Genomic DNA, 72089 nt, shown 5'->3' with positions numbered 1-72089 from the left:
GAATTATCTGTTAGTGCCATTTTTTTCTCAAATTTCTCAATTTCTCCAATGATTATCATGGTATTATTTATTGAAGGTTCAGACAAGGCTTAAAAGGAGGCTGAAATAAAACACTCTACTTTAATGAAAAGTGTTTTTACAAGTCAAGTAAACAGATTTTTTCTTTTGTTCTCAGTGTTATATTAGCTACTCAAACTGCATTCAAGTTGCGCAATATAATTTTCTTATCCATGATAAGCCTAATGCCTAATCTAATTATAACATGTTTATTGACTCATTAGATGGTTTTAATTTGGTGGAACATAAATCTTCAAATAAAATAAAATAAAATAGTGCTGTCGAACATCACATATATATATATATATATATATATATATAGAATAATACAATATAATTCATTTGGCTACACCAAATAATTAACCTGATATGCCAGGCTAACTCTGTCACTGAGATTGTTGCAAGATGAAAAATACAACAATTGTAAACTAAGGGTTCAGAAATGTTTACACAACTTGTTTGCTACAAGTTTGCAATTAATTTGTTGCCATTCTAGAGAAGCCTCCACTTAACTACTCAATGGCCATTAACATACCCTCTACTGTTTGTTTAGGGCAGGAGAAAGAGACATATATGCAGGAATTATGCACCAATTAAACAGGATAAGGTTTGTTTGCAGGAGCTGTTCAACTGTTTCCTAATACAAACAGAGGGCCAGCCGGTTGCCTAGCTTCAGGCCACAGCCTATGACTGTTCCTACCAGGTAGGCATAATTCACTTATCTGGGCATTGTTCTCAGTTCATCCCTGTTGAATCACATGGCTTTGCAATCAGATGTGCCCAGCTTTAGATAAAACCTCCACCAAATAGAAGCACAGACCTCACACAGTTCCCCAAATAAAACCATGCAGAATACTTAGTGTTACCAGGGAGTTACATGTGACCCTAAATGTCAATAATAATTTAAACTGTTTAAAAAGACATGAATTGTCCACACCATGACTTTCATTCCACAGCTCTGCGGTAAGCACTAATGGATTGCCAATAATGTTTCATATTAATCTAATTGTGAGAAAAAGCAGAACATCTGTAGTTTCATTCTGAACCCAATATGTTTATCAGACACGTCTGTATTGCTGCAATTGAGACCAAGTCTGAATGGTAGTGAAGTTTGAGTGTTTTCTGTGGGTCTGACAGGAGGATCACATATGGAGCAACAGCCAGACTGCAGCTGTGGGGTATTTCCACTGTCCATAAGCACCTACCTATTAACGGGCTTAAAGAAACTCATAATAACTCAAATCTGTCAAACAGTTACTGTGCTGTTATTAACTCTTAAATGCAACAACTTCTCATCAAATCAAAGGCAAGCTGATATCTGATTCTACATGATATTTCTTGTCTCCTTGATTTCATATACAGTATACGGTGTAGTTAACAACTGAGCTACAAGCACAAGGCAAGAGTAATTTCTTAATAATGTTTAATATATTCCCAAACGAAAACCCTTGTTTGACATCTTCTCGATAAAAAGAGAAAATAAATTATTTTTATGTCAAAAATAAAGTCACGTCCATTTATGATATTTACTGTGGGTGTCGCATCCGATGTGTCTGAATAGTTAATCGGCCCTGATGTTCCTGAAGGAGTCAAACAGCAGATTACAGTAATTGAAAGCCCATACTGTGACAGAAATAACTGTTCTCACACAGGGGCTAGACCCACTGGTGCCTTTTGCTGTCTGTTGGCGAGAACTAAATATATTTTCTGCATTCTGAATGGCATTCCACTCTAACGCATACGTGCCAGTAGTTAACAGTGTAGGAGAATAAATAGCTTTCTCAGCCAAGCCTTGAGACATGTCAAAGATGGGTGCACATGTATGTGATTTGTGTGTTTGTGAACATATTTCCTAAGTATATAAGCAGCTGTAAAGAAGTGTCCGTGTCAGTGTCTTAATTCTGTCTTTCCATTGTTATCAGTTTACATTAGTAACAAGTCAGATAAACTCATGCTTATACATATTGACAGAGTAATAACCCTTCTGGCAGAGCAACAGGGCCTAATTTCTAAGGATCTTAACAGTGAGCCAGAATTATGTCACTCTGACCACCTGTTCCTCTGAAAAACGTCATTGGCCTTAAGTAGTTCCGGCACACATCCAAAATGTGAACTTCTGAACCGGAGTGCTTACTTTCTCATTCGTGTAGAAGCAGGAGGTGGCAGCGTGTAGCAACAGCCACTCTAATTTCGTGGTGGTAGAGGAAGGGTTTACATAAGGGATGTGCTGTCCTGTGCCTGTCACTCAATCTGCCTCTGATTGGCAAACACAAGATTGAGGCTGATGCTGTTTCATGTCACCTAAAGGCTAATGAGAGATTAAACATCAGTAGCAGAAATGTTAAATATTGTTACAGTAGTCCAGCAAGGAGTTCACACATGCATCTGCGGAAATAACCCAGGGAACATTTCCTTATCGGGTGAATGGAATAGAACTCATAACTAGAAGCTTAGTCAAGCATTTTCTTTCTTGTCTCATACAAAGTGTCTATAAGAATTTAAAAAACAACACTTGCACATGTGATATCTGCTCTAACTAATGCTCACTTACACGGTTTATCAAAAACAGAAAATGCAACCATCTTAGGAAAGACAGACTTTATATAGTAATACTTGCTCATGTATTAGTTTTGACAGGTTAGAGAAACAATAGCTGTGCTCAACAAAACTGATCCTTTCTCTGTCAAGGGAAAAAGCTGTCTGTCTCCAAAGCCCAAGTTTCATTGCAGGTGGAGCACAAATATACAGTATATATCTTTTAGATTGAAGCTCTAAAATAGCTGTGCAAGCACTGGTGGACCACACACAGCTGTTACTGGTGCGGTGCTGCTTACATCATTGGAGTTTATGCCAATTAGCTTTTCTCCCTATTTGCAGAGTGTTTGTCGTGGATGAAAATAGATGGACCTGTCTCCACAGCCACACAACACTGTGCTCGCTTTGACTGGTAACACAAGAATAAAATATAATAGTATATGTTTAAAAGATATGAATTATAAAAAATAATACACTATCAATTTATTAAACTTAACTATAATTTGTGATGATAACGATTACAATTTTTTCAAAATAACACAACTTTAAATTTAGCATTCCAAAAACACAACCAAGAGGTCAGGTCAAGCACACGTCAGGAGCTCCACAGCAAGATACTGCATTGGCTGCACAGGACATGTTTGTGTTAAATGAAACAGGCTTGCTGAGGAAACCAGCCCAGCAGTGGTCTGTCATGGGGAGCAGGGCAACCACCGTACTGTGGTGGCCTTGATGAAATCAGCTCACACTAAGGCCCATGTGCTGACAGTGGGGATCAAGGCGGTCAGAGTTATTCCAGGGGTCCTGCCACTCTGCAACCCAATGGCTGACCTGTACAAGAGTCTGATAAGCCACAGACACAGAGTGCCAGTCTCCACACTGTAAACTACAGCAAAACCTAATGACACAATGTTTCAATCTGTGGGTGACCAGACAGACAGGCAGAAGAGGGCAGTGTTTTTCTTCACTGTTACACACTATAGAGTACAATGATAAATGTCTTACCTAATAAATCTTTTTGAAATACTCTTAGAAATCCTCAACAGCTGTGGATACTCTAGCATATGGACTATTATTACAAGGTGCATCATCCAATTACCAAAAAATAAATAAATAAATAAAAATTAACATTTTAGAGTAAGAGACAAATCTATGCTACTCTGTTAAATAGTACAATAGGTCCATTCAATAATGATAGTGCACCTACTGTAAGGATGTACGCATTTCTTATCAAGGCAGCCACTGTCTGTCCTGCTACAGTAAAGAGAAGTAGCCACAGACCCCACTCCATTTGCTCCATGTGTTAAGGTGTCTATCATGTGTGAAACAAGCTATTTTTCTTCAGCTGTGCCTTTTTGACTCTGATGACATAATGCTGGAGGGAGCGGGCGCAGGGGGAACTTTCCCCACTCTTACTTTTATACACCTATTTAAGAACAGCAGCCTTTCACACCAAGTTCAGCAGGAAGAAGTAGTAAAATGAAATGGGCAAGACCTACAGTATTTCATAATTAATAGGTAGCAGTGAGAGGAGAACGGTCCACGCTGACGTAAAAAGATCAACAACGTATAAAAGTGATCTTTCATTCTGCAGAAAATTACGCATGAAAAACCAAGTGCCATATGTTATTCCTTCCAGAAAAAAAAAATCATAACAAATTTGAAATATGCATCAAGGTTTTTATAATCTTTGATTGCTTTGCTTTATTTGGAAGTCCAACAGAGCTGCTACTCTGCTTGCCTATTCGATCTAATTTGTTACTGAGGTGGTCCCCAGCTCATACCAGGTCACCACCTGCAAGCAGTACTGTAAATTACTTGGTGGGCCTAATTGCCCATGTCCGCTGTATTACTATAAACCACTAGTGCTGTGCTAACTCTATTGTCAGGTACTTAATCAAGGCCACCAGATTTATTTCCTTGCACTAACTCTGGGGACAACCACAAGCAGAGGCCTGAGTAATTGGATCTTTTTTTGCATCTAAAATTAACCACCTATTCTTAGTGAGAGCTGGGCTTTGGAAATGATAACAATAATGATATCAACCAATACCATATGAGGCTGTGCCTTTCACACTGGGAGTTGCATAATGCATGATAGACCCAGATGTTGCTCAGAATGACCTTACCTGGGGGGGTATGGTGCCATTATGCCAATCAAACACTGTAACACTTGATCAGTCACAGGCCTAGAGCAGACTGAAGAAACTCAATTATTCAGTCTCTTACCTCACACATACACAGCAGAAGCAACAGGCGTTAAGGTTTAGTCCGATCCCTCCTGCATAGACCTAATGCAGGAAGAGACAAAAACTGAAATTAATAACTTCAATTAAACTGAGACGGGGCTGTTAAAACACACATTATGAGAGAGAACATTTCATATGCTTCCAACAACAAAAAATTAAAAACAGACTATTTACAAATTTTCAGTATTTTTCACATTTAACAAACTATTCAAGAAAGACAAAAGAGGGACTGACTGATGAATTAATTATGTAAAAAGAGGATTTTTAGTACAAAAACTGTAGGACAATATGCAGAGAGATTTAGGGGTATTTATCAGTTAAGTAATTCATCAAATCACATTTGAGGAAGTTGCAAAATGTCACACTTTAACAACAAAGCTTATACCAAACATATGATTTTAATATGTAATAATTTAATTTGAACATATTTTCCATTTAAGATTTTTTCATTAAATGACTGCATATAGTAGGTTGTAATATAACTCCTTCTTGTCAGTGCAGTAGGTGAAGCAGTGCGGAGTGAGAAAAGAGTGAGCACTGAGCATGCAGAGGGGATGTGGTCTGTGTAGGGATGTCAGAAGCATAATGGCCAGCTGAGTCATAGGTTATAAAAAGCTGTCATTAGGGATTTCTGTCCTCAGCAGCTCATCACACAAGACCTGTGAATTATTTATTACGCTGGAAACTCAAGTGCCCCGTTACTCAAGACGGCCTGGTTTCCTGCACTTCCCTTTCCTTGGGATTGTTTAATAAAAGCATAGCATTTGGTTGTTGTAATAAAAGTCTTTAAAGAGGATCCAATATATAAAAAGGAATTATTTTTATTAATGTAACTACTGTGGTGATTTTTACAGTGGATATAACAACTTACACTGCAACAGAGCACACCTAATGAGGGCATTTATACAATCAAAGTGTACAATCAAAGTGTTTATTGTATTAAGTCCAAATGACCACCTAATTAGCACTCCAATTGCAGTAATAAATGAGATTTTTATTATATGGCTGGACTTTTTAAGATGAGCCAAAGACAAATCCTAATAACGACATTTTGGAAAGTCTTTGGCATGAATGGCAAAGTGACATCAACAGTTTATGTTCTAATGTCAGTCTTTTAGAGTTGATCACTGATTTTATATCATGAGTAACATATTCCACAAATCAGGAAAAAAGAAAACTACAACTCCCCTAAATCAGTTTCACTTCATTCTTTCCCCTCAGTTTTTGATAGCAAAGTCGATGCAAATCAGCTCAGGCATTTTCCTCACTTTGTTTTGTTCTCAGTATATGAAAATGGTTAAAAATCCCATGGGTCAGTGAAAATGATCCTTCCACTCCAGTCGCCTGCTCTAAGTCAGCCAAAACATTCCAGACTTCAAAAGGCAGCTTTGCCTACCAGGGCCATTTCAGTGTCCCAACCTCCATGGCCCAGGAGGACTTGGTTATTTGGATAAATTAATTTCTGGAGTCTGCCTGAGTTGCAAAAACAACCTCCTGCCTGACAGCAAATTAGTCTAACTGAAAAACCTAGAAAACGCACAAGGTTAAAGAAAACACTTCCCCCATTTTTTTTTTTTTTTTACATAAAATTGATTTTCTGTTTACTGACTACTCAGCTGTGTTTAGGATTTTATACGTTTTTGGTAAGTTCAATAAGAGAATAGAAAATATTGTGGAATACATCTGTGAACCTATCTGCTGCCAGGTGATGTGTTTCAATAGGCAACATCAGCACAAAGGCTGTAAAACACACAGACTGTGTACAGTACACAGCTGACAGGCTGTATGCCATAAAACAGGCTGATGTAAAATTTTAACAGCTGTCGGTGGTATTGAAAAATGATATAAAACTGAAATCTCTTGAAGACTCAAACATTTATAAAAGAGAAAAAAAATAAACCTGAGAGGATAGACTGTGAAAATGGGGGAGGAAAATGGTTATAGAGGGAAAATTATGCAAACAGATGAAGACAATCCAGAATTAATGGTCCGCAACATTTTCAGGCACTCCAAGAGCTGTCCAAGGACACCATAGGGGAGACTGCATGGCCCCAGTAATTGGAGGAGCATGTAACTTCAAAAGTAAAGAGAACAGACCGGAGAACTTTCCTCTGAAGTCAAGTCTTAAAGAAAACGTGAAGCACATGTACAGTACAGTAGGGAATCTGGTACATATGTGAATGAAAATTGTTCTATTCATTGCTGCAGACATGATACACTGCAGTATTCCCGCTGAGCTACCACACTTTTAAAAAGTGAATGAATTCACTTTTCGAATCTTAAGGCCACAGCTGTTCCACCTCAGGTCAACGACTGAAAAGACAGAATGCAGCAGAAAGAAAGTGGGTCAAAACAAAACAAGATATTCCACAATGTCAATAAAGACAACCGTAAAATACATCACTCAGAGCATGTGAGATCACCCTAAGAAAAAGAAAAGAGCTTTAAAATTTAATAAGTAAGTCAATGTCAATAAGTCACAATACATGCGTCATTTACAGTGTTGAGGATTTTGACTATGTTCCCTATCTTTCATAAAATGGATGATATTTCTCCAAGGATATCCAAGGTTCATGAAACTGTGATGATGAGTCAATCACAATATGTGAGGCACATAACAGTATTAGTAGTAGCCATGCATTTTTCAAGCAAAATGCCAAATATTCCCTACTAACAGCCTTTCAAATGTGAGGGATTGGCTGCTATTCTTTGTCTTCTGTGAGCGAAAACTTAATACCTCTGAGTGCTGGTCGGTTAAAACAGGCAATGTGAGGATGCCACCATGGGCTTTAGTAAATTGAGATCGACAATTAAAATAAAAACCCTGGATATTTAAGAAAACATTAATATCAAATGGAGAAAAGACTACCTTTGACCATCCCTTGATCATGTATGTTCCGTGTCTGTACACTGAAGGTTTATGTACACTAATTTGGCTTATACATCAAGAAAATAAGTCTGATTACAAATATCAAGAGATAATATTAAAAAGATAGAGACAGGACGAGACAGACAGACAAAGCAAACATCATTTGTGGACTCTGTTCTGCTTTTCTAACTCTGCAATGGCAGCACCACATGGTTTGTGCAACCATGGACCCATGCACTTCCAGCATGACCACTAGTCAGAAATGAGCCAATTGTCAGCAGTAACCTCATCATAACATTTAACCAGGTGTATAAATATGGCAGCTTCTTGAACTGACATTTAAACACTGAAGGACTACTGATATTTGACAATTTTGCTCTGCAAGACAAAGAAAAACATCCAATCAGGGAACCACCATCTTTACAGAGTTGATTCAGTGAGATGCTTATTCAGTACTGCTGGACTAGTAGAAGGCCTGCCTCTGCAACCCAGGCTGTTATCATGATGGCATAACTTTGACATAACCTACACTTCTGCCTTGATGATGTGCTTCAGCTATATATCATGAAAATGAGTCCAAGTCAGAAGAAAATGAAGACAAACTGTATCATGTTGGAATGGGAAAAGCAGAGGGGAACACAATCTTTCCAAGGTCTTTTGGTCTGAGGGAAGAACACCATGCATGCTTGAGTCAATCCAACATACACTAACTGAGGAGTAAATGTCCATTTTTAACCTGTTATCCATCACTGTCAAATGTGGTGCACAGTAAAAAAGGAAATAATTAGACAGAAAAATGACTGCTGCCTGGGGCAGAATGAATGAGAGTAAAACCTAGGTACAACTGCTGTTAACTTAAGGCAAATGATATTTTGATAAATGCAACTTGTACTACCTGCATAGCCCTATTTCTGGGAGTGAAAGCATGTTATTCTTACAATATATGCCACTGAGGGAAAATGTGAGACAATACATGTAACATAATACAATGCAACTGTACTCATAGGTCTACTGTATGATACACAGGGGCTTGTTTATACAGCAACTGAATTATGCGGTATAGAACTTAACTCATTGCCTTGGAACAGTGATTATTTTTTCAGACTTTTATAAATTTTTGTGAGGTAATGCACATAATGCAACAAAGCAATGCTTTACAGGAAGGTCAAAGGTAATAATTAAGTTAGGAGTTTGCTGTATGAAAGCCTCAGTTTACCGTGCTTTAATTTATCACTGCGCACTAGTCCTTCTGCCACAGCTAATACTAGAGCTATGATTCATTGAGCTGTAGCTGTTCTACTCAAACTAACTGCTGCTGTCCCCGCCCATATTTGAAATGGCTCAACACCACGCTGTCAATTCACCACACAAGTCAAACAAATAGGCAATGCTTGTTCATAGTGAGGAAACGGCTAACAGAAAAGTAACAAAAACGCAGATAAAATGCTAACGCAGTCGTGTCACAGCTGCCTACCTTTACCGTGTGAGTATCACTGCTGTCACCACATGCAACAAGTCTCCCTGTCCATATACATGAATTTTACGTCTTCTGACTCTTCAGCGTCTACTTCTCTCACTGGCGTCTGAAAAATGTGTCGGTAACTAACACAAACGTCACGGTGAAAACTAAATGAAAAGCTGCTCATTGTCCGACGTATAAGCTAAAACTTTTCACGGCAGCGGAGTCGGAAGGTTACAGTCAATTGTCAAGATAAATCCGCAGGCGTCTGTGCGCGCGTGCTGCCCACTAGTATTAATTGTAACACGAGGAAACGCAGACAGGAGGAAAACTTTACACACAGTATTACAGTTCACTTTTGTCGCTAAAAACTGGTTGTTTTTGATTGTCAATGCCATATAATTTGATAATATTATTAAACTCAACTATTATGGGTAATTTTAGACAAAACTTTAGTTTATTCCAGTAAAAATTAAGCTTAATTTTAGAAGAATTTATCACAAAAATTATACTTACAAGTCTTCATAAATGCCCACATATTAAAACTGGCCTTTCCTGTGGTAAATCATATTATGATGCTTCTTACAGTACATCTCTCCATATCTCCCTGGATATGAATTAGAGCGCCACCTATAGGTCTCTATATAGCCATGTTTAATTCTTTTCAATAAGTGAGTGCTTCTTTTTGAGATTTAGTCCAGCAGGAATCTATCAAAAAAAAATTGAGATTTCTGTTAATTCAGTGGTTACCACTTAATCAGGGGTTGTTGTGAAGTAATTTTTCAGGTAGAGCATAAGAAAAAAACAAATCCTTATGCACAAAATTATGTTTATTTCTCAGACTGTTATCTAGTCTTCGCTTATTTCCTGTGAAATACCATGGTTTTTCCTTTCAGTTATTCAAATTAAACAGTCTGTGAGAGGAAAATTGACTTTTCGTTTGAACTGCTCGCAACATATGCAACCTATGATGAGGGGTCAAGGAGATATTGCTTCATATCAATGGGGTCAAGTAAAAAAGGGTGGGAACCACTGATTTAATTATTGTATAAATTGACTATTAGAGATTTCTGGCACAACTTCATCTTCTTCCAGGGTGCATGGAGAAGACTAAAAGTCTATTATTTGTTTCTGGAGTTTAAATTCTTTATTATATATTTACAGTGCACTTCGGAGCACACAACAGGATGCATCAAGAAAATGTAGTTCCAGCATTGTAAAAACTGTTTCTGTTTGAAAACAGTAGCTTTTATAATAGATGACAGTTGAATGAATGCAACATCCATGCTTATGGCCATCATATAGTAAGACAATTGTAGTTCTACTCCTTTGATAGTACCAACTCATTGGACTAGACGCTTGGATGGACATCCCCTAACAGCCCTCAGCAATACATCACAAGACAATTCAGATAATTTGTTGCATCAATTGACTGTTCACATAATCACATTTGGGTTTGAAAATGCACTCATCCAAAGGTTCCAGTCTGAGCCTTCATTTCAGCATAGCAGCCCACACACCTTCAGATAAAGGGATGCGAGTGCATGGAGAGTGCCACATATCCTTGAGAGCATTTTTTAATTTCTTGGTGCTCCATCTGTTGAAATGATAAAGTGCAGCCATAATGGAGTGCAACAAGATTAAATTAATCAGGTTTGTCCATTATACCGCCGCAGGCTCTTCACAGATGATTGCAATTTTCTCTGTCAGGCCCATTATTGTAAGATCTGTTTAGTGGGTTGATGCAATTAAAATGGACTTAATGTAAATTTAACAATACAAATAACACTTCTGTCTGTGTATGTTTAAGAGGGGTGCGGCTGGAGGGTCCTGAAGAGCAACGGTAAACACCCACTGTAACCATTTTTAACTTCAAACAAACCAGGGTGATATTTGATTAGTGTGGACTCTGTGATCAATAACTATGTTTCATGTTTTCATGTTCTCTGTGATGTCAAAGGATCTGGTTGCACAGACCACCCTTGTCTGGACGTTGGCTGTAAGGAACACAACACCTTCCACAAGCGTATCATGATGCCCATAGATCATTTGAACCTGGAGAGGGGGGAGTTTAATGGAGTCGCTCTGATGAAAGTGCACGCCTTTACTCTTGTGTATGAATCTCATGGTTCAGTACAGTAGGTGAGGCAGACTTGAGAGAATTTTATTAATTTTTCCCGGAGCTGATCTAATATCTTCCTGATTGGTTGCTTCCTCCTGCTGGATCAGGTCACTGCCAGGGGACAAAGCGTACAGGATGTGTGCTTAACAGGAGGAGATCTCGGCCTAGCGCCACAAAGCTCCCACCACCACTTAAACACGGGAACTGCGGAACTGTCACGCCAAAAATGTCAGACGCTTTTTATTCTCCGCACCTCTATAATTTGTGATTTATGCCATACAGTAAAATATAACAATGCACCAATGCTTTCTCTTCATGAAGACACTCCTTTGCATTTGAGGACCAGATTTGAAGGTACCGCTGCCGTGAGACACATTTTTCATAGATCTATCTGGCACCTCAGAACCACATCTGTTTTAACTGATTTTACTGGATTTGAGGCGGCTGAGCTTAAGGTTATTGTGGCTAAATGAAGAATTACCATAACCAATCAGACAATGCACTTTATTACATTATATGCTACATTTCATTTTGAGGTCAGGTGTTTTGTATTAGTCTCCTCTCACATTACAAGCAAAGTGAAATAAACCACACCTGGAGAATAGTACATATTTTCTTTGATACATAAAAAGGGAGGGGGCAGTGTTCTTATTCAAATATTATATTTTGTCTTCTTCTTTGCCCTCTTTTTTTGTTTTCTATGAGATTTATAATACCTGGTGTGCCGCCCGTGCAGGTAACCTGAGGAGGTATGCACCAGTGTGTTTGTTGGAGACACCTTTCACACAAGGCGCATTCCAGTGGTCATGACAGGCCAACAACAAGTCAATCAATCACATTCTGTACACCGGTAATTTAGTAGGTGTCATACAATCTCTTTTGTTAGCCACAGGACAGCAGTGTGAGTCGGAGAAGGAAGCAAGACAACAAAATGCTTTACAAACAGCTGAGGACACATACAAAGCAATAACCCCCCCATGCCCCCTTTCAAAGCTGGTAAATAATTTGCAGTGTGACAGTGAGTCAATTAAAGGTCCAAGATGTGATTCTCATTTTTGAAATTTTGACCTTTGGATTAAAATTTTTTTTTCTCCTCCTCAGTTATGCACTTAAAATGAGTGTTTTGAATTTTGGTGGGGGGGTATCCTTTAGTTTAGATTTGGATCACCACTTTAACATTTACCATTTGAAAACCCTGTAAAGCTATTCCTCACAAGCCCTGATATAAAGTGTGTTTGCAGCGTAGATCCAGTTATGAGAGTTTAATAAACTACATAAAATATTAATTTACTCAATACCACACAACCCACTGTATCCTTCGGTAATTAATTGCCATCGGTGGGCGTTTATATGTTTAAATTGCGAGACCTCCAAACATGCAAATACAATAACAATCAAAATACTTTGATTCATTGCTCCGGTGGTATATGGCCTCGAGGTGAAAGCTGTCCACTTGCCAAATCAAATATCCCTGCAGGTATGTAAAAGCATGAGAATTGCAGTCCAATCTGTCCTCTATCAGCGGTTATACTGGAGAGGAAGTATGGCCAATGTTTGAGAGTGGAGCGCAAAATAATGAGCCACCCATTCCAAAAAATGTTTAATACAAACATACAAGCACCGGCATCAAATGCCAAAACCTCCCACAAAATGAGCTTATGAACCCTCGGTCCAGTGGGATAGCATAAAGTATGGGAAATTTGTAGTGCGGAGAAGTCCTCCAAAGCTGCTCACTACAATTATTTGGTATGTGTGGAGTCTTTTTAATATGTCATGAGGAAAGCTGGCACTGAATGCTAGACCTCCTCTTCCCCTTTTACTCAGTCATGATGGTTTTATGGGATGTTTATACATATATAGATATATATATATATATATATAAAGAAAAAAAAACTTTGCCAAAGTTGGTTTTTATCATATGGGGCTTTTTTACCATTCCAGGCAGATATGTTACCTTGTTAAATTATCACCAGAATCTTTTTGGCTCCTAGCATAAAATTGATTTTTTGAGGAAATAATGTGTGTGAAGCATAAAAATATCATAAGGAATACCAGAGAGGGATTACCTTATTGGCTCTTCTTGGATATAATATGATTCCACTGATGTGCCATCCACAACCAGCTTCTTTAATCTCACCACTTTCCTTTACTGACACCATTTTCTGCCAGGTTTGCCTTACATATCTGTGGTTTTATATAATAATACAGTAACTGGCAGACGTTCAGACTAAGAGTACTTGCTTATAAAAACATTATATATATATGAAATTGTACTAAGAGGCTAGATTTTTTCTTTAAAAGCTTTTATGTGCACATTGTCACTTACAGGTTGTATCATGGCATTTTCTACCAGATGGTTATATTTCATGATGTTATAATTTTCTTTTTAGGGGGAAAAGACTTATTAGATTTGTAAAGCATCCACCCTGCTGTTTTATAATGCCATTAAAACATACCACAGCCCATATGCTGTAACTGGCTTAATCATAACACATACGTACATGCATACCTTCACCAGGACTTGAATTGTAATGAAGATATCAAAATGCTTAAGTGGGAAACACGCATTCAATGAAAATGTTTTTGCCTCATAGCAATAGGTCAGCAATAGGTGTGGTTGAGTCTACAGACGGATAGTGATCATGTGGATTAAACTGCATTTAGCCACACTTGTCTCATGGGATTTTCCTTGGCTACATGCAAGCAGACACTGAGCCAAAGCCCAGCTCAGTATTTTGACAGCAGAGCCAGAAAAAACAAAAGTGTTTTGCTTTTCCGTTAAAAAAAAAAAAAAAGCAAGAGAGAAAGAAATGAAGATGTAGTGGAGAGAAACGGTAGTCCCTCAGCCACTGCCTTACTCAATCCATATGCGAGGCTTAGAGGCAGGAAATACCCACAATTCAGTGTAATCAGGGTAGAGGCCGCCTACCCCATTGGAATGGACCTGGTGGAACTGATTGGGCACCATTAGGGCAAGCAAGAGCTAAATATGCAGCACACTCAAAATGTTACATTTTCATACAGCCTGAGACAGAATCAAAGTAATGGAAGGGAACAACTTCTATCTCCCATGAAAATTTAAGTAGAAATGGATTTGTGGAGGTTTGTGCTGTATGATTTTTAGGTTCACCTCTAATCTAACAGCTTCAGTCCGCTGCCAAATACATGTGAGCCCTATCGGCGCACACTTCCCTTAGTTTAGACTGACACATTTCTAAGTTACAAATGTTTGATCACTGCAAGAGCACATGATGTAAAAAAAAGAAAAAAAAAAAAAATCTCGCAGACCCTCGCTGCTGCATATTCACAGATCGCTTTGAATCACAAAGGAACATTTGTACTTTGTTCACTTGCATTGCTAATTCACAAACTGACTTTTTTCTGCGGCACCAACATTCGACCACAAGCAAGACTTCAACAGAGCAAAATGACAATGTGCTTCCCTACGAAGGCAGCAGTTGTTTGACAGGCTGGTGGGTTTGTTTCATGATGAGGGAGAACTGCTGGCATGTTAAACCATAATAACACTTCTTCCAAACTAGCGTGCTAGCTGTAGCCCTGCTTTAGAACCAGAGAGGGGTTTCCCAGATATACAAACAGAGGCCGTCTGGCTTGTTGTCCATATAACTTGACGTTTATGGAATTTGAGGAGTCTGCATGTTTACTGATAGTTGGTTTTGGTTTGTGCCTTTTGAGAAATAATTGGGGAGGCTGGAGGAAACAAGGGGAGCGACAGCTGATGTGGTTTGGTCAAAGGGAATGAACATCTGCCTTTGATTTAATGTGTGGCCCAATAAAGACCCATGGCACTGGTGCAATATCTGTCTCTCTCTCTCTCTGTCTCCGGCTATTGTTAGAGCTGTCTGTCTCTCACAGTATCCTCACAGACGTCTGTCTCTCACACACGATTCAAAAACGCATCATCTTCACCACACAGCTCGGTACGTTGGGATCACTCCCTCCTTTTCTGCACCGTAAATGTCAGTCATTTTGTGAGCCGCCAACGGCACACACAATCGCAAACACAATCGAACACTGGCCTATACATTCTGGGTAGGAGAGAGGGCTGGAGTAGTTAAATCCTTGATTTGTACCTCTCGAAACTCTCACAAGTCCCCCGTGCCCCTCCACCCCCGCTCTCCACCTCCCACACAATTCCCAGGTCAACAGAGCTCTCAATATGAGGCGCGTCTGGTCTACTGTGACAGCATATGGTTATCCACTCAAGGTGTCCAGAGACACTCGTTCTTCGTACATTTCCAATAAACAATAGAGTAAGGGGCTTATTCAATCAAAGTGGGTACTACTTTGAAGAGGCAAAAAAAACCTGTCCGCCTCAGTAAAATGTAAAAAAATATATGTGCCATTAAAAAAGTTATATGTCCTCCATATTTGAATATATAGTAAATTGGATTTCAAGAATTTCAGTCTCTCCCTCTGTGTTGCTTTTTTTTTTCTCTCTCTTTCTCTCTCTGCAATCAAAGTATCTCCTTTTTTTTTTCTCAGTGAAATGTCTGGCAAAAAGCAGCCGTACTGTACGCGAGCGAAGAGTAAACACACTAAATTAGACACTGATTACATCATATTTTGAATTGGGGGGCTAGAATGGCATCACATGAAGTTTTATGAGCACTGTCAGTTACCTTTTAAATAATACACTCACCATGGAGATGGTGTTTACTTTAAGAAAACAAGTGTACGTTTTGCCTGTTAGAGGCACAGTTCCTTAAGTGCTCAGCAGCTCTGCGCAGATGTTTGCACTGTAAACATATAGTGAATATTAGAATGATGTAAACACAGAGGGTCTGCAGTATATTACCACCTCCACTGCATATAATGTTCAAGATTAACAATAAAGCCAAATTTTATTCCATTATAATGTGTCCCCTCCAATAGATGTGACTTACATATTGTGTGATTGGATGATAGACATCCAATCACACGATAGATAGACAGTTCCTGCCTTTCCTAAGAGTTTGTGTATTGCAGTTGCATGGCGACAGTGTGGCAGGCATGATGGAGACGTGTGCTCAGATTGATAGCATCTCTGAAAGGCAGCTCCCCTGGGTTAATGGGGGAGTTATCCTATTAGAGAGCCTCCTCTACTCCACTCCTCCTCTTTCTACAGGCGAGCACCCATCATTGCCCGGACTCTCCTGCAAAGGGGAAGAGGCTAATGGCCTCTGCTGCACACAGTGTACAGTCCTCTCCTCCCTCTCTGTATCAGTCTTCTGTCTGACTGGCTGTCACGGTCTCTCTCTTACCTTCTCATTCCATACTCTCTGCGTTGCTCTCCACCGCTCCGTCCTCACCGCTGATTTCCAGGATCGATAATTCTCGGCCGGTGCCCTTGCACTTCCCTTTCAACATGTTGGGGCCATAAATCACCTCTCTGCTTCTCAGGCAGGAAGGATGCCTCAGCTAGAAAACATCTCAAGCAAGTGCAGGTCAGGCGGAAAGGTGAGGACAGCTTAACGGACTGTCCCCAATAGCATGCCCTCTTCTATTGCTTCCTCAAAAGAGGTTTTTTTTCTCTTCAGTCCTGAGTAAGAAGATGGGTGGGGAAATAAATTAGGGAGCCACATTAAGCTGTCACCCAAGACTTTGAACAATACGGACTGGCTTTTCACATCTGATCGTGCTTTTCAGAAACCACACCGAGCAACTGGTCCAGCTTGAAGCCATATTCATGAATAAAGAGCGTAAAGTCAAAAAAATAATGGAAGTACTGTATTTTTAAGACTGTTTACTAATCCTGAGGTTTTCTCTTGTTTTTTTTTAGCATGTGGAGTTATTCATTTTAAATGAAATTACAGCCACAGCCTGAGAAAATGTTTCACTTTAATGTGATTTTTTTGTCATTGCCCAATTACATATTGTTCAAATATCTCTGCTCAAATCAACCGCAGCCACTGGAGAGACTGCACCACAGGAAACAACAAACCACCCTCTTTTAATATCACCACTGGCTTATTCGTGTTTAAAACTTAACTGCTGTTTTGTAAATCACACTGTCTCCAAGTCTTCTTCCTTCACAGTTATGACCATCATATAAAGCATTCTTATAGCACATATGTTTGATAGTGAAAGTCAGAGGAAGAAATCTTTTGAAGATTTCAGGAGTGTGCATCTGGGCTCCTCGCGGACTGTTCACTCCTTCCACAAGAGCTGCTGGTTATTTCCCCATGGCTTCTGAAGGCAACACAAAGACGTTGACCTAGGCCTCAGTAATGGCCCCTCCGTGGCCATCCTGTCCATCGTCAGCATAGTTGAGTGCTGAGGTGCATGACATTTTTATGCTGTAACATATGCAACTCAACCATATCGGCAAGGGTGCACTTGCAAGATGTTACTGCAACGGAAGTGAGGAGAGAACCGTAAAAAGTTGGAGGGATTAAAACAATCTTATAGATCACAGTCAACTGGGGCCTGCATGTGGCCGCACTATGGCTTGGTCCAACAGTAATTACAAATTGTTCTGCGGGATCTTCAGGACATCAAAGGTGGTATGGGTAAGGCGACTCGCCCTCAGCAGGGAAGGCTGATATATGGTATGAGGAGGGAGACGCTATGAGGCTCGTTGAGGGGCTCTTGCGGAAACCTCTTGGACAAACTCTAACTGCACCGTGTTTGCCCTTGTGACCCATCTCCCTGACAGCATTTGGTCAGGACAGGAGAAATGTTAGTGCTTTTTTCCCTGTACAGAAAGTTCTCAGAAGCGATAGTCAGAACAGTACAGTCAGGCAGTGGCAGTGGGCTTGGTTCACCTTTCAGTCTTCCACTGTTTTAACCACATATTTAAAAAGTTATCATTTTCAATGAGGCATGCTCCACTTCATGGGCCTCGGATCAACTTCTCTTCTCTTTTATTTCTTTAGGATATGAATAGTGGCAGAGAGGAGCCAAAAACACAAACATTGTTCGAAGGAGTGCGATGGGGTTTCTCTGGCAACAATTTATTGATTTTGAGTCAAAGGTATTTCCAGAAGAGGCCGATGCTTTCCTACCCCACTATAATTGTGCTGATTTACACCAAGAAACACTTAATTTCACTTCCTCCCTTCCTCCCGTCCTTAACCGCGGCACAGACAGACCATTATATATCTGCTTTACGATAAAGAATACACGGATAAGTGGAGACTGGTACTAGACAATGGCTTTTCTATTGCAAGTGTAGGTAATCGTCTTGTGGAGGGAGTTACTGTGTTTTGGCAAATTGCACCAGATTCATCAGGCTATAGGCATCCCCTTTCCTGCTCTCTCCTCAGGTTTCCTCCGCCCCATCGCAGCGCGGGGGCCTTATCGTGCTGCCCGCTCTCAATAGGCAGGGCCGACGCTAAGATTTCAGATGCTGGCCAACCTCTCTGAGGGAACAGGTGTCCCCTCTGTCTGCCTGTGGTCGAGGTCCCGCAGTGGAGGCATGGGAAAGGGCAGCCACCGCAGAGGTTCTACCCCAGCGGACAGGTAACAGTGCGCCTTTCAACTAAGCCTGAATTCAGCTAAATTGGCATCCTTTTAGGAACCACGGGAAGCAGTTGGAAGTAGAAAATAAAGAGCGGAAATTCACCCAATGATTCCCTGTTGGCTTGAGGAGTACGGTGTTCTCACAATAGGAAAGGAGAGATACTATTTTGATGTGTAAATGCGATAAGAAAAAGGGGCTTTGGCCTGGACTTTTATTTTACTTTGCTGCATGTGCTCAGTACTTTCAAATAAAGTCTTTTCCTTTTTTTTTTTCTTTTTTTTTTGTTGCTATTTTTGTGAATTCGCAGAAGAAAAAAAAACATGTAACGCATAAGAATATAAATGTGAAACAGTGAGCATCATCTCCTGAGGACACGCTCGAAAATCTGTCATGAGACAAGAGGGATTTGGGGCCTTGTGGTGAGGCTGATCATTTTGAGATCAAAAGAGCAGCAGTGTGAGCCCTGAAGCATCCGCCCATCAGCGTGACCTGTGATCAATGGCGCAGGTGTGGAGGAGAACACCGGGGCAGGTAAATATCTCAGAGGCTAACACCTTTAACTCCTCATTAGGTACGAATTTGTATGAACTTTGACAGATGGGATTATTAGAAACGTCACTTCAAGCCAGAATCTGGAGGTTTTAAGTCTCAGCCACGGGGGAGTTAAAGTCAGGAAAACACTAATTAATGTGCAAGTAATGAAAGGCAATTAATATTTCTAGTGCTGCAACAGTTATTAATGTTAACTCTCACTGACAATACACCCACCCAGTGATCTCCTCCATTCATAAATGTAGCCCAACATAAACAGCTAAATCATCAAAGTCAGCCACAGCCTCAAGGAAGCTCTTGAGTTGGAGGAACAAAGACGTTTGCAAATGTCATGTGACCTCTACACTCGAACGCCGCAGAGTGATAATATATCGATGGGAACGCCATTAAAAACAGTTTCAAGCTCCTCCTGGATTCATTTGCGCTGACCCAGAATGCAGTATTTTCTTAACACAAGCAGCAGGCCGCTTTGATGTTATCTCCCTATCCAAACAGTGGAGGGCCGGCTGCCCCTGCCCCGCCTGTGGCCGCGGAGGACGGCGTCGATTAATCACAGCGAAGCCTGCGAGAGCGCGCTCATAAATCGCCTCGCCGCTCCTTAAACAGGAGAGTCCCAGGGCGCAGCGCCGTCATTTATCAACACTCTCCCCTCAGGATGAGGAGTAAATAAAACTCTGAATATGTAACGGAGGGGAGCAGGAAGGGGGAGGGGGGAGGGGGGGTGTCCTGGGATGTTGAGCATATCCAGTGGTGTAATGGTAAATAAAGAAATGCCTAAACTCTGACCTCCAAGCAGTCATCAATTCATGTTGTTTATTTATCAAATATTTCCTTTGAATCACACATTTTCCTCAGAGATATACTTCACAACAGTGTGGTGTTAGGCTACTTTCATTTAAGCCAATTTACATAATCGATGCCAAATTAAAACTTTAATAACGCTCTCACTCTGTGACCATAGAGGAACGGATGCACAACATTTGACTGTGCCACTTCTGATGATCTTACTGGAGCCTAGTTGAATGTATTTTTTCCATATGCAACATTCCCTATTGGTCATATGTTATCCAATAGGAACTCCCATTAAAGCTTTGGTTAAATATAGAGGTGAAATATTTTCATAGATTAGTTGACTGGCAGAAAATTCACTTATTTTGGTAAATGATTTATGGTTTAAATAATGTTTCAAGCAAGAATGCCAAACATCGCCTCGAAATTCTAAATTAAGACATCCTGCTTTTTTTAATTTTAATTTGGGATTTCAGCTGTTGGTCTGAAAGAAAAAAATTAAAAATGTTACCGTAAGCTTAAAGAAATTATGCCTGTGTCTGACATTTTATTGACCTAGTTATTAACTGATTAATTGAAAAAAAAATATGGCATCCTTTTTAAAAACCTGCTGTAGCTTTTTCTTATTAGATGTATCTTTATCCTACGCTGTGTTGTACAGAGACAAATAAGTGCCATAGCTGCATGATGTTTCCCTCAAGTGGAGATTAAGAATAATGCACTAGTTTGGTGCTAAGAACTGTCTCCAGTGTGAACTATTGATGTATAACCATATGTGCAGAGGATTGTACTGTATGCTATTATATGATATCTACTGCCGACACATCAAAGTCACACAAGAAGAAATGAACTGCTTAGATCAGCCTCATGTCTATGGACTCTGGATTTCACTTTTGGATTGTTGTATGGATTGTGACAATTCAGTAACAATTCCAGTAAAAAACACAGACTTGTGAATCCATCCTAAAACACAACATCACACTTGGAACTCTCAAACTAGGAACAACAAGTCATGAAGATCAGTAAAACATTTTCCCCAAGATTTGTCTTTGGGACTGGTCGGGGGTGTAAAAATTGCTCCTTGTGTCCGGCAACACTGGCGTCCCGTGAGAGTCTGGGAGAAGCAGCAGCAGAAAGCACTATCTCCATCATCGGTGCTCACCAGGCCTGTCCTCACACTGGCAACCTCACAAAGCCTGCCCGGAGACAGATGACAGCGCCACAAAGACAACACAGGTGGCTGGCTGCAGACCACCTGGAGCAGAAAAGCTTGGCCACACTAAGACCTCAGGGAGACACCACAGAGAGGAGAGTTTGGAAATGGGGGGAAGAGAGGAGGAAATTATGAAGGAGGTGAGAGGGGTTAGAGTGGGATGTGGAAACAGACAAACAAAGGCTAGGAATGAGGAAATGAGAGCGAACTGGGCAGCTGAGACAAAGTTGCAGGCCATTTTTGAGGAACTTTTATGAAACTTATTTTTAGCAAAGTCGTCTTTATTCTTTGCTAGCAACTTCAAACCTGTAAGGAAATAGTAGGCTAAGTCATTCTGGTAAGGATACCAGCCAGTTAGCTTAGCCTCTGTCTGAAGATAACAAAACCTGCCTACCAGCACCTGGAAAGCTCAATAATTATCATCTTATATCTTTTTTTGTTTAATTCATTGAAAAGTGAAAGCGAAAAAAATGAGGATTTGTGGATTGTATGGATTAAAAGACAAAAACCTTTAGATGGAGCCAGGCTAGCTGTTTCCCCCTCTCGACAGTCTTTGTGCTAGGCTAAGCTAACCAGCTAACCTGTAGCCTTCAACAGATGCAAGAGTGGTATCGATCTTCTCATCTAATTCTTTGCAAGAAACTATCGCTACTCATTTTCTTTTTTCTTTTTTCTTTTTTTACTGGGGATGGGGATGAAATGACTGAAATACAGAAAGAAAGAAGAAAAAAATTAAGTTTAAGGTACAGAAACAACCCACAAAGAAATAGCTCCCCTCTTCAGGGTCATGGAGCACTTCAGGTTGGGAGATGAGGGGCTTGTCACCTGGTGGTCAGCCTCCTCCCAAGTGTCTGGAGCATGACCTGTATCGCTGTATGATAACGATACAAAACCAAACACTTCCCATCTGACAAGTGCTGCGCATCTCTCCAGCTGGTGGATGGTGCCGACTCCCACTCCCCCCTTTTAATATGTTATATAGCCTATATAAAAACTACTAATATATTAAAAGAAAAAAAAGAGGATAAGAAACATATTCTTCACAGGTATCTTGCCTTGCATTACTAGACTACTACTACTATTATATGTATATATATAAAAATCTTGTTAGTTTAGAGTATTTCCAGTTTTCTTTAAACATTTCTTAAAAGAATATAGCAAATCACTGGTCACACACATACAGTATATATATATAGATTATGAGTTATGTCAGCATAAATAATATAAAATACCCCCCCCCCCCACACACACACACACACACACATACAAATGACAAGTACCTCTATGGTATTATTTATGGATAAGCTCACCAAAGCTAACCCCATATCTATCACCAGCATCAGTAAAGGACTCGTCTCGAATGTCACAATAAGGCGGCTTACATCGAATTTGACCTCTCCCCACTACGTCCTTTAACGATACTATTTAATAACGGTATGGTGGGTCACGCTCCATATTGCGATTACATGCCCTATATTCAAGAGGTTTTCTCCTGACCAAGATGGATCTCTCTTCGGGACTCGCGTTCATGCCCACCTTTGAACTGAAGGAGATGCTTTAGTGCCGTGACCTCAATCCATTCCCCTTAACAGAGCGCGTTGAACTTTTATCCAGACAGCACAATCCCCTGGATCAAGTTCTTCAGCATGATGGAGAATTTCTGGAGCCAGTGGGTCTTTAAAGCAAAGATGGACTTCCAGTGAGGCTGAGTGGACTTGATAGCCTTTTAGACCTCAGATCAAGTTTTTTTTTTCGGTGCTGGACTTGACCAATAGTTAGTCTTTGCCGAAATGGAAGAAGGTGAAAGACACAGACAGAATAAAAGTAAGTCAGACGGAGCACTGGAGCAGGACTGATTACAAATACAGGACAGGCTCATACTCCCAGCGGTTGCCAGGCTCAATTTTTGACCTCCTGCTATTGTCGGTGCTTTTTACATGGCTGTAATAGCAGATATGACCTTACCTGCTGCTGGAGCAGCAGTGCTGGAACATCATCAAGGCAGATTGATAAGCCTCCATTCTGTCATTGTGTTGAAAGCCACCCACAGGAGGTTTCCTTTAAAAAAAATTAAAAAAAAACACAAAGTCAAGGGTCTGTTATTCTTATGTTAGCTTTGGAAAATAATCATTCCCCTTCCATTCTGCCTAACTCTCCCCTCGATTTCCTTTGCTATGCAATTCTTTTTTCCTTTTCAGTATCTTCTGTCCTTGTTGTCATCAGTATGTTTTTTTTTTTTTTCCTTCCCTTGTCAGCTTCACTCCTCCATCTCACACACTTCTTTTTTCAACCTCTTTATCCAAATATTTTCCCCCTTTTTATGCCACAATCTCACCTCATCAGCAGCGCTTCCCTATGTGCGCTGCAGTCTCCTGTGTATCTGCATGTCTTCCATCTGGGCCCAGGCCTGCTCGGTTTGAGCCCCTTCACCTCCAGCTCGAGGCCTGCCTGTCTGCAAGCCACCTCAACAGCTGTCATGAAAACCAAACAGACACTCTTAATTGGTGTTCCAGACTCAAGGAAACTGGACTAAAATATTTGCATAATTTTCACAGAGGACAGAGGAAATTGTTAAAACATGTGACCGGAGGCCCTGACTGATGTAACCCTACCCACCAGCTGAGTGGCTCTTGGGTGCCACCCAGCGCCAACGGTGCCAGGAGGGAATGGCGGGGAGGGTGACAGGGGTGAGGGGAGGGAAGTCGGGGAGAGAGAGGCGAGGAGTGAAAAGGTCATTCTGGCTGATCCTATCAGAGTGTCTCACCTTCTCATACCGCTCAGAGCCAGAGAAGGCCTGACACAGGCAGAGCCGAGCCTGCAGTATCAGATGAACACTGCACTGGGTGGTTCTTGTTAGGGAAAACTTTTTCTTTTTTTTTTTCTTTCTGAAATTTGTCCTGTTTCTCTTACATATATGTGCACGGGTGTTTGCATGAACCAAATATGAAAAAGAAAGAAAGCAAACCACATTGTTGTTGTTTTTTTTGTATCACTGTGTGTGTGGTCACATCAGAATAGGACAGAACAGAACAGTGTTGCTTGTATCAGTGGTTCGCAATCTGTGGGTCAAGACGCCCTGGGGGGGGTCACAAGGGGTCACCGGATGATTAACAAGTTAGGATAGAAGAATAAAGACATTTTTCCTGCAAAATACTGGGCAGATTTACATTTTTTTATGCCCCCAGAAATTTTCACATTAAATATTGTCATTGCAGATTAATGAAACTGTATATATATGTATATATATGTATATATACAGTTTATAGAATATATAGAATAGAATAGAATGTGTCATTGCTCTTAATTTTGTATCTCTTTTTACACATTACAAAAATATTAATATAGGCTACTAACATATCACATGTACTCAATTCGGCATAATAGGTTTATGTAGCATTGCTGTAGGCCGTGTCCTCCTCCGTCCTGGTTCCCACATAGTGAACCAGAGTGGTGGGCGTTCACAGTCACAGCTGAGGCAGGGCAGGGTAATTAAACTAGTCTGGGCCATGTGGAAAAGACATAGAGCTTTAAATGCCCTCGCTGGAGATAACATGAGCGCCAAGCAGATAGATCACATGGGAGCCCCCCGTTTACTGGGGATGCCAGCTGCACTGAGACACTGCAGCGAGCTTTGTCACCTTGTAAACGAAAGAGGAGAGACAGAGACGTGCGGGGAAGTCAATGAGTGGTACTGCAGTATGTCTTTTTGTTGCACACCAGAGGCAGAGGGAGCAGAGAGGGGAACACTGGGTCTGAAATTGCACGGTGCTTAATAAAAACGTGGAGGAGGCAAGTATGAGACGCATGAAGTAGCTCAAACAAGCATCAGGTGTCTCTGGGATTTCAAAGGAAATTTCTTGTTGCAAAAAGGTATTTTATGGTCCTCAGCGAAGAGAGACTGTGAAATACAAGCCCGTGATTGTTGACATTAGATATTATTTAGTTTTCTTTTTTCTTTTTTTTTTTTTGCAATATAGATGCAAATGAGCCGTCGCAATCCCTGCACTTCAGTATAGAGGAAAGAGCTAATAACAAATTCACCAGAGCTACAAGTAATTATTAACAATAAAAAAAAAACAACTTTATATTACGGAGGAGTGATTAGATCTAATCAAATGGAGATAAAGTGAGTAAACAGATCATTAAACATCAGCTCCTTATGAATACAACATAATTATTAAATGATTATGGTGATTACACACCCACCAGGGTTTGTGGCGTGTCTTCATTATCATACAGATTAATCAATGCCACAGGCTCAGGCGGCGGGCCGCTGGAATACTCGCAGCGCAAGAAAGATGCATTAGGAGAGTAAAGAAGGAGAACATTACCATAAAGTGATAGAAAAATATAGAAGAAAAAAAACCATCTGACCATAAAAAGCTGAGATGAAACATTAGTTCACATCCAACTCACATCTCCAAAGACTCAGTGTATCGTATTTACTTTTTAACGCTTGATTCTACTCAAAATTCAGAATTCCCAAATTTGAGTTAAAAGAATAGATTATAAAGTGGAGTTAATGGTACATACATTCTGGAGAAACTATATACTGACTGCATTCAGTTTCATGTCCTATAATGCTCTTCTCTGCATCACAATGTGTAAACAACTGCAGAACAGTTTTCCCTGATATTAGTTATGTCTCCATTATACAGCACAAATTAATCAGTGTCACAGGCCCAGACAGGAGGAGAAGGATGATGGATGAAAAATGTCTGCATGGAAACCATGTGACACCGAAAGAGGAAGAGAGGAAGGCACTGAAAGAGACTGAATGTGTGAGTATCTGTGATGTAGCGATAGAGGAGGAGAGAGAGAGAGAGAGAGAGTGTGTGTGTCTTGCTGATACAGAGAGGAAGGAAGAGACAGTGAGAGAAACAGTGCGTGTGTCTTTTCAAGTGTGTGTTTGAGTGTGTCTTTCTATGATGACAGAACAAACGAGCTCCTCTGTCATGCATGGCCATGAGAAACCTCCATGGATTTAGGACTCCATCAGCCCGAGGGGCTCGCTGTGGCTGTCCTTGGAGCTGCCTGTTTGTCTCTTTCCACACCACCGACTAGCCAAACAGCAGGGTCCTCCGCCTCTCCCACGGGTCAGGTCCCTCTCAACCCCGTGGCAAGCTTTGATCTGATGGACGATGGACAGAAGAAGAGAGAGGGCTTTGGGAACTCTAAGCCGCATGTGTGTGTGTGTGTGTGTGTGTGTGTGTGTGTATTATGGGGTAGCAGGCAGAAAGGCAAGGGGGGGGATGGTCCGGGTCAGGTGAGGTCAAAGGCCGGTGTCCATCTCGACTGTCCTCCTGTTTGTCGGCTACAGAAGAACTGCTGCCACACATTTTGTACAAACACACACTCAGACAAACACATTGCCTCCACTCATATAGAGACACAGACAGTTAAAAGCTGCTGTAATCGATACATTTATAATAACAATGGATCTAATTACTGTCTAATGTAAAAGATGTCGCTTGTAGTGAAGAACCCTCAGAGCCTTTAAGAGCCTTTTAAGGCAGATATTTCCCAGAGGAGTTGGTGTGGAGACCAAAACAGAGCTAAAAGGAGAGTGAATTTTTGGAGTAATGAAAAGTGCCTGCAAATAAATGCAAATGCTGCTAGTCATCTGTTGGACTAAGCCTAAACAAGTGCACCCTATCAACTTATTTAGTGATAGTATACTAATGTTGGGTTTATATATTATTTCTGCAGCCCCCAAGTGGCCAAAAAAAACAACAGGTATTTGGTTTAAGCCACCAAAACTGTCTGTGTTTCTTTATTCAGTACAATGATGGGTTTATGATTAACTAGATCTCTTTATTATATGCAGTATGTCACTGTTCCAACAGAACACATACAGAAAAGTCACAAAACAATGAAAGAGTTGCACCCGCCTTTTATCTGATTGCTCACCTGTGCGCGCGGTTGCATGTCTGTGTGTTCACTCCACATGTGCCCCTGATCTCTGTGGCCTGTTTTCCCCCCACGGGCAGCCTCTCTGACCACCACACAGCCATCAGCCCTCCACTCACTTCTACCCCAGGACAGCCCCCTTTTGAAGGCTGAGTAATTAACGTGCCATCTGATACACCATCCGGCCATAGAGGCTCTCCAGGGTGACACACAGACGCACACACATGTCTCACACACACACACACACACACACGCTCACTTGCACGCTTACACGCACAGGTGATCCATCAAACAGCGTTAACTGGCCGAGTGTCAGCTGTGTCTTGGTGTATGATGGTGACCCTGGGGTTCGCCCAAAGAGACCATCATGTGCCATAATCACAATCCCCACTTCAGCAATTTGGAATTGGATGAACCATAAAACTAATCCTTAAGATAAAATGTCTGATTCAAGGTCTGGAACAATTACCCTAAAGGGTTTGGCAGAATTTTTCTTGATATTTTTCTCTACCTACCCGGAGTCAGGTAAACTTGTGGATGCCTTGTGTTATTCCTCATGTGTAGCTTGAAAGTTTGATAATGTTAAGCCTAATGTAGCTTGACATCTATATGATCAAGAGGCTACTCTGTTAGGGACAGAACTGCTCCACGGTTGAGGGTATTGTGTTGTCACAAACAAAAAAGACTAAACAATTACATCATTATTTAGGTCAACTGTTTATTAATTATGCATATTCATTCATCTTTTTTGTGGACATGTGAGTGCATGTTAACAAGAGGAAGCTTTTCATATGATTCCACTTCTTTTTAATTATTTCCATTACCAACTTTGACAAAATAAATCAATTATAATAAATGCTGTAATTTAATTTAAACCATTAACCAATCAAAAATGCATCACTCTGGGTAAGTAGAAAAAAAAAACTAAAACAGAAAGAGTCTCTCTCAAAATGGAGGAATACTGGACAAAAATATCCTTTAAAAGGATTTAACGGTGACTTCATTTGTCAAATATGTGGAGGCTGTGTACGAGATGTATGTGTTTTCGTGACGAGATTTACCGTCATCCAAGAAGTTTGATCCGGGTTGACGGGAAATGTTGTAACGATGAGGAAGTCTAAGCAACTGATTACAAGCGAAGATCAATATCAACAATCACACAATATTCAGTCACTTGTCCATCTCTTCTTGACATTAAAAAGACCCACATTTGTTGCTGCACCTGTGCAGACTATACCGTCATCAGGGGCAATAAACAAGAAAAGAGACCACATCTCAATAAATTTCTCCCTTCCACTGAAATGTTTTAGGACATCACGTTCTACACGATAACCATGAAATCACTTTGATTTCCGATGTGGTCATGCAAAGTTCAAGCCTCTTAGAAAAACGGTTGGATTCGGGATTTAGTTGCTTAGATGTGGCGATCAGAGACCCCTGAAAGAATATTTTCTCCATGGGGTTAAAGGTGATGCAGGAGGCTGTCGAAATAAGACTGATGCCTGGAAAAGTTATCCTTCCTGACATTTATTTGGGCTTGTAAAAACATTCAATGTGAGTAATTAGCTTGATTGAAATGATGGATTCCTTCTAAAACAATTTTTTCCACTTTCCAGAATAAAAGCACCCTGAATAAAAGTTCCTTTTGTCCCAGATAACCGTCTGTACACCTACCAAATCGCTATGATGAAAAGACAACAAAAAGTTATGTGTGCACCGCATATCTTGTCCACAATTGCTCTGGGTGTTACCCAGGAAAGCCTGTTTTTCTTTTTCTTTTCTTTTTTTTTTGTCTCAAAGACCATTTTTGATGTGGCTAACACTGCCATGGGCAATGTGTCAGAAAAGAAAGAGAAAAGAAAAAAGGCTAGGAAAAAAAAGTTCTAATCCATAGTTGCAGGTGTGTTACACTTTTGTTGCCCCAGCAGAGGTTCACAACAGAGTTGATGACAAAGGGATGGGCCCCATGCAGCCTATTGTGGCCTGGAGAACAATATGGAGGCTGTGAATGGCTAATCCCTCTGGACCGCTGACAGGTTGGGCCTTTAAGCAACCTGGGGACTCATTTCTCCACTGGGCTGGGCCGCTGTCTGACAGGGATGGGAAAACCCAGGCTACTTACAGCGACTGAGCCTTCGCCCAGAGCAGAGACTGGGAGCCATTGTAAAGGGAAAATATTATCTCCATTGTCATGTAGTGGCTGTCTTTGTAATGTCAGAAGATGAACTTGGGGAGAATGTGCCACCGGAGGGGGTACTGGAACAGCAGTGGAACCAGCTCAGACTGTGTGAACGCTATTCAGTCGGGTTAAGAGGTTTTTTAGTCTGAGACCTTGTCTCAAAACAGACTCTTCTGACCTCAATAGGGTTACACACAAAAGCCAGTGTCCAGATGTATTGATTTGTGTTGACATTCCCACGGATTTTTATTGGTATTCCATCTTGAAAATTCTTTATATTTCAAAATTTCAACTAATTTTATTGATGTTATTAAAATGAAAAGTGTATTCAACAAAAAAAAAACTTTCATGGATATTAATTTCCCCTTTAATGTTTTGTTATTGGGACACAAGCCACATGATTTTGACCTCAGTGTGTATATTGAACATATGTGTGTTTGCATACCTGCAAGAACACACTACTATGCAGACCTCACATATCCAGAAACTAAGAGACAAAAGGGAAATATGCAGTCAGTGTGTACATAAAACAAGCCTGATGAAAGTAAAATGTCTTTGTGAGAGAGACATAAAGGCGAGAACAAGATAATAGGCAAGGGGGCACCGCCCAGTCCTCGTAAACAGGGCCGGGATAGCGCCACATGCCCTGAGAGCAAACACAAATATTCTTTGTCTCCTGGGCTCCCACTGGCAGCAAGGCTGGAACCAGGACACCACCCAAGCAGCTCAGCGACTGCCCCAGCCAAAAAACAGCAGCGCAGAGCTGATATTTACCCCCTGTCCTGTTGCCTAGTTAGGGACACAATGGAGGATGAGACAGCCGGGGGGCTCGGGTGGATGTTGTTTTGTCAACCCTCCCCACCTAGTTGCGCCCTCCTTACCCCTCCAAACCAATTTATGCATCTTCCCTCCAGTCTTCTTCTACTCCCTGTCTCTGTTTGGCTCGACCTTCCCTTTCAGAGTGTCCAGTTCATCCTGCCACAAAGAGCCTCCATTCTCTCCTGAGAGGAGGCTGCCAGTCCCGCACTGTAACCCAATCACCGATCTAACAGAAGAGTGTGTCATCTCCACAGAGTAACAGGAAGTCTCGCGCACAAGACAGATCTCCGTCTCTCTGCTTCTGTCTTCCTCGCATTCACACTTACACACCAGAGGGCACAAATGCCACTTTCAAACACAAATTGCCGACATCACGGACAAAACAGCACGACATTGGATTTTGGGGACTTTAAAGGACAAGCCTGACAATATTCTATATTTTTCTTATTGTCAAAAAAATCTAATGAAAGGACATATAAAAAACAATAAATGGACCTGATAAAAGGTATTATCTGTGTAGTTTAAGTTTCCTCTGTGCCATAGATGCTCTATGCTAGCTGTGCTATTGTTGTCGCTATTTGTTCTTCATTATAATGATTACAGGCACTGTAGTTTATTTTGAATCAATCCCAGATACACAGTCCCGGTCTTGGTCTTCTCATCAGACCTGTTGATAATATAGACCAGTGGGCCTTATCCTTTAAATCTGCTTAAAACTCCACTTTATCTGCTTGATATATAGTATCAGTGAGAATAGTGATAGCGATTCTTCTCCAACAACAGCTAAAAGTTCAAATAAATGCATACACACACAAGCACTTGCACACACATGCGCATGTGTGAGTATCATTCACTGACCTTCAGCAAGACAAACTTAATCTCCCACTGCTTCTTCCAACCTAAGTCCAGCTTTGGCTCTGTTGCAGGTTTCCTCAAACTGAGGTCATGGGCACATTCTTGGAGATGTTCCACTGAGTTCACCAAGTAAGTGTGATTAGAGCTGGATATCAATAAACAATATCCACATCCATGTTGCACTACTATCTCCTTGCAATAATCATAATTACAGGACTTTTTAGAAAAGCAATAACCTTAAATTTGTCTTGTAGGATGACAGCTCTGGGTTCAAAGGTCGACATTTTCATACCTGGAAAGAATGTATTTTCTAAACAAAGCCTGGACACAGGAGAGGAACTAATCTCCCCATGAGGAAGTGTATACATTAGGCAAACATGATTGAAATAGTTTGGGATTTACATATCCCTTTTCTCATTAGTGGTATTGAGTGACTGGATATTGAATAACAAACACGCTGAAAGTGGGTTTGCGAACCTCAAAGGGTCTGAGCTCGATTCTTGCAGTCTGTTAAGGCCTAAAGTTAGTGCTTTTGGGTCAGCTACAAAGGCAGTCTCACTGAACCCCCCCGATGTTGGCTTTGGACCTATAGTTCCTTCCTGTTCATGGAAATTCTTCCACAAATGAAAAATGTTTCAGTTGTGCGGAAAAAAAAAAGAGAAAAAAAGTCGGATTGTGCTGAGCTTTGATAGCTGACGATGCAAATTTATATCCAAGCAATGTGTTCAGCCTGAATTAATTTAATGTCTCAAAACGTGCGTTCAAAAAAGAGGTGGAAAAAAGAATAATGGTCATTTAAGAAGACAATATCTCCATGTGAAAAGAACACATGTTGCTGGACAACCATTTAAATACCCACGTATTTGCAGCTGAATAAGTATTCATGCCCATTTAATGCTAAGGTTTCCCAAATCCAAACACGCCTTATAATGTCAAGACAGCAGACAGTGCCACTTTGTCGTGACCATGCTGACCAGTGTCCATTGTGAAGATATGGTGACCTCTGCTGGACATGAGCGTTCATGGCTCTTGAAACTCGACTCTCAAAACAATTCAAAACCTTTTCCAGCTGCTATCTAACTTGACATAGTATGGAAACACAGGTGATACTACTACTACTACTACTACCATAATAATAATAATAATAATAATAATAATATTAGTAGTAATAATAGTGATGATGATAATTACTCAAGTGTGCCAATAATCCATGACATTGTGACAGTGAGCCAGCATGAACAATATCAGGGGCCTGAAAGTAAAGTATTATTCAGCCATTATTATTTTATTATTTAAACCTGTACTTTTCAGTTGTGTAAAATTATCCCACGTGTTGCCAGTGTAGCTTGTAGATTTCTGGACTACTATCCAAAAAATGTGACTTATCTTCTTTCTTTTTTTTTACTTGTTAAAGGCAGAATTATAGTTAAAATGATCATTTCAATAATTTCAAGACAGTTTCTTTGTGTGTTATAGGCTTAACGCTCTGCTAACTGCCATAAACAATGATACAGATTTGCTCATACACAGTAAAGTACAGCACAGATAGGACTGTGGGTGTAACTCATTTTCACCATAAGATTAAAATGATCTTTAATTTCTCCATTAAAGGCTTGTACGTGATATCCACCCTGCAAAGTGTCTATTTCGACATTAAAAAAGAGAAGACATGAAGTGTAGTAAATTATGTTTGAGGTGTTTGTGAGGAGAACTGTGAGTTTGCTGCTCTGTGTTCACGTCCCTCACCACTAGATGCCGCTCCTGTAACATTACCAACTGCATGAGCTCAAAGGAAACTTGCTACAGCAGCACTGTGTCATCTCTTGCAGAATAGTGTCTTTTTCTGCTCCAGCTGGCACTGACACAAATTGGCACAAACTACCTGTTGTCTTATTTGCGAAATACGCAAGAAAACAGAGTTCAGCTCATTGCGGGAAAGCCAGTCCCCCCCTCCTCCCTCCCTCCCTCCCTCCCTCCCCCACAAACCCTATCATTTTGTTGACATGCCATGTTTTGATTAATGGCTCCTCATTTTTCGGAGCAGTCATGATGCACATTGGACTTTTGCGAGTAGTTTTCCCTGGGTGCCACAGTTGAAGTGGATGGCACGAGAGAGGAAGCAGACTGAGTGCGAGACGGCAGCTCATTAGCCGCCCCGGGTCCAGCAGAGTGGCTGGTTTGTCCCAGGAGAGCGCTTCAGAGTTCTGGGAAACTCACCAACGCGCCAACAGCTGCAACTCGACATGAACCTGATGAAAACTCTTCCTCTCCTCTCTTTGTCTCTTTCTTCATCTAAGCACTTGTTTGTCTTCCCTCCAAGACAGACCGGGCCTGGATCTCCATCCGTCTGTACTCACAACCTTTTTTTGGGTGGGTGGGTGGGTGGGGGGGTTAACTGAATAAAAGGAGTCCTATAGATCAAGAGATCACTGTCAGCCATTCTCTCAGTGTCAGCTATGTGCAAATGTTCATGAGTGTGTGATTGTGCAAGTTTGGGTGTGTATGTGATAAGGGGGATGGTGCTTATCCCTGAACTTTTCAACAGTTTCTTGTGGAGTTTTCTTTTTCTTCTTGCAATTCTAAATGTAGAAGCACCTGATTTCAATCGAGGTTTATGATTTCTTCTTTTCTTTCAACCTATTAAAGTATTTGCGTCTCATTGAATTAAAGCATTTTATGGCTACACATTTAAATATCACAATGCTCTCTATGTTGGATACAGTAGTTGTCTTCTTGTTTGCTTCATGGCAATGCTACAGCAGCATCTGCACTAAATCAGAGCAAAGAAAATTTAATATAAGACTTCCAAAAATATATGAAGCAGTATGGAATAAAAGGAATAAAACTGTGACCTGGGCCCTTCCAAAACGCACGCTGGGAGTTGGGTTACATGCACAAATGACACAAATCCGATTTTTTTTATTGGGTTTCCACAGCACATGAATGCTGCGGCTACTGGCCACATCTCTTTTTAAACCGTCGAGGTTCATAGGAGCTGCTCACTGCACATTTCAAGTCACGGTGACAACCTGCGCTCTGCGGCTTCACGCATGAAGCTAACACACAATGACATGCTGCTAAATCAGTGGAATAGTAATGAGTTTAAGTTTAACACAAGGAGAGAGAAAGAAAAAAAAAAGACAGTGTTACCAAACTTTTATCTGAAAGGCAAACATTTGAAAGCACAAACATACCAATAAATAGATCTGCAATATAGAGTCATCCTGCTGCACATGTGGGCCTTATGATGCTCTGATATATTCAAGTCTAAGCAGCAAAACAGATAACACTCAACTGCACTCTAATACCTGTCAAATACCTCGATACATGCAGATGAGAATAGTAAACAGACTGCTATTGTATATCACACATGGGGTGGGCTGGCAAAACCATATTGTACATCAGTGAGGTTTTGTGCTCAACCCTAATGTTTACTGATACACTGTCCAATCATCAACAGTAGCTATGACAAGTGCTGGAGTTTGTAAAAAAAAAAAAAAGAAAAAAAAAGAAATCAGCAACGTTAAAATCCAATATATATGAAGACAAGCGGTTACACTCATTGTAAACATGCCATCATATAGACTTCAGCAAAAACAAACAAACAAACATGCACATAACAAAATATAGTTTTAAAGTTCATTGTCATGGGGCCACAGATGCAAACCATTTTTTCAAAGAAGAGGACTGGAGAAGAGGGGTCTCTCTGTCTTCAGGTTCTTCAGGGTCTTCAAGGTGGGAGTGGGTGGTGAGGGGGCGGGGGGGCGGGGGGGGGACTGGAGCTGGCTCCTATGCTGTGGCTCCACAAAGTCTTACAGTGGTTGAGATGTCTTGGTCCTCTGATCTGCCTGTCATCATGAATGGCCAGGTCTGTTGAAGCAGAAGACAGAGCAGGTTCATCAGTGAAGTGACACACATCCAACACATCCGTCCAGAATCACCATGAATTACAGCACTGTGTCGAAATTTAACTTTTTATTTGATAATCTGCATTCTTGTTATGTTTTTTTTTTTTTTTTTTTTTAATCCTGAACAAACTATGCAAACAAAAGTAAACAAAAAGAAGTTGTATCTTCATACCAGACTGACTGGGTGCCCAAAGCTGTTCTCGAATCGGTCATCCTGCAGAAGCTGCCTCAGGTGAGATATGTAGCTCGAGGCGAGTCGGAGCGTGTCCAGTTTGGACAGTTTGGTGTCCGCTGGTACCCAGGGCAGGCTGGTTTTTAGTCTGGAGAAAGCTTTGCTCAGCACTCTCATCCGCGCCCTCTCCCTGGCGTTGGCCGCGTTTCTCTGCGACTGTCGCGCCTCCTTCTGTTGCGCCCTGGACAGCCTGCGCTCCTGCTTGACCCTCCCGTCCGCACCTTCGTCCTCCAGCTCCTCGTCCGAATATGGGCTGGGATCATAGCAGGTGATCTTCCGCGCGCTCCTCTCCAAAGGGTTCGCTGTCCTTCTGTAACACGTCTCATAGTCCTCAGCATCGCTTGCTGCAGAGCCAGTGGACATGGCTGCTCCACCTGTGCCTTGGAGGCGGAACAGGAGTAGCACTTTGGGGCACAGCAGTGACAGAAAAACTAGATTCTCAGCTTGATATGACTTGAGTAAATAACAAAAGCTTTTAGGTCAGCAGTCTATGAGACCTTTTAAATCATTCCCATTTAGTAAACCAACAAGTTATTTCAGCCTGAAGCCCTAAAATGTCACTACTTGACAGGACTACAATGCCAACTGCATGGGGGCAAGTCTCGAAATTGCAGCTCTCCCTAAAACTCAAACGTGCCTCTTTGCTTAGCTACCCCTCTAATTTAAGTGTCCTGGACTTGGCATCTGTACAGTTTCATCGGAACATTTCTCCTCCCCCTTTTTTCTCCAAGCCACCATGACCTCAGTGAGACCACAACTCTGTTTCCCTGTGTAAACTGTTAAAGACTTAACTTGCTCATCTGGACCTTGATAATCACATAAAGCCCTTTGCATGAATGGTTTATTGTAGGTAAATATAGTGGGGGTGTAATGGAAGTGCAAAATGATGTCTGAGGATTGATTGTTTCAAACAGAGGTATTCCCTCTAGTGTGGTACCGCAGTGGGCCATAACTGTCCAGATGATAATACATACAACCCATTGCAACATTTTGGAAATGCACATATAGAGTAAACATTTCCCAGGTTTGTCGGTCCCACAGATGTGTTTTGGTAATAGAAATGTCTTGAGGACCTTATCAAAAGTGCCTAATCCTTCGCTGCTTTCACAGAGGGATTGGGTTTCTGCAGATGGAGCAGCCTTTCACACGCAGCCTGAGTGCACCAGCCCCAGCTGTTATCGGTTCCCATGACATCTGGAGCGTTGGCATGAGAAGGGTGTGGCAGGAGAGAGGAGGCAACCATCTTCATTCCCATAGTATCACAAGTGTTTTTTTTTTTTGTTTTGTTTTTTTTTTTTTTTACTATGCATCTCGGATATTTTTCCATTTGTTTGGTGTCCTCCAAACTTTTCGGAGAGCACAGAGACAGAGACAGGGTGGTGTATTTGACTGTGGGTTGAGATCAAGAGCTAACAGAGGAGAGAGGGGAGGCTGAGAAGCTACAGGAATTCAAAATGTGTTTGCAGACATTACCATACTTCCTGGAAAGTTTCAGAGAAAGTAATACCAGCCGTACCAAATACAAACCTTCAGACAGAATATCTATTGTCGGTCAGATTTGTAAATATCACAAAATAAAACACAGTCACTGCGCAAAAATACCCCAGAATCTAGGGATGTAGTTGCCTGGATATGCCAAACTATGACCCCATATATGATGGAATGTGGACTGGACATGCTCTGATAATGGCAATGTAAGATGTCATATCAAAAGATCCAGATTTGGGGTTTCGGTGCAGTGAGTGGACACATTGCAAACCAGATTCAGACAATGGAAAGTTCTGTGTCCATATAGCACTTGCAGGAATCCCTCCTCTACTTTCTCAACATATTCCCAGAAAATCCCAGGTCCCTGTTTGCTATTACTCCATATAATATGTGTGAAATTTAGATTTTTTTATGACAATAGCAAGACTCTGCCAAGGATTACCTAACTGCAGCTGAGATGCATGCTTGATTTTTTTGGTAGCTGGCCATGCCAGGGTCACTAGAGGGAGGAATTACTGTACTCTGCACCGGCCTGAATGGTGTACTGTACTCCCAACAGTTCCCAGGGTGGTGTGTAATTTAAAGCAGCACACTAGCTTCAATCTCACTTTACCAAGCAATTGTTGAGTTTAGATGTTGAGTTCAAGTTAAGTTTAGATGTTAAGTTTTTAACGATGATGTGTTCCGATTCTGTTTTTCAGCGTCAGATGCATTTCGCTGTGGTTTCGAAGCGCTCTGTGGTTTTCCACTGCTCGGATTTCCCCCCTCTCCTACACACCAAGAATGCTCCTTAATCCAAGGACACATTCCCAATACTTCCCACAATCCTGCTCTTCCACGCAGTTTTCACAAAACCCAACATCAGCTGCACCTCTGAGGGATCCCTGCTCTTAACTCAGCTTTGGATGTGTCACGAGGTTGAGATATTGAGTTCCGCTTGTGCCGGTAAGACAGTCAGAGCTTGAAGGCAGGCTGCCATCTCATCCCCCGTCACTGCATCAGTCAGCGAGGGGAACGTCCTGACTGACACACTTGAAAGTGCAAGCTAAGGGATTCTGCTGTCGGATTTACTCCCCACTTGATAAACTGTCAGTTTTTTTTTTTTTACGTAACATGAAAAGGTATTGGCTGGGTGACATATTTCAACCTGCTTCTTCATTCACTGTCAAGGAAAGCAGTTTGACATAAAACACTCTGCTCATTAGTCATTCTATAGATGTAGCTCCTCAAGTAAAAGCAAAAAATGTTTTCCAAAACATCAGTGTAATTGATGGTTACATGGTTATTGTATTTGCCCTGGGAGTAATTAAATTCAGGGCCAACAGTAATAAATATCACTTGAAACTTGACATGAAGGGAGAGCGAGCGTTTGTCTATCAGCAGAGACTTTCAGGGGTCACGACCTCCACTGGGGGCCCTGTGCTAGAGAAGCAGAGGGACAGGTGCAGGCTCATGATGTCAGAGGCCTTTCTCTGTTTCTCTCCCAACGTCTTATGATTCCCATGATCGCTACCGAAGCAACAAAAAGCTGGTGTGTGACGCCAGAGAAGAAGGCAGTGCACAAATCAGTGGCAATAATTCATCAACCATTGCCAAGTTTTTATTTTTTATTTTTTTATCATTAATATTGTGTTATGCACACAACTGTGACCAGTCTGCGCGGCTTCTAAGAAACCACAAAATAATGTTGACCAGATTCAGGATGCAGTGCGTGCTACAGGTGAATATTGCTGTACAAAGAGTACAAATAAATAACCAGTTCATAGAATTTGCATAATAAGATTTTCTCACCTTTACGTCTACACCAAAATACATCTGTCAGTTTAACGAAAAGTTTTGAAATCATTCGCATCACCAAACGTGCGGTACACATCTTTTTTCTAGCCGCAAGGGAAATTCTTGAAAGGCGCCAAACCATCATAAACATCATATTTGAGAATATTAATTTGAGAGTGCAGACAACTCAGACCTGAGCAGCAGAGTCTCTTTTGAGAAAATGGTGATACACACTGAGGACAATTGCTGTTTTTTTTTTTTAATAGACATTTTGCAAATATCATGCCACGCCAACTCATCCACACATTAGAGATTTCCTTTGAGTCTGTTTTGCAAGTGTGTCTCAACTAACAAACTGAAAACTGATACACAACCTCAGTTTCATGTATGAAAATGTAAAAGAAAACAAAATAACACACATGCATGCACTGTTTTACATTTAAAGACATGTTTAATGATAAGATGGAAGTAAAAGGAGAGGTGGCGTGTCACATGCAGTATTTCACAGAAAGGCACAATACGAGAAACAGCTCCTTTTATGCGCAGTAGATGTAAAGCAACACACCGCAAAATGACACTCATTTATCAGTGGGTCACAGGTGGGAAATGGGATAACTGAATTGAACATTTTCCAGTAACATTACTACTATAGACTTTAAACAGTATTCAACCGTTAATGCTTTCAAACCACACAATAGTTACTCAATTAATTGCACTTAATTGAAATGAACTGCTTGAATATATGTAAACGGTAAACACATTTAAGCTTCACACATTAGAAAGACAAAGGCCACCTCTTTATTTAATGAGCTACATTGTGTAGTATTCATATTATAATGCCATGATTACATATACCTGTAAAATGTAGTGAATATTCACTTTGTAAAATCATATAATTGTTGCTACGTTTAGACGTGTTGTTCATCTCATTCTCTTCATTTTCTTTTGGCCTCGATGGCCTTCATCAGCGGGACCCACTGAGACGCGCCCTGTCTCTTTGGTTTAGCCCGACTCACGCTCTGCCACATGCTGCCTTTCAAGTTGACGGGGCCGTCGTACTCGTCGGCCTCTGAGGTGATCTCCATCTTCTGGATGATGAGCTTCACGAGGTTGTGCTGCTTCTCGAGCAGGCTCGACATTTCTTTCATCCTGGAGGGGGGAACAACATCAGTTCCCGATAGCTCAGTGGGAGACTTTTATTTGAGTAGATTTCTAATCAAGCTTTTGGAGGATGATGATCCAGAGTGGAGCTTATCATCACATCTTTCTTTGACCTGGTCACAGGCTTTATTTATTTCTCTCCACTAGGGGCTGCTCATGCATCAAAAACAACTATTAAATTGTCCTTTACCACCTTGACTTTCCACACTGTTTACTGTGCACCATGCATGAGATCATGAACCATTTTCAGTTGCATACCTTATTGTAATTCATTGTATTTATTGTCTATAATCTCAAAGGTAATTCTGCTTGCATATAATCACCATGTGCACCGCTGTGTGTTTTACCTGGACTTCTGCTTTATGAGCTCAGTCTCTATCACAGTGGAGCTCTGTGATTTGGCCTGAAGACGTCTCCAGACTTCATCTGTTCCCTCAACACCTGAGATTAATTGCCTTATATAGTGCTGTAAAACAAAAAGTTGTTTAGGACAAATAACGGGAAAATATTTCACTGACATAAGTTGCAAAGACAAATGCGATATGTTGTGCGGTATATGTTTTTTTTACCCTGGAGCACTTGTGATTGGGGTAGATGGTTATGGAGGGTTTGTCAACTCGCTTCATGAACCAATAAGGCAGCTTATCTTCCAGAGCGGTGTGGAGGTCAATCTGGGGTCAATAAGTGAGATCTTCAGTCATATGTGAGATTTTCTAGAGACATCTTCTTCCTGTTGGACCTGAAAGTTCTACATTCTCAAGCCAAACGAATCTGTCACATTATCCACTTCTTGTAATAAATTGTAAAGGCTGCAATATAAAATAGGCGTAAAGCTTTAACAGGGTTTTGCTGCATATTTTGAATAGAAGTCTTTCATCATATTATCTGTGGAACCAAGTCTACATCTACTATCGTCCACTGTGCTTGTGTTTCAGATTCTTCTTTCTTGTTTGGTTGTCTGTCCGTCATGATGAATCACGGCAGAATGAGCAAGCACAGAGAAAGCGGGATAAAAGCTGTAACGTCCTCCATGTTTTTCAAAGGCAACATATATTCAAAAACTAGTCTAGGCACACACACAAGCTGGTTGCATACACACCTGCATGGCTATTCTTTTGAGGGCAGCGTTTCTTTGTACTTCGGCAATGTCTCCAACTGCTAAACCAATCTACACAGCCAAAGACAAATGAGAACCATCGAATAAATAAAATAATAGCATTTATATTTAAGTAGATGCCTGGGAGGAAATGAAAATGGCATCAAAGAGCTGACACTGATTTTCTTAATACCCTTTAAAAGCGATACACACATATGTTTAGCGGTAGAACCACCGTCTCTCAGGACATGCTTACCATCAGGTTCACCAGCAGTATTGGCATGAGCAGCACAAATTGCACAAAAATGAAGTAAGTCAGGAAACCAAAAGGAAGCTTATTGCTCAGGTAAGCGTCCAGGAAGTTATTCTGGTAGTTCAGTTCCCCGACCATCATCACGAAGGTCTGCATCACTGAGAGCGGCACACTCTCAAACTCTTTCTGAGGGGGAAAAACAGAAAGTCAGACGTACGACATTGTTAAATAATGTCCACTGTGTCCATATGCCCAGAAGACATGTCTCGCCTATGTTCCACATTTTTAATGTTTCAGTCAAGTCAGTGAATAGATTAAGTTAAGCACATATCATGCATAAACTATCTAACACACAAGACGTGTGCGACAACGTGGTTTTGCTTTCAGTGGAGACAGAACATTACGGTGAGGCTTAAAGATGGTGATGTCAGATGTTTATTTAGTCATTTGGTCAGTCTCGAAAAAAATAGATAGATAGATAGATAGATAGATAGACAGACAGACAGATAGATAGATGGATGACATATGTGTGACCTATAAGGGGATATATTATTATCACATATATGAAATTTATAACATATATGAAATATCCATAGTAAAATTTGTATATGTACATATATCAAAATATCTATGATGAATTAACATGTTGTGAGCATATATGTTAAGGATATATATTTAATTCATATATGCATGGCCCATGGAGGAGGATTTGGATTGGTTTTTGTGATCTTGTGGCGTCTACTTTGGATACGGTGAAACAGCTCCATCATCCCGTTAAAACTTCAAACTACAGATTGAAATAAAGAAAATATAACGTGTTTATTAGTGTGCTTTAGAGGTGGCTACTTGTCCAGACAGAGGCTGCTCATTTCCCCTGTATTCAGTCCTTGCGCTAAGCTAAGCTAAGCTAAGCTAAGCTAAGCTAAGCTAAATTAAGCTAAGCTAACTGGCAGCTGCCTGTAGCTTCATATTTACCGTACAAACATGAGAGTGGTATCTTTTTTCTTTTCCAACTGAAATGAATGGTTTGCTTAAAAAATGTGCTGAGCTCATTCACGCCAACAGAGGATAACGCCTTTTGTTATTAATGACAAATGGCCTTTTTTATCCACCAACAGTATAAAATCTTTCACTCTAGTTGGAAAAGATGACAGCAAGACAGCCAAAACAATACAAAACAGACTGCCGGTAATAAAATAAAGCCAGAAGCAGACAAGAAACATATTAATAAACAATGGAGTCATTTTGATTTGTGAAACCTTGGAAGCACTGCAGCCTCTTCAGCCCACTTCTCCTACCTGATTGAGCATCAAAGCATGGAACGCCAATCCGAATGCCAACATCAGGTAAATGAACAGCATTACAATACGGACCAGTGTCCTCAGGATCTCTCCAAACATCACAACATAGATGCCAACACCCTCAAACCTGAAGGAATAGGAGATTATACCAGTTACTGTGCTTTTGCGGCACGAAATAAACACATTGTATTGAAATGGGTGTCAGAGTGAACACTACCTCTGGAGATAAAGGAGAAACGCAACCCAGGAGTTTAAAACTGCCAGTGCCCCTGCCTGCCAATGTAAAGAACTCTCTACATTGAGCATGACGGGGATGATGAACAGAAGAGAGCAGATGGCTGAAAACCAGTCACACTGGTTGGAATAATCCTTTAAGTAATTCCAGCGCTTTTAAGTGACAAGAAAAGAAAAATTAGCAAAAATGCAAAAAAAATTCTCACGCAAATCCTCCTCGACCCGAGTTGCTGTATATTATTTAACATATACTGTCATGCGCCAGAGTTTCTGGTGCTATAATCAAAATGACTAAGGTAGTGTGTGGAGGGAGTTGACATCCAGTTATCCTGTAAATCTAAATCAGAGGGCGCTCATTCATCACACCCGATCACCAGTGTTGTCCACACATACCTGACACCGACCAGATTTATGAGCAATGTGCATTACGTGAGGTAATGACACTTGTGTAACGGTACCTGTTGTGATATCTGTAGCACTTCCTTCACTATGCAATACAAGTTCATGACCAATACCATCACCATGCAGAAGGACAGGAACAGACTTTGCTGTGAAATGACAAAATTGGGATTTAATTTACTACTAGTTATGGTGAGCCTTTGTCACTGCACTGTAAAGGGAACGTTCCGTAATTCTGATCACCACTGTCATTCGTACCTCTATGAAAGATATGGGCACCATTGTGATTGTGTGCTCGCCTGTTTCAGTGGTGTTCATAGTGGGCCTCAGAGCCACTATCAGGTGAGTCAGCGGCAGCAGGCCTAACAGGTACAAAAACATGTTGAGCACATGAGCCGTGCTCCCGTATGCAACCCTGCGGATTCAAACAAAGACGGAGATATCATAAGACTGATACTCAAAGCGAATAATGCATTGGTATTTTGGCATACTTCTTGCAATCTGATCTAAGCTATAAATCTCAGGGGTTAAATCACAATGGATACACACCACTTCATTGCCAGGTACTTTTTGCAGACGGGGTGGTTGAGGAGCTCGATGCGGTTGTACCGCACCATCGCCTGCAAAAGGAGTAAGGAGAGAAATAGTCCAGCGTTACTGGCATATTTTCTACAAGCAGGAAAGAAGAGGCTGACAGCTAAAGCCCATAAGATTTAAAAGTATGTGCATATCATTGTACTCCACAGGAATAATGTGGGATTACCTCAGCCTCAGAAACGTGCAATGAAGTATTTCTAATATTTGGTGGAAGATGACATTGTTTCTATCAAATATATCAAATAATACAGGCCCACTGTTAAAAGGTTGAAGATTAAAGATTAAAATTTGCATGCAGATTGAACCTAGTTTTGAACTAATTGTAGGATTAAAAAAAATGCACCATTCACATATTCACATATGAATTTACACGAGAAAAATGAGTTGCTTTTGAACTTTAGATTCATTAAGTGGTAACATTGCTTACATCTTCACCCTTTCAGCTGCCACTTTTCCAAATGGAAGAATGGCCAAAAACAACACTGCCTGTCACACACACAGTGCTCAGTAAATTATGAGGTGACATTGTGGCCATGCCTCTTCTTCCCATGAACCCGTCCCCCTGATGCATCCGCTGCTGACACTCAACAGCAGGGCATGCTAAGAGGTGTTGACCGAGGCGACCGACCGCGATGGGGGAAACTCATAAGGCATTTAGCAGCTTGTCCGTAAACATGTACACCTATAATGGCGAGAAACAACTTGGCTTCACAGCTTATTCCCACCTGGCCCGCCTTGGGGCTAAAGAAGGCAAGCTAGAAAGACTGAGCAAATAACGGACCTACACCCTTTGTCAATTTGACTCAAAGCATCCTTTGTTAATATATTTGTCATCAATACACAGCAAATTTGGTTGCCAACATTAACAAACAGGAATGATAAATCTGAGGACAAAATGAAGTAGGAATTTGGATTTGACAAAGCAATGAAGTCGTATTTTTTATTATCGGCTGTCAGAAGGTGTAACAGAGGGGCAGGGCTTGGGACAGCCACACCACTGCACCTCGCTAACCAGTGCAGGGAAAGTAAAACATCTTTTGTAGTTATCACTGTCACAGTAAAAGTAGATGGAGAAAAGTGTCACCACTCTCCCCTATAGATGATTGGATCAGCCAATACATATAAAATCTGAGCCCATGGTAACAAGAAGGTGAGTGGTTAAGTCTACAGAGCTTCATTAGGGGGCAATGCATGGCTATAATAAAACTTTACTACTTGCTAATCATGGTGGAGTATTTAAATTCATATTCTAGAAATAAAGTTTCTTACATTGAGAGCAGGTAGTGGCTGATACGTCATGGCCTTGTCGGTTAACTTCTTCGCTGTAAGGGGAGCCTGGAGCCATCGGAAATTATATTCAATCTACACCACATAAAGAAGAGCTCTTTTTTTTTGGCTGGCAGATACAGTACATTATACAATATGTATATATCGTAGGTGTGTTGTGATGTTTTGATTGAGTGAGTTGCAGCTGAATTACGTGGTAGTCGGGACTGTTGTGGTCATCATCAGATTCCCTAACACAGCGGTCCAATAGGTGCTATTGAGGAAAATGGAAAAACACATAGAGACACAGGGTATACAGTGTATGTAACAGGGAACGACAGAAAGAGATGAGTTATGATGAGTCCTGTGCACACAGATTATATGATATGAATGTTTTATTTTCTTCGCCAGTGGCAAACCTTGTAGGTCTCAGGCAGAAACTCAATCATGTCTAGAATGGGACATCGCTGGCTTCCTCCAGGTATGAACAGTCCCAAAGCCTCAGCACATCTGGAAGAAGAAATACACAAATGAGCCTTAAGACCACTTTGGTTGTGACTTTTTTTTTTTCAAAAAATAAATAAATCCTGGCAGGAATCCACACTACCTCTCCCAGAATTTGAAAGATGGTATGGTCACATTAAACCTAAAGCTGTATCTTTCCTCTACAGAACAGACACTTGTAATGATAATGTACCTGTCGCTGTCAATTACAGCATTGACCACGTCTTTCCTCCCGTTCTGCAGAGCTTCATGGAGGAACGATGTGTCGTTCTTGTTTAAGATGAGCTCTGCTCCCCGAGCCAGCATGACTTTGACTGCAGCCACGTGTCCCTCTTTTGCTGCGATGTGGAGTGCAGTGCTCTGGTATATCAACAGATAACAGGACACGGTACTCTGCATTAATATAGAACACTTATTCAATGCTTCTTGCAGTTATCAGAGCCCTGGTGTTCAACATTTTTCCTTTTTAACTTAACTAGTCATGAACTGCAAAAGTAAATTTTACGTAAAATGAATTATGGGGTTAGATAAAATAGAACTTTTTGAAATAATGGTAATTCATACCCCATCCTCATCGGTTTTATCCAGTAACTTGAGATTGGCTGACAGGAGAATGTCCATAGTTTGTGTGTATCCTTCAGATGCAGCATGGTGCAGACTGGTCCAGCCCTTATAATCACTGAAAACAAGCCATACCCAACTAACATCAGTCACATGTATGAGAACTGTATACAGATTTGAATCCTGCAAATTGCAAGTACTGCAGGGATTGCAAGTATAGCTAAACAGTACTTAGATGATAGCAGTGCACTTTTGAATGTATATGTGTTTTTCTTATGTATGTATGTGTTTTCTCTGTATGTGTGCGTTTGGATTTACCTGTGAAAGAGAGCTCCCTTGCTCAGCAGCAGCTGCACCACCTTGGTGTGACCCCCTCTTGAAGCCAAATGAAGTGGTGTCAGGCCTCGCTCATCACCTTCATTCAGCAAACGAGAGTCTTTGATGGACTCTAGTAATCGGTGACATGTATTGATGCGCCCATACCTTAAAGAGAAGACGGACAAGGAGAAGCATTAGGTTGTTGCAGAACATTTTTCTCAATGTTATGATGTGTTCATCTCTGAAACGGAAGAAGATTCTCGCTCAAGGCCAACAACACAGCGAGGTCAGAGGATGAGGGGGCAGTTAAGATTACAGTTCCTCTTGGAGAGTTTGCTTTAGGACACTTAAGATTGCTGCTACAGGGCTTGAACCTGTTGGGTTAAAAACGTTATGAGGAGTATTAGTGACCAAGTGTGCTGCAAGCCGCGAGAAGACATAAACAGAAGTGACATATTAGCTTGCACTATGATCTCTCTTCGTCTCCCAGCCTTTTAAGAAGGTCACCAGCACTTTGTGTGGGTGCGGTGGGACAGGTGGAGAAAGAGAATGAGGTGTCTACATGAGTCAAAGTATGATATCATAGCGTGGACTTCATTTGCACTCTAGCTCTAATGAAATGGGTGTACATGATGGAAAAAAAAAAAAAAAATCAATAACAATAATGTTGAATGTCCGCTCGTTTCGCACTATTAGCAACATTTCTTCACATGTGCCTCGCTAATTGAATTCTATTCTTGCGACAATTGCTTTAGGTCACTGTATAATAGGTGTGCCACGGCAATTCATCTTCAAAAAAAACAGGAGGAGAGCTTCTGAGTGCAGACATTTCTCACAGGATTAAAGCAGCAGATCGGTGAGGTAACAGTTTTAAACGCAGTTACATTGTTCATTTTTCATCGGATCGCTATTGTTCAATTACACAGATAAGCCTTGGCTTTAGGGAGATCGTAAGTCAAAGTCCTTTTACAGCCATTTTTGATTCATGTTTTATACTCGTGTGATATCATTGATCAGTGCACAACACTTGCCGCAGAGTAACTAGAAGAAGAACGTCTAAAGCTGCATGTCAAACTGGAACAAAGTTATTTTCAAAATCAAATTATGAATACTGTAATGTAGAAAGTAATGGCTCCAGAGTGTGAACAGTAATACAGTTGGGATATATTGGGAAACATTGTTGTGGGTGTGAATATTAGAGTTTGTGCAAACTGAATGCTGTAGCTTTGAAATAATGTAACAAATATCAAAATAATTTCAAGGTGGTTAGATAACTCAGCTGAACCCCCTCGTTGGCTGCAGCTGGCGTGGGAGCTATGAGACCCGTATAGTCTGGGTGAATGATGCCGTCTCCAGTGGCTTTAGATAAATCTCTTTATAGTAGAAGCATCATTATACATAGCTTGGCCAGAATCTGGAAGAAAAAGATACATTTCAGTAACAGGTTGCTCTCGTTCCTGTTGTCGATTCCACCATCCCAGCTTGATGATGGATTCTTACGTTTGACAAACTTGGGTTTTCACACAACTAGTGACCCTTACCCTGACTGGAACTTTTGCCACGTTTGCTCAGTTGCAAGAAAAGTGTGAACTCCCTTCCCGATTTCTGCAATTCATGTGCACACCCACTTACCTTCTACTGAAAGTGTTTCGCCCTCAGCCTCTATAGGTGCCTTCTCTAAAATGTGAGTCCTGACAGAGAGGTGTCACATTTTAACGATTCATTACAACCTGCCTAACCCACCTCTATGACAGCCATCAAAACTGCATGGGAAAATAAATGAGCTTGGGATGCGGATCCCTGACGGGACCTGGGTAGAGTGCCTTAAAGAGATTAATGCTTGCTCTAGGTGTTGCCGCATTCAGTTTTGGGTTATGCACAGACCGCACTGTTTAAAATCAAAGCTTCACAAGATATTTCCAGACATCTCCTTCACAGTTTGATGAATATAGACAGATACTGGACACAAAATTGTTAAGACATTGAACACATTGAACCTGATCCTGTCTTAATTGCACCGGGAGCTTTGGATTCCACAAAAAAAAAAAAAAAGCACAGCAGCAACCTCTCTCCTATGGTCTGATTAGAACTCAAAAATTAAGTTTGACATTCTGGCAGAAGAAGGAAGTTCCCAAATGAATCAACCAATACACTTCATCTGGAAAGATTAAGATTCTCTCAGAAGAATCGTAATTCAGAAAGATCTGCCCCCCTGTCGGTTACCTAAGAAACAAACCATAGTGGAAAATCCGCATGTGATTGACCGTCTTTGACTGACTTTTTTCTTCTATCACAACCTTTATTGTCATATACTACATATTAAACAGGAAAGGAGAATGGGAGGGTGTATGTGTTTTTTTTTAGGTTGGATATTATCGGTTGTATTCTCTTGGTTTCTTTTTCTTAAATGAAAATGTTCTTGACCTACATCCAGCTATCCATCTATCTATCTATACATACATACATATATTATACATATATATATACATACATACATAAATAATATAAAAGGGATAGTGCAATAGTGTATATACACTGCATCACTGCAGTGTCAAAAGCATTGCTGTTACTTCTTTGATCGAATTTGCAAAGTTTAAGCAACTTTGAGTGAAAATCAGGTCAAATCAGTATTGTTTATTTCAGTGGTATGGAATGTCATGCCCTCGGGGACCAATCAAACTCACTGAGCAGCAAAGTGCAAGGCGGACTTCTTGTCCTTGGACTTGCATGCGAGGCCGACCTGTCCCGCGAGGCCCAGCATGTTCTTCACTGAGTCGTGGATGCCCAGTCTGCAAGCGTAGTGTAGCGGGGTGCATCCCTCATTGTCCTCACAGCTCAGCAATGCCTTCACATTGTTGTGCTAAAGTTTGACACATTATAAACACATTGTATTGGTACAATATAATGCATATTGTACAGTAACAAGTGTATTAAATAATGCACAGATGCAAAAGACTTGAGTATGCTGCGACAGTCATGCACCATAAATGTCACATATTACATAGCCTCTACCACGGCTACAGCTATATAAAACCATCACACCCACACACACATATACTCATATTATATAAATAATAATGCACTGTAATAATACTTGTACTTAAATACAGAGAGCTCACATTCACACACTCTCTGTAAACAACCATTAAATGTAAATGTATCAGCCCTCCACTGTGGCTCATTTTGAAGGCTTTGACATTATTCTAGTTTAAGGTGAAGCTTACAGTGCTTTAAAGTACTATCATCTGGCTTAGTGAGAGGGTAATGAAACTCATCAGCTGGCCTTGAATACATGCAGCTAAGGCTCAAGGCAAATTGATTAAGGACAGTATAGTAATTATATTCCAATCTCTTCATGATATGTTTGCCTAAGCAGCATAATACAGTGCATGTGATGAGCTACAAACAGACTACATTGATTGACAGTACCTGCAGTACTCCCTCTGGGAGGTTTTTCAGACCCTTGGGCTGCAGGATGGCCAGGTGCAGGAAGTTACAGCCGCACCCGTCTTTCACATTCACATTTGCCCCTGAAATGATATTAACATATGCATGAGCGTGCACGGCCGACGTTATCAGGCATTCTTACAAATTACATGAGCATTGCTTGTGGTGAAATACAATACCGCAGCTCACCTTTTGACAGCAGCAGAGACACAGTTCTCCACGCTCCACAGGTCGTAGCCAGCAGCAAAGGAGAGTTTCCCTTACAATCAATGCTGTTTAGGTCTGCACCCTGAGTAGAGAATGTACTAAAGGCTTAATATTAACTCATCAACTACCACAATAATTTCAACACACATTGCTGTAAGTATTGAAAATAAATGAGAAAATGAATCAAAGAGAAAATGAATTTAAACGTGATTATATTAAGTTTTGCACAGCTTAATGTCAGATATGTAGAGTACAGATAATGAAAAGAAATGGACCTTAGATACAAACAAGAGTTGAACAAAATAACAGTTTAATCTTATTTATCCTTGTCATGGTTATAATACTAGGACTAAATAGCTCTTCCCTGCAATACAAAAACAATGCTGTGTCTTTATTTCTTTTACATGAAAGAAGATGGCTGATATTTTTTTTGATCTGTGACCCACAGTTTTAGCGTCACATTACCATATATGTGGTCGTAAAGGGCATATTTAAGACCCTTTTACAAGATTCTCTTTTTAAATCGAGTCCAGTGGAAAGAAAAAAAAGTCAGCCTCGCTTTATTCATACCAAACATTTAACGTTAGCTTAGTTAGCTAGCTAGCTGCAGCTGATCGCATCTGCTGGCAATAGTTGTCGTTTCAACCCAACAAAACTGACAGCAGCAGGCTAGAAATGAGAAGCTGCTTTTGTCAACCTCTGTCTGAAATCAAGAACATACAGTACCTAACAATTTCAAGGGGTGAATCCACTCTCAGTGTGTAAGTTTGTTTCCTGTTGCAGCCTTTTTTTTTAAAAGTATGAGTTGACACAAAATAAACTCAGACTACAGTTTTGCCCTAGCAACACAGTTCTGTTTAAAAGGTCTACAGAGAGCGACAGATGGCCTACAAGCAATGGGTAGCGCTATCAACCTTTATCTAGCCGTGCGGTGTGTTTCAAATGGCAAATATTGCTCAGTGGTGAGAACACACATAGTAAAGTGGCAGAATGAGGAGATCACTAAATGACCAAAGAGAGGAGAAGGAAGTCCTCGGCACAGATGCAAAGGTTGTTGATTAGCCCTTTAATTTGCACAGTTGCAGTATTTATGCAGTTTTCCTATCTTTGATTCAAGTTCTTTCACTTAAAGCAAAAGATTAATAACGCAGCCCGTGATATTGAAGCTGGGATTGTCCTGTGCACAACAGCTGTAGGGTATGTTCGTGTGTATTTGGGTGTGTGTGTGTGCCTTATTTACCAAAGAAATGAGGTACTCTGCCAGCTCTGTGTGGTCAAATACTGTAGCCCTGGAAAAGTAAACACAGTTGTCGTAAACCAGCCACACAACACACGACATTGTGAGTCAAGGTCTTACTAATGCTGTCAGATGTCAAACGAGGTCGATACCATTCTAATTCTGCTTTGTCCGAGTGTGATATAACGACCAGATTTCCCTTTGTGGTTACATCTTTTATCTCCAGGAAAGTAATGGTCCACTTCAATATCGGACTTTAATAACTATAGTTCCTGGTATTCTGGTCACATTCTGCATCAGCACAGACTTAAGTAGAGTAAAGATGATTTCCACGACTGAAATCTGCTTTGTCTGTGGAAAGAAGGGAGCATTGCTGTTGTGTTTTCGCTGTCATGGATGAGACTCACCAGTTTGTTAGGGGTATTTTGCGGCACATTACTATAAGAATAAAAATAAAAATGTAGGACTTTTGTTTCCAAATTTAAAAAAGGAAGCAAACAGCATTACACATGCTCACACGCAATGATCTACCTCCCCCTCCCTTTATCCTTGCATCAAGTCTTACTCTGCTGCTGCCTGTGCCAGCACAAACAGCTTTTAGATAAAATCAATGTAGGAAGCAGATCTTTATTATCATTCTTATTGTCCCCAATTAAAGCTCATTATTCTGCTAGCCATGCCCAAGGTTTTTATATCGATGTTCCTCTTGTTTGTCAGTATTATAGTGCTGATATTATGCAGATGCATTGATCTTTCCACAACACGAGCAAGCCGTTGAGACAGCAGCCACAATTTTTACACATCTACATACAGTAAAAGCAGTGGCACCACACAGTGGTTTAGTATTTGTACTTGATGTTGTGGCGATACAGTAATAGTTTTGGGAGATATGCTTATTTGGTTTCTTGTGAAGAAGATGACCAACATATGCTACAGCCGGCAGCTGGTTAGCTTAGCTTAGCATAAAGACTGGAACCAAGGGGAAACAGCTAGCCTGGCTGTCTGCACAGGTAACATATAAAATATCCATCCATCCATGCATTATCTATAAAGCTTATCCTTGTAGGGTCATGGGGGGGCTGGAGCATGCAAACTCCAGACAGAAAGGCCCCAGGCCCAGTGTTTGAACCCAGAACCTTCTTGCTGTGAGGCGACAGTGCTCATATACAGTAAAATATAATGAACAACATATATATATATATATATATATATATAAAATTGTAAAATTAAAAAAATGAAGTTTTACAGGTAATTATCTACCAAAGTTATATAAATTAGAATGATTTACAATGGTTGGCAGCCTCACAATAATGACTCTTGATGACATCTTTATAGATGTAGTCCAACACGTAACAACCCATGGTTCTGATCTAACTCTCAAGCAAATAAGAATATTTCCTAACATGTCAGACTGTTCCTTTAAGTCCTGAATGTTGAGCTCAAAGTTCAGGTGTAAGTATAGGGATAGGTCAAGCCCACCTGTGTAGAGGGGTCTGACACGCCCCGTCAGTCAGGTTGATGATGTCCTCCACTTGGTCGAAGGAGGAGAGTATCAGTTTGACAACCTCAGTAGCACCCTGGGTGCAGGCCAGATGTAGCGGTGTGGACCTGTCATTCTGGACAGAAACAAACACGAGCGCATTATGTGTAATGAATTATGAATATTCACAAGCTCTTCAACCATGTTTTTGTCTGTTCTATGCAAAGACATAGTGACATACTGTGTTAGACAGAGCAGAACATAAACACACATACATATACACACAGACACACACACACAGAAATTAGTATGCACACAGGCTCTCACATGTACACTTCCCCAGTGTAACATTAGCAAAGTATCTCCCAGACTTGCTGGCTGAACACTGGGGGCTGTAACACAAGCTTTTAATGAGATAACCGGGACTGGCAGGAGGAGACTAGTGATCGCTCCACTCAGCTCCACAGTTTAAATGGAGGTAATTTGTATCAATTTAGCCAACCGATGCTATTACTGCACTCACTATTCCTGCTGTAGCTCTGGCCACTAGCCCAGGGTTAGGCATGAGTATCACTCCCAGATGGGCATGATAAGACTGACATGCCCTAACAGTACAAACACTGATACCCTATGCCAGGGAAATGCTTTACAGGTGTAGGCAAATGAGATCGAGATTTAAAAACAATGCAAATCTGACAAAGCGTAGTATGGACAGATAAAAGGTGAACAGCAGCATTTGTAATCTGTAGCTCCCAGCTGTTAATACGTTTATGACTATGTGATGGAGAGGCGGAGCGGTATGAAAAACAGCCGGCGCTTTGACAACCAAATGAATGTGTGCCCTTCTCGACTGCCATTTTGAAGGATTACGAGAAGTGCAGATTTAAGTGAAAACCAACATCGAGACTTAACATGTACAGTTTTTTTTTTTTTTGTTTGTTTTGTGCCGTCAGTACCTGTTGCTGGTCAACTTTGGCCCCGGTAGCAATGCAGAGGCAGATGGCTTCGATGTTCCCGCCACGAACGGCCAGATGGAGGGGACTGCTTCTGGACTTGTCTAAGTAGTTGATGTGGGCTGCAGCTGAGTGGCCTAACTCCTCCCCTGCAGAGAATAAATAAGCTGTTTCTGACTTGTGAATAATATACTGAAGTCATGTTCAAGGCTCATAATGAAGGTTTCTTAGTTAATGCTTGTTGGTATAAGCTTATTTGTTTTTAATGCTGGAAAGCAATAAAGGACTCCATCTTCTACCTTCCTTCTTTGACTTTAATATTTACGTTTTTTTGCTTTCTTTTGTGACAGGAAGTGATGAGTAATTGTGTTCATTCATGGTGGGCTGTCTGTGTAAATTCCCAAACAGCACAAGAACCCATTAATTTCCTTGCTGAGCAATCACGGAAATATCATAAATATTTTGTGCTCAGACTAAACCTTTCTACAACGACACAAGATTTACCAAGCAGACCTCCCACTGTGGATAAACACACTGTCAGTCTGTGGCATCTGGCCTGTGGACAAAGTAGCACGAACATTTTTCTACTAAATGTCTCTGGGGGCTGAGGTGAACTCTCTTGTTATCTATCAGCTTAATGTGCTGTTTGGCCTTGTGAAAACTTTTTCATTATTGTCAGCACTTTCAATTTTTGATGATAGATCATTCCTTTCGTCATACCGGCCTTCAGGATCACTTCCATTGCTTTCTTTGCACCCGCGAAGGCAGCTGCATGGATGGCAAAATGGCCGAGCTTGTTCTGCTGGCACAGCCGCGCTCCATGCTTTATCTTTGACGGATTGGAGAATGGATGGAGAGGAAGACAAACAGAGACAATTCTTTGTCAGAGACAAAGCTGCAGTGGTCCGGCTGTCAGTTTAAAGCAAAGCTACGTAATCTGTTCTGCACAGATGGACAGTTAACCTTTACAGGAATGTGCAGGTACACACTACGACTGAAAGAAATACATGAGCCTGAAAAGTTTGTACGTACCAATATGCTGAGAGCCTCACAGTTATTGATAGAACAGGCCAGTATCACCGGTGTGTTCCCAAGGTCTCCCTCCAGGTTACAGTCTGTGGCACTGTAAGACACCAGCAGCTGCAGGAGGCAGAGAGGAAAACTTAGCAGCGAGCTCCAGCCTGTCCTTGCAGGCCTTCAACTCTGCTTCCTTCACACCTGCATCCTTTATCTTCCACCATACTGCAACTATGTCAGTTTGTGGACAGCAGCCAGACGCTATGGGGATGACATAACAAGGTCTTTCCAAGTAGAGCGTTGAGTCAGGTTTTGTCGGCTATGTAAACAGTTGTCAGATGACTTAAGACTGCAGTGGCTGCGCAAGTGACAAGTTCATTTAGTATAAAAGATGATATGAAGATTTTTAGCCTACCTTCTTTCTCCTAAATATGAAGTTGGGATAAGGAAAAAAAAAATGTAACACTGCATAATGCTACCTTTTGGCATAATGGGTCTATTAGAGCAACTAAACCACGGTTTGAGAAAGTATGTTAGCTAGTGGGGAAAAAAGTAGTAAAAGCCATGATATTATCAATATCACAATGTAAACTACTCATTTATTGAAAACAAATGAAAATTATATTCTATCAAAGCTGTTTCCTTTGGAGCTTCCTTCGGACCCTCCCTTTCATAAAAACTGCATTAACACACTTTCCCAATAACTAAGAATATTACATTTATAGTAAACATAAAATGACAAAAATTGCATTGAAAGTGAAAAATATCAATATATCAAACAAAATATAAATGCAGCATGAGATTGGTTGTTTTCAGTGCTGTTGCCATGAAATCAACAAATAAAAAAGCACTACTGTGTCATCAATATCTATGCATTAAGCTGTGTAAGTGTACTATGTATATTTAGTTATCTTAAAATATTGAAATATTTGAGGTGTGTGATTTGGGATTTGAATAAATCTAGCACCTTTTCAGTGACATTGCTTTGAGAAAACACAAGAACGAGGAAACACACTCGATTTGAGTTGTTATTTCAGTTGGGCACTTTCCGCCTGCTCACCTCCACCAGGCTGTTGTGGCCGCAGTTGACAGCCAGGTGCAGAGGGGACAGGAGGGCCGCGTTGAGGATGTTGGGGTCGGCCCCCAGGTCCATAAGATTCCTGCAGCTCTCTGCCTTGTTCTTCTTCACTGCCCAGTGTAAGGGCACATTGCCCTGCTCATCACAGCTGTTCAGCTCTGAAAGGACATGAGAACACATGCAAATACACACACATGCAAAAAGATAAAGAGGCATGTACTGCCACCTCCTATATAGATACAATACATAAAAATCAAACACGCTGTTCCATAGAATAACTTAAAGACAGAATTATGGTGATTAACAAAACACATACTTTACCTGTGCTAGAGTGCATCTCATGATCGATGACTGAGGTATGCTTACCCTGTGAGTCTATGACAGTGGTGATGAATTGGATGAGGGTGACGTGGCCGCCTGCGGCGGCATGATGGAGGGGACTGGCTCCGTATTCATCTTTCTCGCTCAGGACCTCTGGGCTCTTCCTCACCAGGTTCTCCAGGAGAGCTAGGTCACCCCTCTCGGTCAACTAGATGGCCATATAGAATATAATAGGAGGGAGAAGAGAAGAGGTCTATCCATGACTTTTTTTTTATTTTTTATTTTTTTATTTCACCACAGATTATGTGATAGTAAGAATAACACTTGTAAATGATGAACAGGCATTAAGAATCACCCTTGTGTGGTTTCTGCTGTGATAGTTGAAATATGATATGACAGATCTTCACTGGCCATTAGCCATTTTTTAAATTTCAGTTTTAAGCAAATACTGCAACTCACGTAACATTATTACACAATACTAGAGCTGTCGTCAGGTCAGCTCTTCACAATGACTTTCTTTAAGGTTACACGGGGAGATTAGATGGGCTGTTACATAATCACTCCTCATATTGTAAATACTTGTAGAGAAAGGAAATCACTTCTTAAAATGCCTTTTGTGCACATTTGTGGTTTGTCATACATACATTTCTTTGTATACGTTTGTTTTACATATAGTTTGGTGTCAGCTTCACCTCGAATACATTTAGGCTTGCCAGGGCTGGATCCTCATCTTCTATCACATATGTATAACAGCTGGTCTGTCGGGCCACCTCCCTGCTGAAGTTCATCACTTAGGAGACTCTCAGTAGAGACGAGCCCTCACGAAGAGTGACGGCAATGGCACGTTTCTAGACATAACCACATACACACATGACTGTATGAAATGCAACGGAAAAATGCAGAAATGGAAAACAAATCCACCATCGTTTCAATCAAGTCATACGACTGAGCACATAAAACCTGCTTTACAAGCCAGAAAAACATAGTGTGTTATGTGACGGAGAGGACAGATAACGCCTTAAGCCAGATCCTCTTGCCATGAGGGGATACGGGCACAGATGACTTTGTCTTTACCCAGAAGGGCATTCAGATCCGCCGAGTGTTTGGAGGTTGAAGCCCTTCTGTTGAAGAAAGCAATTATGTTCTTCACAGCTGGGGGGAAGGGGGGCTGCTTGTTTGAATCAGTCCCAGGTGTCCTTGCGTGATCCTGGGTGAGCAAGATTGAGAAAGACCTTGTAACTGTATTGTATGATGATCCTCAGTCACATCAAAAGGCCAAACAGCAAATGACTTTTTTGGTGGGCAATTTACTATGGAGAATTCTCATTGGAACCCCCCCCCGACCTTATGCAGAATCATTCCTTTAGTGTATACTGTGACTGACCGAAGTAGTTTCTCAGGTCAAAGCAGCGGCAAAGTTTTATCTTTTGTGGATAGGAATCATTTTGAGGAAATTATGTAAATTAATTTTGCATTTCTGTACAGCTATGTTCAAACATTTAAGCAATATCACATGGGTCAGTTCACCTGGACGGAGGTTCCAAACAGGCCTTTACCGGCTCTTTTAAGGTGAACAGAATGACTCACTCCTGAGATTCATCATTAACTCTAAGAATCAATCAGTTCACTTCTCTTCAGGCTGCTGTACAGATTAGTGATGGATTGTTCTGACCAGTAAATGAAGAAAAAGAACCACAAACTAAAAACTGTAGCTATTACTAGAACCTGTGGTCTGGAGGTGTTTGCACCAGATATGACATAGGTACACATATACAGTACATGTATGTAGACTTTTGTTACAGATGTAGAAGTTCTGCTGAAGAAGACTCGAAATTGCAATACAATATAGTTCACCCTCGTATTCCAAAAAATTTCCACAATGAGAAAACACTTCCATTATGATGCATCAGTATTTAAGTACATCTTATACTTTGATCAGGCTCGCTCTTAAGACGTGACCACACTGTAAAATAAATAAAGACTCAATAGAATACCCAATACAGAAGAGCAAATATGATCTGAGAGGTATTTGTAAGTTTATTGTACAAAAAGCTAAAAAAAAAAATAAAAAAAAAAAGGATTAAAAGGAGATTCATTTCTATTGTTTGGCTTAAATTATAGAACATTTTAAAAATGTATAATTGCTTTTGGTTTTCAAAAGAATGATCTGCATATCTATTTTTGAGGTTTACAAATGTGAATGATTTCCTTTTCTTAAATTATGAAATGCTAATATAAATTATAAAATGTGTAATTTTGCTTACTTTTTGCTGGGTAGCTTAAATTGATTAGAATATAGGCAAGCATATGTAAGCATTTTGCTTCGGCCTGAGCCGGTTCAGTCACTACTTAAATACATAGACCGTTGACTTTGTTTTTTTTTGCTGTCTATATTGTTCATATTGACTGTATTATCCGATGACTGAATAAACACTACTACAGTCTACACCTTATTTCACATCCATTATAGTACGAGTACAGCTTCATATTGCAGTGCAAAGTGGACAGGGTGGCCTAATTTTCTTCTAATTTGGTGACAAAGACCCATTGTCTGTCTGCATCCTCCCTATCATTTCCAAGCATCAGCGGTAAATAAGAGTTATTTGTTTTTGTAATTGAGCCTGCCACTGATCTGCTTGCAGAAGCCATGTGTGACGGAAGTGCACTAATGGACACTGGTAAACACATTTCCTTAACAGAGGAAGATAAAAAGAAAATTAAATTAAAACAGTGACTTCCTCACATCCAAGGAATTTGAATATTAAACAGTATACAGTGTTATTATTCACATTTATGGAATACATGTTTGATTGTAGGCTATAATTTAATTGGAAAACTTAATTACCTTAAAATGCCAGCAATGACCAGTCAGAGTTTAATAATAGATGTGTTCTTATTTTTTGAGGCAGAATAACTAAAATCAAATTCAGAGTGGCACAGCTGACTATTAGATTATGATCATAGTTAGGATCATGGAACATAAAAGGCAAAAATGTTTATAAAACGTGTGGTATAAATCGTGGAATAAATGATTAACTCAAATGAGTAAAGTACATATTTAATGAAGAAGTTTGTTGCTGTGTTCAGTGTGCACACTTGTTGAATGTAACTCACACTCTACATCAAATATGTTTAATAAAATTTACATTTTAAAAGGCAAACACCAGCTAAACGTTTAAACTGAAACACATTTTCCACAATGAAAAGAACTGTCAGCATTAGAAATATCCCTAATATTTTCACTTAGCTTCACTGTTTTTGATAAATATGCAGTTAAGCAGAAACACTGAAGACAAAGTTGAAGAGGTGTACTTACTGTATTTCTGTGATGCTGCTGTTGAGCTGAGTAAACTGGATGTTCTTCTCACCACTGCATTAGGGCTTTAAGTAGTGTGGGGAGTGAGCTATTTCCCAGTCTGTCTCCTAATGCATGCAAGACAGGACGCTGCCCCCTGTGACCAATTGACTCTCATGATGTCTTCATATAGGAACAGATAAACCCATCATGAAATTTGATAGGAAAAATTACTGGCAGCAACACATTAAGCAGCAAACACTGTCTCCCTGACAATACGTTAATGTACCTAGATGAATGAGGAAAGATTTTTATTCTTGTAAAAAATAATGGTGTAAAAGTGGCTTTTTTTTCCATTTTGTGCTTATATCTACAAACTTGACACTTTATTCCCACTGGAAGAAGCAGAGGACGTGTTTATATCCAAAACAGCCTTTTCCATCATTTCAAATTTCCAGGCCTTGCTTTACTATTGTTAGTATTTGTTTTGCTGTCTGGCAAGGCTCCATGACATTTCCAACAAACCAAAGAAACAACCTGCCCACTCAGCTGCATATTACATATGGTATACCATTTATCAAACCATTACTCTGTAGGAGAAAACTATTTACTTTACTGCCTGTGTTAGAGATAAGGCCCATTCTGCTGCATACACTCAAAAAGCATGTGACTTTTGACAAGATAGAATGAAGACAACCTCTAAGACCTCCTTGTTGATCGTGGGGATTAAGGAATATTCCTCAGGGAATCTTTATCAGGCAGGATTATCAGATAAGGTATATCATTAACTAAGGATTATACAAGCATTTCTACCAGCATGGTCATCAAGGGAATAAGTATTGTGTGAGACTGGTCTTTGACAACATAAAATGTATGTTCGATCTCCCTTGCGAGCAGTACTGAATTTTAAATCATATTTTTAAAAAGTAAGTTAATACCACACAAGAATAAATGAGCCACTCAGTCTGAGAATTACAGGAGAAAAGTTTATTGTATTTTTTAACATTTTTTAGCCATGATGATCTCATTTCAAATGATGCGCTGGCAACAAGTGGCAGCAAGTCCACGTAGCTCGTAGTTTTATTGCAATATATTTGTATATATTAGTATATTTTTTGTCAATTGATGATATTTTTTTATCCTACATCGTTGTTTCGTCTGACGATAGAGAAAATAACGTACACAAAGGAAGAACTCCTGGCTTTAAGTGTACCAGATATGGAGTTAAACATCCCATACTGGCTGAGCTGAAGAAGCTGTACCGTGGATGCAGAGCCGGGGCTAAGCTAAAGGCTAGGAGATGGAGATATGAGCCTTTTCTACTATCGATGATCGACTGGAGGCACTTGTGAAGAACCAGCGACCATATCGTAAGTGTAGTCTCATGTGTTTCACAGAGACCTGGTTAAACGACAACACTCCCGATCACAGTGTGGATTTGCCCGGCTTCACTGCAGTACGAGTGGACGGAGACGCCAGAGCAAGAGATTTTAACCATGTTGCTGTCACCTCTCACCTGACTGGCTTCACTCAGTATGTTGACTGTCCCCACAAGGGAAAATAAAACACTTGATCTGTTGTATGCAAATGTCAAGGAGGCCTACACTGCTTCAGTTCTACCACCACTTGGCAGATCAGATCATAATCTGGTTTTTTTTCAGCCTTCCTACAAGCCTTGTTTACTGAGGCAGGATGCAACCACCTGCTCATTCAGTAACTGGACCCCGGAGGCCAGTGAGTCTCTAAAAGACTGTTTTGAGTGCACAGACTGGAATGTCCTGTTGGAGCCACAGGAAAATGATAACAACAAGGACCCTGACCTCGATAGAATGGTTGAATGTACCACAGACTACATTAACCTCTGTATGTACACTGTAATACCAGCAAGGACTGTACACTACTTTCCAAACAACAAACCCTGGATCACCAGTAACATCATGACCCTACCCAGAAATAGGAGGCCTTCAGGGAAGGAGACAGGGAGAAGCTCAGGTGTGTGCAACATGAGCTGAAGAGGAGATTAAAGCAGGCGAAGGAGGACTACAAAAAGAAAGTAGAGAGGAAGCTGCAGCACAACAACACCAGAGAGGTGTGGAAGGGGATGAGGACCATCACTGGCTATAAAGAGAAGAACTGCCAGGCAACATCAGGTGATGTGGAGAAGGCCAATGAGTTCAACCTGTTCTACAACAGGTTCGACATAGCCTCACCTGTTCTCTCTCCCACTGCTTCAGCTGCAGCTTCACCTACGGCATCTCCTCCACAACCTGACACTGCAGCTGCAACTCCCTGCACACTGGGGTCAAGTCTCCTGTCCTTTACAGTGGAGGAGGTGAGGTGACCGGCTGAGATAAATGACTACAGACCGGTGGCCCTCACATCACACATCATCAAGACCCTGGAGCGGCTGGCCACAGGTTAAACATGCACTAGACCCCCTACAGTTCCCCTACAAAGAACATATTGGAGTGGATGATGCCATCCTTTACATGCTCCACCGGGCCCATTCTTACTTGGATGAGCCAGGTGGTTACATGAGGATATGTTCTTTGATTTTTCAATTACATTTAACAACATCCAACCCCCCATTCTTAAAGACAAGCTGGAAGGGATGGGGATGGATCCCTGCTTCACATCCTGGATCGTGGATTACCTGACAAGACGACCACAGTATGTCAGGCTGGGCTGTGACATAGTCTCAGGGACAGTGATGGGACTGTTCTGTCTCCATTCCTTTAAATACCACTCTGAGTCTCGTCACATCCAGAAATACTCAGATGACACAGATCTGACGATGGCCTTCAGTGAATGGATCGACAAGAACTACCTCCTTCTGAACACCTCCAAGACCAAGGAGATGGTCATTGACTCTCTGAGGTCTAGGTCCACCCTTCAACAAGTCAACATTATTATCACCAATGAGCTAATGGACACGTGAATTTCCCCTAGGGGATAAATAAAGTATCTCTCTATCTATCTGATAGTGGTGGCACTTGGGATAGCAATGTTGGCCTGTTGGTTGCTCGGAGAATTATGATTTTGAATACAAAACATATGAACAAATCATAAAATTCTTAAGTAAATTGCAGAATTCAGGGCTTTTACATGTAACAATATTTTTACAAAATGGTATCGGTACTTTTATCTTAAATACAGCTTCACAGAGCTGCTAGGATAACTTTAGTAGTACTGGCACAAATGGAATGACCAATACTTTCTAGTGGTATTTTTGGGTATGGCGGAGTCGTCTCCTGACTCTAGGTTAGACGCCCGGTTGAAGGTGCGTTTAGCTCGCCTTCAGATGGAGAAGGAAGAGAGGGAGCGTGAGTTCCAGCTCCAGAGGGAGCTAGAGTTAAAGATGCTGGAGACCGAGGCAGAGACACTCATTTGGTTGTGCCAGTTATAGCTGCAGTCAAGTTCAGTCACGTTTGCTTGCGCGCGGTTGCCGACTGCTTCCGCTGCAGCATTTGATGCGAGTAAAATTTCCTATTCCTAGTCCTATTTTGCTGCATTTGAACGGATTGCTTCTGCATTACGGTGGGCTATTCTTGGTTTGGTGCTGGAGGCATATAGACAACGGTTCCAGATCATCAAGAAAACGGCTAACCTGACCAACGCTGATTTCGCTAGGGAAAAGGGAGTGTTGTTTGACAGATGGTGGATAGCCTGTAAAGCTAAGGACTTGGCATCTGTGCGTGAGCTGGTTTTGCTGGAGGAGTTTGAACGCTGCCTGCCTGAGAGCAATGTTGTTTATTTAAATGAGTAGAAAGCATCTACTCTGCATCAGGCCGCTATCCTAGCTGATGAGTTTGCCCTCACCCACAAGACCACACTTGTACACAAGACCCCCCCCATGAGTTGTATCAGAAGATTGGTGAAACCCAGCCTTTCTGTAGCCAGGGTGCTAAGAGTGAGAAGCTATGTTTTTTCTGTTAGTGCAGTAGATAAGCTTGTATATGGAAGGTTATTTTGCATTATATGACTAAAGCATGAAACTCTCTCCACTGCTTTTTTTGGGTCTGGAGTCATGTGATTGGTTATAGCCTACTTGGTGTGGTCCTGCTGAACCATTGGAGTGTAGTTCGTTGGAGTGTCAGCGTAGTGTTGAGGATGCTAAATCTCTCCAATGCAGTGCTCCAGTGTTGCTAGGGCCCCTGGAGCCAGTGCTATGCTGTTACAGGTGGGCATTGGGGATGTGCTACTTGCCTGTAAAGTTTGAGCGACGTCAGTTAAGGTACCATATCCGCAAGACAGAGGTCTCTCTTTTAGGATTGCCCCAGTTTACTTATTGCAGTCATTGTTACTTCCCCTGGATTCTTTTGGGGAACGTAACAATACCAAGAAAGCGCTTTGCCTGAGATGCCCATGTCGTAGAGCACAGACAGCGGGATGTGGCAGTTCACTGTATCAAAGGCTGCTGATAGGTTCAGCAAGATAGGAACAGTGGACTGAGCTGCAGCTCGGGCTGCCCTTAGGGCTTCTGTTACAGACAAAAGAACGGGTTCAGTGGAGTGGCCACGCTTGAAGCCCGACTGATTTGGATTAAGGAGGTCGGTCTGTGAGAGGAATTCTGAGACCTGCTTGAAAACCACTCTTTTGATACACTTATATAAGAATGGAAGTAGTGAGACTGGTCAATAGCTGTCCACTTGAGCAAGGTCAAGTCAGGGCTTTTTCAGCAGAGGAGTTACTTGAGCTTGTGTGAAATTGATTTGTGCTATTACTGGCACAATGGTGGGAGATGTGGCTTGGAGGTGGTTTGAGGGTCAGAAGTTTTGACACATCGTTCTCAGTGAGACGCACGAATGAAAGAAAAGATGCGTCCTTGGGGGAGATTGGGACGGACATGTGGTCAGACTTCTACGTGTTACACTTTTTGGTGCCTTGCACTCAGCTAGAGGGCTGAGTGACGGAGTTGGTGAGGTATTGACTGGATGAGGCAGAGAAGGGCATGAAAGCCATGTAGAGAGTGCTGAGCCATTAACCAGGGAACACAGGTTGTCTATGAGAGGTTCAGAGAATTGGCAACAGATGGCCACCACCCTGTCAGTGGAGAAGGAGGCAAAGATATCGGCTGAGAGGTTTGTGTCTGATTGGGGGTGGGGGAGGATTGAGTAAAGTTTTGAAGGTGGAAAATAGTTTCCGAGTGTCTGTGTTACTGCAGATCTTATCATTGTAAAAGAGCGGTTGTGGCAGCACTGATGTTGGATGAGAAGGAAGATGGGAGTGACTGATAGCCCTTGAGGTCAGCAGTTGTCACTGGTTTTATGCCATTTTCTCTCAGCAGCTGAGACTGGTATCAGTCAGCCATGGGTGAGGCAGGTTAGAGTGAGCAGGTTTGGTAGATAGAGGACACAGGCTATCCAGGCATGAGGCCAGAGTAGAGAGACTCTGTTGCATCATTGACCTCTAATGAGGAAAATGTGCTAATAGGAAGTAGAGCGGAGGTGACCACTGAGGAAAAGTGGGTGGAGGACAAGTTGCAGAGGTGGTGGAATGGGCGGCACTTCCAGGAGGCATACAGTGGAGCCAGTGAAATGGTCAGAGAGGCGCAGAGGTGTGACTGTGGCACAATTTAGGGTGAGAAGGAGATACAAAATTCTTTACTCTCTAATTCTTTATTCTTTAGTCTGAGAGACTTTTACTTTTACTGGAGCAATAACAGCACTGTACTCAAAGGAGGACTATTTGTCTGGGGGAAACTGTTGAATGAATGTCTATTTGTTGGAAATGAGGAGACCAGTCCTGCCTCCTGGGCCAGACAGACAGGAAGTATAGGAGAATGTGTAGTTACTGGAGAGTGCAGTATCTTACTTAACCTCTGAATTGAAACCCAAAAACTTAATTGCAGCAGCTATTGACATGGGTCTGATTTACAGCAGGTGTATTATAATTAATGAACCGATACATCATCAAACAAATAAATAATCCTCAGATTTTATTAAAGACCTTTAAGATCTATTTTGCTGCCAAACAAAAAAAGTACAAAACTATCCATCACAATAAATGTCACCAGGTATACTTTACCCAGATCCACCACATATCTAATAGCTCAAAACTAATATTTGCCCGGTTATTGTTCTCACAGGTTATCTTTGAGATGTGTTGTTGTCCGAGCAATATTTGTGGAAAAGCCATACATGCAGTCGAAGCGGAGCCAGTTTCACAAAGCGAGTATTATCTCTCCAGCTGAGCTTGATGAATTGCCTGGATCAGGCTGCGTTACATAAATAAACATGAGTAATATCTGCAGAACAATATGTTTGTGTTTGTCTTGGAAATTAGCGGTGGGGACTACTTTAATGTACAAAGGCAGAGATGAAAATGAGGGTAAGGAAAGCAAGGTAATGAGCATATGTGTGTTTTGACTAAATTTGTTTCAGGGACTGACTGTGTGTTCCCTTATGTATAATGGCTATGTAATGATAGCAGTATTTGAATACTCTCCCATTCAGACAGTGGAAATTTGTATTTAGCAGTGCAGTGATGTCTATGTCATGATGCTCCGCTGCATCTGTACATGATGCCACAACTGCTGACGAGTTGGGTACCGTGCTCTGGTGCTGGAAGGGCTACTGGTGACTGAATTACACATTCATACCATTATGTAGAGGGCATATTGCATACTGTAAAAATCACCACTGCATAAAAAATGTAATTTCTTACATGCTTCCCCACACGCTCAGTCATGCATTTGATACCATTATTACTAATAGACATAAAAACTTTATTTTCCAGTTTTACACATTTGCCCTGATTTGCATATTGAGCGTTTTGTTGGCAGCAGAACATCCTCAGGCAACACTGGAGACTATTTGTGAAGAATGTCACCCATAAGAGCTATTTAAAGTGCCTTGCTTGCAATAGAAAAGCCTCTTATTGGTTTACAGAGTGTAAAAAGGACAGGTTAACGTGTTGCTGTACACAAAAACGGCTGAGAACAGCGATATGCAGAGTGCATTAACCGCCGAGCTGTCAATCAGAAGTTCACAACAGCCTAAGTGGTCTTACTGTGTGTGTGTGGTTGTGGTAACGTGGCACTGCGGTGGTGTTCCATCACTTATAAATGAGGTTACCTCCAAAGAGCGGTGGTGTCCTTGGGGACCGTGCAGCAGACCTGGCTGCCAGACTGCTTTTCCACACTTTATTTGCCCCTTGCTGAAAAGGCACTCAGCATGTTTGACTTTTTACATAAATTTTGAATCAAAGAAAAGTCTCTTCCCCATCAATTCAGCAGACATGGACCAACAAAACTTTTGTAATGATTATGCTCATTCCGCTGTTTCTCCCGCCTGACAGTGACGAGCCTCCCAGACAGTGTAAATCACTTGGAAATGGGGATGCAAATTTCAATATACATATGTTTGCACAGGGAATCTCTTTAGTCATACAGAGGATTAGATTCTTTCTAAGCATGTAATTAACAGCTCAAAGGCATGCGTTTCAGGCTTTTCCTGAAATATGGAGTCATGCCAGAGAGACATATTTGAGTGAGAAAAAAATGTATGGTGCTTGTATTTCTCCATGTATACTTCCTCAGGTCAAGGAATTCCGAAATCTGTGTTAATAACAATAGTACAAATATAAGATTATTATTCTTCAGACTATTCCACACAACACTGAATGAATCATGAATGATGATTTGAATGTTATGCCCTGCCGATCCAAGTTAGACAGCGCACATCAGAGTTCCTCAGTACCTATGTTATAGTTTATAAATAAAACAACATAAAAATAACTTATTCTGAACAAATCTTCTTCTTTTGCTCCACTGACTGTTCAGTGCTGGATCTGCAGTCTGGGACTGAATGAAGATTTTTTTTATTTTGTATGCTGTGAAATACAGCACTTTTAAAGGGGACCGTTATGATTTTTTGCTTATTGCAAAGTTATGAAAAGTTTATAAGACCCCTTTCCCCTTTACAGATATTTGTATGTGGCCATAGAGATGACAAGGTTTTTTGTTTGTTTTTTTTTAAAATGAAGATTGGAGAATTGGAGAAGGAATAATATGCTCTGCAAAATAAATAATGAAAAAATAGCTAACCAGTCAATCAATCACTGTGTACTGTAAATTTTATATAGCACATATGTAACATTTTCAAATATTACATATGTACTGTTTCCATATTTATTTCAATTATTTTTTTCATTTGTGTGCATAAATGTAATAATTCATCTATCTTACATTAATTTGTGTTTTAGACCCTGTAGGATGTGGTTATGGTTACAGGGAAATAACAACTATTAAAGATTAATGGTTAATGAGAGCAAACAAGTGCTTCTGACAGGACACTATGTTGCTGTGTGGGAGAAACTTTAATAGCTGGCTTTTAAGCGTTGATTTTTTGCTTCGTATGTATCACTCTGTCTCCCTCTCTCTCCTCCTCCCCTCCCCTTCTTCGCTCGCCCTTTGTTTTCTATCTCTCCAAGCCCCAGCTGGTTCTGAGCTAAGCTGAGGTGAGCTCAACTGCATTGTCTTGAGACTACCGTGAGCATTATGAATGCTGGAACCCCCCTGAGGTCTAAATCCTTGATCCTGGTGCCTGTGATTATCTGCGTGGATTCGCACAGGTCAAATTGGAAAAACAATCATGAGCCACACAGGCTGCTGCTGCTGCTTGTCAGGTCAGAGACAGTATCATTCCTGTCCCATCCTAGATTCACCATCTGCTCAGTTTGTAAGGCCTTGCCCTCAGTAGAGCATTGTATTTGTCAGTATTCCATTTTTTTCATCAATAATTCTAAAGTTGTGCACATTTATCGTGCTTGATTAAGTGCAGTATCCAGACATTATTACTATTTATTGCAGCGACATTTATGAAATATGAATGATACATTTCATTCAGTATTAATTAAGTATAAATCTGTATAACACATACTGCAATTGTTTTTTGTGTAACATGAATTATGCTATTCCCTACCCTGTTTCTTTATGATCTTAATGAATGATTTTATATTTTTAGATGACGACACCTGAAAAATCAGCAATATCTCCAGACCAGGACCGAAGAAGAGAAGCGATCAATGCACTTCATGTGCTTCCAGAGGGACCGCTTCCCCTGAGCTAATCTTTAATCCTCTTTAAAACTATTCTTCCATAAGTCAGTGCTTGAGCCCTGAGTCGATCATTAACAATACATTTACACTTGAGCGACCCACCTGGTGGATCCTCTCATCCATAGCAGCTTACAGTGTCGGCAACGGAGAAGTACATTTCAGTTCCGAGATAACCAGCATCACAAGCAAACGTAGGAGTGAAACTATCACAACAAAAACAAAAAAAAATGGTGCCCTGGATTGTGTTCAGTCTTTAGCATGTGAAAAGTGTTTCCTATACGTTCTTAGTAACCAGCTAATTTCAAAATAATGATTTACTAAATCATTTTTCACCAATAAAACTTACAACAATAAAACATTAAGTAAAGTTGCTAGGAAACATTATTAGCATACAATTAAAAGCAATTGACTATGTAAATAGGAAGTCACTGTACATAATAAGCTGTAACATAACTACCAAAAGTCGCATTTTCAGCGGGGCCTAATGATAGTCTGTTACACTTTTGTTTGATGATGACTTTATTTATATAGGCTATTTACATATGCATACATGTAGAGATGTATGGCTTGGTATTAGTATTTTTTCATGCAGTTCAGAGTGAATGGAAAATATATTATGCTAACTTAACTAACACACTTTAATCACTTAATTTGACATTATTAGCATGTTTTGAAATTTGCTGCATATTGTGTTATTTTGTGAAATGTATTGAAGACATTTGTAGTTTACATGATATTAAACAGCATTTTAACCAAGACTCAGGTAATATGACTGTATGGTCTATCCGTTCTCCATAAATCACAACTAGCACGCACTTATTTGAAACATGAAATACAAAATACAATTTTCCAACAATTGATGAAAATCTGGAAAAAATGCTGCTCAGATAATAGATGTAACAATTACTTACAAGTGTATGATAGAGAGTTACTCCATATCAAAATACCTTTTACCTTTTTGTAGCATCTTGAAGTAAAAGTTGATCTTTGACCCATTGGTATATGAAGTTCTGGCAAAGTTTACAGGGTCACATACATGTAGGCTGGCCAGTGATTATAGTTCACTGTCCCTATTCTTGACAGCTACAAATGCTGGTTGTGGATCAGTAAGCCGATCATGAGTCATGGTTAGTTCCACTTGCTTGGCCCAGACAAAGCTTGTTAACCCTGACACCAGGGGGGTTTATGCCTGGGTAAATGCTGCTGCAGCCGGACTGACCACCAGGCAATGTGTCACTGGAGACAGAAAAGCAGTGTACATGTAACTGTGTTGCGTAATCACAAATCATTTGTTAAAAATTATATATTCTATAAAAAATATAAAATAAAGTATATATACATATATATATATATATATTTGTATGTGTAGAGAAATAGTAGAGAAAACGTGAGGATTGGAAAGCTCTGGATAGAAGCAAGAGACAGAGATGAGACTCACCACTCCAGGATGCCCTGTTTACTTGCCCTTATTTAGTGATTGAGATGTATGAGCTATAGTGGACTGACAGGGATTGTGCGTAATGAACTGTCTCCACTCCACTGCAACCATTATTTTGAAGGTCAATGGCCGGGTCAAGACAGCCCGCTCCGTAGACCGATACCTTCCAAACTGTGGTAATGACGGCTTCACCGTCTCACTTCACTGCTCCCAGCAGCGGAACCGTTTTGTATAGTCACACTTGGCACTTCACACTGCAGGATAACAAAGCTCCCCAACCTTTTTTTTTAACTGACTGTAATTACTTTAACAATAAAAAGCACATGCACATTTATTCAAATCTTTCCTGCCTTTTTTTTTTTTTTTTTTTGATAAATCAGAGTTAATTACAGGTCTGCTTTACACTACTTTACACTGTTTCTTGTAGCAAGTGATGTAGATGTGGGAAAGTGGGAGAGTGAGGAATTAGTATCACCCACACAACTGCGAGACCTGCGGGCCGTGAAAATGAGCTGCAACATTCAGCTAATGAGCATGACACCACCTTGTGGAGACAACACAGACTTCTGACTGGAACACCCATGCTGAGGGACTTGGAGACAAACTGCTAGAAGTCTTTTAAGTATTTCAGACTCACCATTCAGGAACATCGTACTGTACTTAGATAGGCAAGCTGTTAAATATTTCATTGGAGAGAAAATGCTTATCAGAGAAATATACGAATATGCTTGTGGAGTGCAGTACCATCCTGAAAAGTGAGGCACCTCTTATTAATCTTCTTTTTTTTTCGTCTTCCTTGTGGCTACAGTCTATCCTACTTCTTTTACCAGATTTGCTGCATCAAGGACATTAGTTTTGAAATGTGTTCCACTTCACTGTTTAAAAGGTAACACCAAATCACACCTCCCTTTCCCCTCCTGTCCCCCAAAATCCAATCAGGGCTGATGAATTTGAAATTGATGGCAAATCTTTATGAGTGCAGGCAAGTCACTCGCGTGATGAGAGCGACCGAAAAATGAGAAATGAGAGGAAGAAGAGGCGCAGGGAGAGATAGCGAGGTGGAGACAGCTCAACAGAGAGCGAGGGAGAGGAGGGGGTAGTGAGGATACACTGGTAGATTTATGACTTCGTGTTTAGAGCATACTGCTGAAACAGACTCATAAATGTTTTTGATGGTCTGCAAATAAATAACTCCCAGCATGGTCTGCTCAGCACACAATAAATAATCCCAAAAAGTTTAATCATTCTCAATCCCCTCGATTTATTTTGGGGATATTTATGGGAGCCTGCATATACTGTAAAATACATACAGCCGAGGCAGAGGCATACACTATCTTTCCATCTTTACTCCATGTGTCAATTCTGTGGGATTTTAGTGAAGTTGTATATTGAGAAACCAGCACTGGAAAAAAAAAAAAAAAAAAAAAACGGTTTTTGTTTCTGCATCTAAAATTCTATTGGCTCTCTCCTCTGCAGTAATTTCAGTGTATTCACTGAGAGCCGTGTTCACCCTTGAACCTCCTCCTCTCCCACAGCAAACAGCTTCCCACATGCACAGGTCAAGAGACTCACTGTAAAGGTGCCCTTTGTATAACTCAGTATTCATTATAACTCGTTGGGCTCAGAGAAACGAAAGCAAGTGTGTGTTTATGCACAAATTCATCTCTTCTCTGTAGCTGCACGTAGCATGCATGTGTGAAATTGTAAAGTACGTGCTGCAGGTGCATGAGCGTGCTGTCATAAGATGCACTTCTGTGTAGGAAGACATTTTGCAGTGATGCATGTGTTGGTGAGGTGCCCGTGATTGACCGGTGTGTGGGACTTGCATTTGTGTGTGTGTGTGTGTGTGTGTGTGTGTGTGTGTGTGTGTGAGCTCATATGTGTTGGCGGAGGTTTCCCTGGAGAAGCCGAGCAACAGAGCTGACCTTGCAGTAAAAAAAAAAAAAGAAAAAAAAAAAAGACAATAATTTATTCATTGGCATTGCACAAATTTCTCTCTATCTTCTGTTGGGTGTTCAGCTGTTATCTCAGCTGTTTTAAAGCGTCTCTTCCTGCACCCGGCACGGTATTGATTTCTCCAAATACTCTGTCTTTAGTTTAGGACATCAAGATTGAGACCATAATTTATGATCTAATCTGCGTGCTTTCAGTAGCTTCTCCTCGGAATCAGTTTCAAACCATTTCCAATTTTAAAGGTCCACACTTACCAACCCCACTGCTTTGCGTATTTTTAAACCCTGAAGCTTAACCTCGCTGTAAAAATGTCTTCTTATCGGACAGGGTCCAGCTGGCAATGTCAAACAGATGGCTTTATACCCTCTAGGGTTTCCATTCAGAATAAATTAGATCAATAAAATACCAAGAGGGCACTTAGAGAGCAGACAATTAA

At 40.9% G+C, this 72089-nt stretch overlaps 2 protein-coding genes across 2 annotated transcripts; both read right to left on the bottom strand.

Annotated features, from left to right (window-relative positions):
* Nucleotides 1-35147: 35147 nt before the first annotated feature.
* On the bottom strand, nucleotides 35148-35576 carry msc (musculin). Its single transcript, XM_022744363.1, has one exon. The coding sequence runs from the start codon at nucleotides 35574-35576 to the stop codon at nucleotides 35148-35150; it is 429 nt and encodes a 142-aa protein (XP_022600084.1).
* A 3726-nt stretch (nucleotides 35577-39302) lies between these two features.
* Nucleotides 39303-56695, bottom strand: trpa1 (transient receptor potential cation channel subfamily A member 1). The gene is made up of 27 exons (XM_022744330.1): nucleotides 56600-56695; nucleotides 55908-56115; nucleotides 55569-55744; nucleotides 54524-54631; nucleotides 54212-54320; nucleotides 53495-53640; nucleotides 52538-52674; nucleotides 51062-51110; nucleotides 49804-49903; nucleotides 49597-49697; nucleotides 48852-49027; nucleotides 46168-46332; nucleotides 45853-45967; nucleotides 45482-45648; nucleotides 45204-45294; nucleotides 44999-45058; nucleotides 44788-44880; nucleotides 43471-43541; nucleotides 43180-43336; nucleotides 42981-43070; nucleotides 42506-42675; nucleotides 42286-42415; nucleotides 40991-41173; nucleotides 40738-40806; nucleotides 40208-40309; nucleotides 39986-40104; nucleotides 39303-39626 (listed from the first exon to the last, which is right to left on the bottom strand). Exons 1-27 carry the CDS (start codon nucleotides 56693-56695, stop codon nucleotides 39413-39415), a joined length of 3402 nt encoding a protein of 1133 aa, XP_022600051.1. The 3' UTR covers nucleotides 39303-39412.
* Nucleotides 56696-72089: the final 15394 nt, after the last annotated feature.

The sequence above is a fragment of the Seriola dumerili genome, unplaced genomic scaffold (assembly GCF_002260705.1).
Source record: "Seriola dumerili isolate Sdu_G_001 unplaced genomic scaffold, Sdu_1.0 BDQW01000079.1, whole genome shotgun sequence".
NCBI classification, from domain to species: domain Eukaryota; kingdom Metazoa; phylum Chordata; class Actinopteri; order Carangiformes; family Carangidae; genus Seriola; species Seriola dumerili.
The sequence above is the reverse complement of the archived record's forward strand: the minus strand, read 5'-3'. Positions and strand labels throughout refer to the sequence as shown.

What these genes read in the sequence shown, in the direction of transcription:
- msc (XM_022744363.1), bottom strand. Translation starts at nt 35,576, where the DNA reads ATGTCCACTGGCTCTGCAGCAAGCGATGCTGAGGACTATGAGACGTGT.
- trpa1 (XM_022744330.1), bottom strand. Translation starts at nt 56,695, where the DNA reads ATGAACTTCAGCAGGGAGGTGGCCCGACAGACCAGCTGTTATACATAT. An exon ending in TACTGCTGGTGAACCTGATG is followed by an intron (nt 40,807 to 40,990) that starts GTAAGCATGTCC and finishes TTGGCTGTGTAG; the next exon opens with ATTGGTTTAGCAGTTGGAGA. An exon ending in TCAAAAGAATAGCCATGCAG is followed by an intron (nt 40,310 to 40,737) that starts GTGTGTATGCAA and finishes TATTGACCCCAG; the next exon opens with ATTGACCTCCACACCGCTCT.